The 72,089-nt window shown below is 38.4% G+C and overlaps 3 protein-coding genes, 1 long non-coding RNA gene and 2 pseudogenes across 4 annotated transcripts; all 6 read right to left on the bottom strand.

Annotated features, from left to right (window-relative positions):
* Positions 1-3,742: 3,742 nt before the first annotated feature.
* Positions 3,743-4,713, bottom strand: LOC112199501 (annotated as a pseudogene).
* Positions 4,714-12,277: 7,564 nt separating this feature from the next.
* Positions 12,278-12,804, bottom strand: LOC112196257. The gene is made up of 3 exons (XR_002935073.2): positions 12,668-12,804; positions 12,424-12,542; positions 12,278-12,351 (listed from the first exon to the last, which is right to left on the bottom strand). It is a non-coding gene; the product is annotated as an uncharacterized LOC112196257 (long non-coding RNA).
* A 4,782-nt stretch (positions 12,805-17,586) lies between these two features.
* Positions 17,587-18,576, bottom strand: LOC112199500 (putative ubiquitin-conjugating enzyme E2 38). The gene has a single exon (XM_024340512.1). It carries the CDS (start codon positions 18,574-18,576, stop codon positions 17,587-17,589), a length of 990 nt encoding a protein of 329 aa, XP_024196280.1.
* Positions 18,577-29,916: 11,340 nt separating this feature from the next.
* On the bottom strand, positions 29,917-31,504 carry LOC112200447 (annotated as a pseudogene).
* A 1,108-nt stretch (positions 31,505-32,612) lies between these two features.
* On the bottom strand, positions 32,613-33,623 carry LOC112199499 (putative ubiquitin-conjugating enzyme E2 38). The gene has a single exon (XM_024340511.1). The coding sequence runs from the start codon at positions 33,621-33,623 to the stop codon at positions 32,613-32,615; it is 1,011 nt and encodes a 336-aa protein (XP_024196279.1).
* A 4,867-nt stretch (positions 33,624-38,490) lies between these two features.
* Positions 38,491-40,728, bottom strand: LOC112200446 (probable enoyl-CoA hydratase 1, peroxisomal). The gene is made up of 3 exons (XM_024341482.2): positions 40,194-40,728; positions 39,817-40,099; positions 38,491-38,804 (listed from the first exon to the last, which is right to left on the bottom strand). The coding sequence occupies exons 1-3, from the start codon at positions 40,607-40,609 to the stop codon at positions 38,700-38,702; spliced, it is 804 nt and encodes a 267-aa protein (XP_024197250.1). The 5' UTR covers positions 40,610-40,728; the 3' UTR covers positions 38,491-38,699.
* Positions 40,729-72,089: the final 31,361 nt, after the last annotated feature.

Below are 72,089 nucleotides of genomic sequence, written 5' to 3'. Positions count from 1 at the left end.
TCTGTGGTAGACTTCAAACCACAATTGTTCGAACATACGTAACCATAGATCCAATCCATATACATTCACGAATCACTTCGTGAGGAGCAATAATCTCTGCATTGTTTGAAGATATAGCGACTAGGGTCTGTTCTGTAGACCTCCAAGATATCATGGTCTTTACCCATGGTGAACACTTAACCAGTTTGGGAATGACCTTTGTATGGGTCAGAGAGATACCCAATATCAGTAAAACCTTCCAAAACACATGTCGTTTGTGATGGGGATAGAGGACGCATGCCAGTGTTGGCGGCGTTTCTGGTGTGTGATGGGTCTGAATCTATCATCTCTCTGTAGGGATAGAACAAGCCCATATCAATCGTACATCTCAAGTACTGAAAGATATCTTTTACATCAATCCAATGGCGTCGCGTTGGCGTAAAACTATATCTAGCTAACAAGTTCATTGCAAACGAGATGTCCGGTCTTGTGCATTTAGCTAAGTACAATCACTACTAGAAAAAGGTCATCAGACGACGGTGATTTTCTGTTGTGTGATGACCAAACTAACCGTGGTCTAAACGAGTGTTATGTGATTGAAAAATCAAACAACGGTGATTTCACCGTTGTGTGACAATACTTTGCTCAACAGAATATCTATTTCCGTTGTGTGAATTCTGCACAAGCATGTGCCTGGCATGGCAGTCGCGGGGATGTGTAGGTACATTCAAACAACAGAAGAAAGAATTCACTGTTGTGTGAGATTCATAACACACAACAGATATAACTCATTCTTTGTTGTCTGAGATTCATAACACACAACAGATATTACTCATTCTTTGTTGTCTGAGATATGTAACACACAACAGATATTACTCATTCTTTGTTGTCTGAGATTAATAACACACAATTGAAGTGAAATTATATCCCTTGTCTGTTGATTACTCAGACAACGGAGATGATTTCATTTCTGTTGTGTGTTATGAATCTCACACAACAGAACTTTGTTTTCTTTTATTGTTGGTTGTTAGTTCACACAACTACTCTATTTGGTTTCTGTTGTGTGTTATGAATCTCACACAACATAACTTTGTTTCTTTTGTTGTTGGTTGTTAGTTCACACAACTACTCTATTTGGTTTCTGTTGTGTGTTATGAATCTCACACAACAGAAGTTTGTTTCTTTTGTTGTTGGTTGTTAGTTCACATAACTACTCTATTTGGTTAGCTGTAGTGTGAATATTGTAATCAAATTGAGTAACAAACCAGTGACTATTGGACAGTAATTACCACATCAAAAGTACTCAAATCCATATCATTCCATTACCATTTTTCAAACATCCATACATTCAAGTGACTAGGTAATGTACCAAACAAGAAAGCATTCCTAGCTAGCTACACATGAATCAAAAGCTGATATAATATCTTTTCGCTTCAACAAAACCTTCTTGTGTCATTTTATCAAGCATCCTGTGCACTATATATACTCTCATTTGCATCACCTCCAAGCTTATTGTGAAGCTTCACGAGTTAGAACATATTGCAGCAGAAGAGCATGATACAGTACCAAAGGGGTTGGTTTTCCAGAGGAATGAAGAACAAGAGCATGTAACCCAAGTTCAAGTGCCTTTTCCCCACTCACTAGCACCAATGAAGCTGCACCATCACTGCTCAAGAGAAAAGCACAACCCATTATGCACTGTTAAATATTTGCAGAAAAGGTGGAACATCCTTAGAGTTCCAAAATATTAATACTGGAAAGTACAAAGAACACTATTAATACTACTTCTCTGTTGTTTCTTTTATTATGTATTCACATAACCCCTCTACGGATTCACTTGGAACACCTCTAACTTAATTCAACACTCATCTGCTGAGACAAACTGATGATGAATCTAACTTGCTCGCTGTGGCCCTGAGGGAAGTAATAAGCAAGACTCCCCACTTGAGGCAAACAAACAAGGGGGCCGGCACAGGCATGCCATAACTCGGAATTTATGGCCTTCCGGGACCCTGAAAATAAATAAGACCATATAGAATGAGGCACAATATTTAATAACTTGTGCTAAAAATTAACAAATACACACCTTAATTAACAACATCGGCATCAATATTCAATTCTCATCAACCTCAAACAATAGATCCTCTTAGAGACCTGGGATAGGAGTATGAAGGTAGCATAAAACATAAGTAGAAAGGACCAGATGCAATTAGAACATATAGATAGGTGGAATCTGTACAGTTCAAAAAAAAAAAAAAACAAACAAACAAAGAAATTACAATAACAAAATGATGTAGAATAACTCATTCCAACAGATTATTACCTTTTCTTGATTCGTGGCATGGCAATGTCGCATGAGTAGTCCTTTGTCAGAAGTTCATCAATAAGCTCATCCACATGAGTCAACGAGAAACCTGAGACAATGAAAAGCAAACTTGAGTTAGCGTGCACGTAAACTGACCAATGGTGAAGAACATTTATATAGCAGTTACGAAATAGTAATCAGGGTGATCATAACTTACGTCCATCAGCCAATTTACTTCTCAACTTCCGATAGTCATTGTACAGAGGCTCTGGGTACTGGTAGACATCAGTATCGCTGCCTGTGATACGCAAGTAAAATGCACCAAGTACCCGAACATATCTGAAACCCAAGTAAAAAGTGTTAAATCACATTGAAGCAAACTGTAATGGAGAATGCCAGATGGCAACAAGAGATGTAAAAACAAATAGATATTCAGCACTCAGAATCAAACAGGCTACTTCAAACAGAACATAACCACTACAAAAACAACTTGCAGTAGTAATTAGGCAACCCAATATATTTAGACCTTCCTAAACAAAAATTACACCAATTTCACTTTATATTTTAATCCGAGGCCTATAACTTCTCCTCTACCTCCACGTAGCACAAGACTTGATTATATGTTCAAACCACCCAAGTTCAAAAATTTAAGTAAGAAGAAAAGAAAAAAAAAGCAACGCAGGAAGGGAACAAATTAACAAACCAGAATGATCCTGCAGTTCTTTTAACAACTTCATCTCCTCAAGTATACTAGACTGTGCTCCACTAAGCAACCCTCCAATTCTCATCTTCTCTTCCATTATGACGTGTTCTGAACCAAAAGAACTCACCTTTCACATCTTCAATGCAAAACCCAGAACCCAAATAAAAAAAAGCCAGAACTGATTACTGATATACCTCAACAATATAGAGGACAGATTCCATCTTAAGAATAGGTTGAAGAGCTAGAACTGATAGATAGGCATCAGTGTCAACTTCATACCTAATCAATTGAGGATGTCAAGTCAAATAAGTTCCATGGAGTTAAAAATTTAGATGTGCCAGAATATTCAATGGAATTTCGCATGACAAGAAATTTCAAAGAAAATTTGAGAGCATATAGTCCACAACAATTTCTCAAATAGAATCAAAGTTGATCAAATCCTCACCTATCTGCCTTTTTTGGCAGTATAATTATGGCACATGCCTTGTTGACAACAGCTCTTTCATATGATTTTGTTAAGCTCATGCTACAACTGCAAATGAAGGTGCTTATTAGCTAATCTAAAGGCCTACTATCCATAAAGGGATACCTTATTAGCTTTACCTAGAGGTTATGATATAAAATGAATCCGAACATTATATACTTGACAACAAACTTGTAACACCAGACTTAATTGAAACAACTGCTATAGTTGAAACTTAAAAGCTACTGAAGTCATAACTGGTTCAAATGCTAACTGTAAGTGGAAATGCCACTTACAATATAGAAATGACACTTACAACCAACTGAGGGCTGTAATCCCTAGTCCCAATCCAAGCACTTTCAATAGCCAATCCATTCCCATACTCATGGGAAACCACCGGGTGGTGCAATTCCACACCCTTGGGCGACTTCCTACAATACAAAAACGCAATGGACGGCGGGCAAAAGAACCACTAGTATAATAATCAGCCCCAATCTCCTTCATATCAACCTCAGTGCACCCAATGCTGTGTGCCGCATCGACGAAACCCTGATCAACTCCCTCCTCCCTACAAATCTTAACCAACTCCTTAACAGGTATAACCACACACGGCATTGAAGTAATATGATCAATCACAGCTAACCTAACCCTCCTACCATTAGCCTTCCCCTTGTCCAAAGCCTTCTTAAACTCGGTTACAATCTCATCGTTGGAATTCAAAGGAAACGGCAAGGGTACCTCAATGACGTGCCCGCCGGCGCGAGTGACGTAGGCCTCAATCGACTTCTTGACGGCACCGTAGGCGTAGTGGAGCATGACGACGGCGTCGCCCTGCTCGAACTTGCTCTCGGAGAAGCCTCAGGCGGCTTGTTGGAGGACGATGGCGGCGGCGGTGGTGGCGTTGTCGACGTTGGAGACCTCGTCGACGATGGAGACCTCGTCGACGTGGTCGGTGTTGATGAGGTCCTTGATGAGGGTGCGGGAGTGGATGATGCCGGCTTGGAGGTGGTTGAAGTAGAAGTGATCGGGTTGGGAGAGGTACTTGAGCTGCCAGCGGCGCTGGGCCTGGAGGACGGAGTCGGGGCAGGACCCGAAGCTGCCGTTGTTGATTCGGGCGACGGTGGGGTCGTGGTGGGAGAATTAGGCGGCGATTTTGAAGGGGGTGATGAAGGAGAGTTTGGGCTTTTTGGAGGCGTGGGTGTTGGAATCGCCATTCAGGGTGTGGTTGTGGTCGGGGGAGGAGGCCATTGCTGGGGGAGGAAGATTTTAGGGTTAGGGTTTGAAAGGGGGTGATGAGATTGAAGAAGAAGAGAGCATGAAATTGAGACAAGAGAGATCGAGAGACTGAGAAAGAGGGGTTTCGTGGGGGGGGGGGGGGGTTTCACGATTGGGAGAGTCGTGGGGAGGGGGGGTGGAGAGACGGAGGTTTCACAACTGAGAGAGCTCGAGAGAATTTGTTTCATTTTTCTTTCAACACGATGTGGCTTGGGCTGGGTGGGAGGCACAATTAAACTTCCAACAAATTCTAAAGTTGCTCACACAACAGAAACCTAACAAACTGTTGTAAGAGTATCAAAGTGTCAAAACATGGAGGGAAATCTGCCGCATACAGCAATTTGGCTCAAAATGTTGCCGCCTATATGTTCCCACTTTCACACAACAGAAAAGTATAACTTCTGTTGTCTAATTTCTACAAGTTGCACTAGGTTTACCTTGTGGAAGACATTCAATCAAGCTTCCTCAAAATTTGGCATCCAGTTTTCAATCACACAACGGAAATATAAAGCACCGTTGTATCAAGTAGCACAAATTTCAGATTTCAAGAGGCAACCAAGGCTCCAAAGTGGAGGGAAATCTGTCGCTAATTTTTTTAAGACTCAGACAACAGACATTACTTAAGTCCGTTGTGCAATGTAGTTCTGATAAAAAAGTTATCACTTTGTTGGCATTCACACAACAGAATATAACAAGTACCGTTGTGCAATAAAGCTTACTTAAACACACAACGGATGATTTCTGTTCCGTTGTGTGATTAACTTTTTGTAGTAGTGAATAATGCTCCTACTGTACTTATGTAGGGCACTTCCGCCTCTCGCACATCTTTGCCATCATCCTTCGGACGAAGAGGATCATTTTTAGGATCAAGACTACGGACGATCATAGGGGTGCTTGAAGGTTTGACTTTGTCAAAATGCCTAAGCATCTATCAACACGATGCTTAAGTTCCAAACAGAGACATAATTGTGTTCTCCCAAAATATTTCATCTCAAACTCAGATTTCAAGTGTTCAGCGGTTTCCTGGAACTCTTTAAGGGCTTCCAATGAAGAACATGTCAAACATGCACCGCGATAGAATCCAAAACTTGTTATGGAAACGCGTGGGCATATCTCTCCCGAATCAAGTAGTCATCTTAGTGAGCGTTTCAACCTTATTGTAAACGCGCTCCCTGGTCTAGAGCCACTTGACTTGGGTAAATGAAGTTCACCATGAACCTTCATGTACAGTCCGTATCTAGATCCCCATAGAGATACGTAGTGACCACATTTGTAAGCTGCATGATCAGTTATTCGGAAACTACCAAACTGATAGGGTAGTGGAGTGCAATGACATCCATTACGAGAGAATATGTCTCATCGTAGTCGATTCCAGGGTGTTTATGAGAAGCCTTGCGCCATAAGGCGAGATTACCATCTCTTTTTCTGACTATGCTTTCTAACAAAGACCCATTAGTTAACAGATTTTATGTTAGGAGGTGTTGGCATCATTGGCTCAAAAACCCTCCTCTTCGTTAGAGAATCGAACTTAACCTGGATCGCATCTTTCCATTTAGGCCAAATTTCTCTACGTTTGCATTCATTCATCAACGAAGTATGGTTCGATATCATCGGACTCAAACAAACTCATGCACAACGAAATGCGCAACTACATCATCAATTATGATAGAGTTTCTATCCCACGTCTCATGTACACTAGTGTAATTTTCATAGAGCTCTATATTCTCAGGAATAGGTTCCGACGTTGAGACATCTCCCAACAATAACCATAACTCGGAAGATTCTCATGAGACGGATTTTAAGTCTTGATGATCAGAGGATTGGAATGTGCCAAAGTATCCTTCGAACCCACGGGCCTCTCACGCATCCTAGCTGGGGTTATGGCTTGTAACGCCAGAGTGCCACTCTCTTTGGTGTTGGTGCCATGCCTACCTCCGCGTAGGGTGGCGCTACGTCATCTCATAGGGACATACTTCCTTGCAGTCATATTTGCAGTAGATGTGTGATCTCGTCACTTTAGTAGGGATCAAGATGAGACATAGTGGGAACATGCCAAGACAATTCTTGTCGTTCCTACTAAACATCTGTGTTCTTATCTCCCCCTAACGACGGGAAGACTGTCTAATCAAAGTGATAATCCTCAAATCCAGCGGTAATGAGATCGCCTTGCAAGGGCATTAAGTGGCGGACGATGGTCGGAGTCTCAAATCCAACGTAGTTGCCCATTCGTCTGTAAGGACCCATCATAGTGAGCTGTGGCGGCGCAATTGGCACATAAACGGCTCACTCAAATATGCGTAAGTATGATACTTGTACTTAGTTACTAGTTGTAACACAAAGGTTAGAGGTAGATTGAGTGGCAGTGGGTCGTAGACGAATTAGCATAGCTGCATGCGATATTGCATCACCCCAAGCGGATATAAGGAGATTAATGCGCATTACCAATGTCCGGACTACCATCGTAGTCGTTTCTACGAGACCATTTGGGTGTGTACATGGGAATGTGATGTCCAACATTAGTCCCATTGCAATATCCATTGAAAGTCATTGATGTAAACTCTCTAGCATAATCAAATACAATTGACTTAATAGGATGATTCGGGGAGTGCCCGTTGTCATATGATATGTGCTAGGAGTTTAGCATAAGCAACATTATAAGTGGACAATGGCACAACACGTGACCAGCGTGTCAACCAACATCATGAGATATTTAACCGTCCGCAAGTCGGTTGAATTAGTCTACAAAATCCCTATGGATTCTATGTAAGAACATAATGAGTATTTTCATATCCTTTGCATAGGACGGTCTCAGTCCTAATTTCCCTAAGGAACGGGTTTTGTAAAACTAGCGAGAGGCTTTAGAAGCAACCAATAAGGATTTTGGTTGGGCCTGAGCGTCTGAAACGCTATTTGAAGCAAAGTTGGTGATTGCAACATCACCTAGGGCATCATCACCATGATGTACGCTATCCATGGCGTCATGGATAAGGACTATGCCAGCCCTAAGCTGGTGGTGGACGGAGGCGGTGCCCTAGGCAGCAGCTTCGGTCACACTTGGTCCAGAAATCAACTTTTGATTCATGCTTCGTTTCGCTCGAAATAAATGATGTCCATGTGAAGTCTTTAGTAGACGGATCATCATATTATGACTAGGATGACCTATCATGTCGTGTCAAAGCTAATATATGTCTAAATCTAAGAGATCTTCTCTCATGACTTTATTGGATTAAATAGCTTGAATAGTGACATAGAGTCGATTAGAGAGACACATAAACTGCTCTAAGATGCGCCTTTGTTCACAATCATTAGAGGTATTGCAAAGGAACTCATTTCCGTTCTCTACATGTGTTTTCGCATGAAATCATTTGGCTACTCATAGGTGCGATTTGCCCTAAGAGCGTAGAGAGTTTTGCGACTGTAATCAAGGTTCCTTTTGGCAAGGGGAACTTGGGCTATTCCATGTCCTTGAATTAATACTGATGGCCCAGCCATCGAAGTCACAAAGTCATATGCTCAGAATCAAAATGGAGTCATAATGAAAAGAACTTGAAATTTTATTCATAAGCCAATAGAGTTACATCATTGTCTCTTCGACCAAAGAAAATCTAATCCAAAATGCTAACTAATGCAAAACAATGGTTTTCCAAAATAAATGTGACCAAGTGAGTAGAGAGATGTCGGTGGAGCAAGGCTCGCTTAAGTACCACTAATCTTAGAATCTTCCTAGACATCACACTTATTTTGGGTGAGCCTACTTTGAAGAAAGACTAAACCATTAGCATTTAATACAAAGTATATGGCAATTGCCTATTACATCTCTCGGAAAAACTAAAGACTTAAACAGAATTGGCGATCTATTGATCCCAGCCAGATTTGTAGTCTTCAACCCTTCACTCTAGATCATCTTCATGATCTTCTTGTTCCACATAGTGAGCTTCTCTTGCTTCACAATATGCTTTGTAGGTGGTGATAATTTCTTCACGAGCTCTACAAATGTGTGCCTAATGACCGAATACTCCACATTGAGAACATACATCTCTTTGCTTAGACTCCATTGATTGAGGCACTTTGAAAGTGTCATTTAGATGGCTCTTAGTGTTGGTGGAGCCACTAACATGACCAGAGGCGTTGCCTCCCTCTCTCTTTCCACGTTGACCTCTTCGGTTCCGTGTTTGCCTATTTTGGTGGTTACATTCCCAAGTAGAGCTTTTATATGGACCATAACGTCCAGAAGTATCCCTAAGATTAGGGTTTCGCTCTTGGCGCCCTCTCTTAAGGGCGCGACTATAATTGGATTCCAGAATATGCTTTTTTTCTACGGATCTCAAATTAAAGTTCTTCACAAGGATGTTGTCATGCTTTTCAACAACATTCATAGCTCCAATGAGCTCATGAAAGCTTGTGATCGTCTTGCAGTAACATCGATTCGATAGTTCTTAGCAACCATCAATGCAGAGACGGGGAAGCTAGAGAGAGTCTTCTCAATCAACATCACATCTGTGATCTCTTTACCACAGAATTCCATTAAGGATTTAATGTGAAGTGCTTCCGAGTTGTAGTCAAGAACTGACTTGAAATCACAGAAGCGAAGGCTATGTCATCTCACTTCTAGGTCATGAAGCAGAGAGTCACGGACGTTGCCAAATCTTTATTCGAGTGAGACCCACAGCCTTTTGGGGTTTTCTTCATTCATACACTCATACTGGAGCGAATCACCCATATGACGAGTCATTAGGATGATGGATTTTGCCTTATTTGCCTCTAAGGCTGCTTTATTTGCTTCCAAAGCTTGAGCTTGCTCAACAGTTAGCACGTGCTGGCTAGGCTCGAGAATCGTATCCAAGATTCCATCGGCCTTAAGATGCTTGCGAATATCATGAACCCACCTGTGATATTCAGAGTCAGTTGTTCCCGATGGAGCAAAGTCCAATTTGTTCAGGTTACTCATTCTGAAAGAGAACAAGAAATTAGGATTAGTTTCAGAGTGTAAACTACCATGAAAACATATAAAATTTCTTAGCGTAGTTGCTCCCAAGAAATTATGAAATTATGAGCGTAATCGCTTCCAAGAAATTCAATTCCAAGAGGTATTGGATTAGATCGAAACAATGACGTAAGTGGTCGATCATAAATTCTCTACAAACTCCAAGCTTGGAGTGAGCACGAACCCCCACTGTTAGGCTTAATTAGGTCTCCCCTATGATGAAGAAATGGTGGTAGAAGAAAGGAATTTGCAAGTCCCTGAAAAAGAAGAGAAATTGAATTTAAAAACTCGAAAAAAGTGGAACTTTTAGAAAAAAAATACCTCAAAATAGGTCGTCGAAAAATTTGACAAGAAAAAATCGCTGGAAAGTCATCGGAAAAGTGGCTAGTGTCATTGATCGGCGTGACTATTGACTTCCGTTGACCTGGGGTTGACCGAGCTAACATGGCAGTGGGGTCCAGTGCTGACGTGGCAGTGGAGTCCGATACTGATGTGGCAGTGGGTCCCCGGATGCTGACGTGGCAGTGGGTCCCCAGATGCTGACGTGGCGGCTGACTATTCTGTTGACACTAGGCCAAAAAAGCTAACAGACAACGGACCAAATTCGTTGTGTGATTTGGACGATCTCCGTTGTGTATCGGAGCGTTATGTGATGAAAAATGGCACAACGGTGGAAACCCGTTATGTGAAACACAAACAGTCAACACTTATTTGTTAAAAGTGTTGTGCCTTCACTCGGCAGATGGCAGCCACAATTGCCGCGCAGTCATGCTATGCGTGGCATGTGCATCCTTCAGACAACAGAACTTGTTCCAAAGCTGTTGTTGGAAAGCCTAGTCAGACAACAGTTTTTTTAATTTCACCGTCGTCTGATATACCATCACACTTCAGTTGTGCAACATGCTTGTTGTGTGAATTGGTTTTGGACAATAGAGTTTAGTTTTTACCGTTGTGTGATTGTAATGAATGCATTGTGTGAATGGCCTAATTTTGTGTATTCAAACAATGTTGAATTGCCGCACTATAAAATTGTTGTACAATCATTTTCATTTTCTATATTTTGTGCACAATAATGCTCCATTTTACCTAATGAACGCAATCAATTAGAAAGAAAACACATTACAAACCATCAAATGAGTAATCCAACCCATTCTATATACATCAAATGTTAAAATGGAGCATTTCTCAATCATCCAAGCCAACATTAAAAGAAAAAAGGTATTCTAATACATATGCCCATCTACTTGGGATATCCAAAACTGATACAAATTATTCCAAAACTAGAGTGCCATGCCATTATCAATATCAACAAACCATCAGAAATTAATATAATTATAGACAAAAATAGGAGCAACTGCTGCATGTGAATATTATACGCCAGCAGAAGCAGAAAATGGTGCGTCCTTAGGATCAATATTTTCCCTATCTTTTGCAGAATCCAGAATGAGTCTGTCCTTCTTACCAGCTTGAGGATCTCAGTTATCTACAAAAGCTAGAGGATAGGCTGGATTAATATAGAACTTTAATCTTTACATGTACGCACAATTGGGACTTTCAAAGTGATACTACTATGTTAGTTAAGTCCACAGCCTATGTTATTAGTTGAAGTAAAAGAAAAGGCTTGATTAATACAAAGCTTTAAGTTGTACATGTATACACACAATTGGGACTTTGATAGTGACAGTACTATGTTAACATAGCATATGCTATCTATGAAAGAAAGAGAAAAGATTGGATTAATAGTTTAATACAGAGTTGTAAAATTAATTCCAGTTAGTTGTGTATTTCAACTTCCAGGTTTCTTTCAAAACAAGCATACATAGATCGTCAAGGTCTCAAGTGTTTTCCCAAAGTCACAACATCAGTCAATAAAAACAAATGAGAAAACCCATGAATAATGAAAGGCTCACTGAATCGAAAAAAAAAAGTATAAGTTATTGAAATTGATTAGCAGCTGATCAGATTCAAAATTGAAAAGCATCATAGATCTAGAAAAATTACCATGCAACAAATGTTTTCACTCTTTATCAACTACAATTAAGTTTCTTCTCACCAGCTCCAAGCTCTCAGCTACCTGCAAAAGCAAGAGCATGTTGAAGGTATAGCACCAAGCAAGAGAAAAGAGGTAGCATTCGACACTTCTATTAAAAAGAGCATGAAAGGTATGCTCATATTATCAATTGAGAAGAGAGAAATATAACTCCTTTTTTTTAGGAATCTAGAATTTCAAATACATAGATTTAAAATATGAAAACATAAAATCAAAGGGGAAATCAAAATACAAGCCTAGGAAATAAATTCATATTGGAAACAAATTCGTGTGTGTGTGTGTGTGTGAGAGAGAGAGAGAGAGAGAGAGAGAGAGAGAGAGAGAGAGAATTTTGTTATTACCGAGAAGCAAAATCAAGGAGCTCATCCTGCAAATTCTTAAGCTCCTCCATATCCTCTAATCTCCACTGTTCCAACGCAAGTCTGCCCTCTTCAAAAAGTCAATAAGAGATATAGCATCAAATAACTAAATAGAAAGTTGGTATACAGCCTAAGTTAACTTTTAATTCTTATACAATCACCTTGGGGAGAACACGCAGTCCAGAACATGGAGCATCCAGCAGAACTTTATCACACTTCATAGTATTATTGTCCTGGAGAAAAGATAAGGACAATAAGAAATTTCATGTCCCAAAGATCAATGTTGTATAGAGGTGATAACTTACAGTATAACTACGCATATCAGCATGGATAGTGGTGATGACACCATCTACTTGGTGCAACTTAGCCATTTCTTTGAGGATTCTCAACCGCCCTTCATTTATGTCAATTGCATATACCATACCTCAAACCCAATGATAGTAAAAGAAGATTAGAAAGTAAGACCAATTCATAATACAAGAATAAGAATTCCAAAATTCTTCCTCAGTGGGTTGATATAGAGAACTAATAATTTAGATCATGAATTACCTTGGCCACTCAAAAGTGACGCAATGTAAAGAGTCTTTCCTCCAGGAGCAGCACAACAATCAATAATGCTTTCACCCTGTGGAGGATCTACAACAGAAACTACCAGACCTGCAATGAGATTGCAGTATACAGTTTAAGAAGATAGCCATATAAAAAGTCCACCAATAATAACTTCAAAACTAAAATATACTCTGAGCAAGCCAAAAGAAACCAAGAAAAAGATCAGATAATTAGATCTTAGGCCTCATATTTGAAGCAACAAATTGAAGTAGATTGTCAAAATTAAAAGATGTTTGATATTAATTACCTTCCTTCTATGTCTTATGAAATTTCTCCAGCTGAAAGTGTGCTTCCTAGTCCAGCGGATCATTCCCAGGTCAAACATAAGCATCTTTGACAGCCAAATAGCTATTCACCAATGTCTTAATCTCATATATATGTGCATATATGTGGTTTAGTCCCAATCAATTCGTAAAACGCTATAACAAGTTTGAAACACTATAATAAGTTTGCAACTAAGTTAAGTTCACATAAAAGTTGACATAAAACTTTCATTGAAAATATACATCTTAGATAATTATATTCATTAACAGATAAACAAGAGATTAAAATGACAGAACAAAGAAATTAATTTTACCAAATGACAATGCAGATATCAAAAGTTGACAATAATAACTGTTAAGAATGAACAAGTTCAACAGAAGTACCAATCTAGAGGGTGTACAATACAAGTCAGGCTATTAATAAAAAATTCCAAGCCTTTAGTGAGACTACTATAATAGTCTACATCAATACTAACTATCATGTACTAGCAAGAACAAAATGCAAGATGATAATCATCAAAGGAATCCATACCTGATAATTATCAGATAAGCATCAATACTAACTATCAAGTATACTTGAAAGAACAAAGACAATCCTTCATCTATCCCATAGAAACTGATAAGTGTTAAATCCGATAATTGCATATTTGGGCCTTGGACCTTTTCCTGCAGATTTACCAGAATGGTCATTTTGATAACACATTGACAAATTTCACAATGAATTTTACTCCCCCAAATAAAGCATACATATTTTGAAGTTAGTCTTCCCTTTGTTTCTATGTAAGGATGATGACAGAATTTTGTGTTTAAGATTAGTTTTAAGATGCAAATGGTCAAAGTATTTCCTATTTAATATGCAAACCTCTAAGGCTCTAATCTTTTGTTTGATTAAAGAATGACTATAGACAATTGATGACTTGAGAAATTAGCTGTGATATTCAACAACTGGTATTTATTTAATTTGAAAAGGAAAAAAAAATGTCTACCTCTTTCTCTCCCTTTCCAATGTCTCTGTCTCTTGTTGTAGCTGCTTCCTTTTCCCTTAATTCGATCATTTTCAGTGTGTTTTCTTTAGGTCAATATGTAAGTTTCTACTCATGCAGCAAATTACAACCTGCAAATAAATGCACACACAGTAAACCAAGTGTACCAAAAGCCAAACTCCTGCAGCCCAAACAAGATTCCAAACACTTAATTTATCACTAGAATCTGATTGGAAGGACACAATACTAAACAGAGATTCAATATCAAAAGTAAAAGCTCAAGTAATTCCATCACCCACTGCAAATATACACCCAAATTGCAAGCAAAACCAAACCTAAAATTAGTCAGATATCAAACACTGGACAAATGAATATTAGAAAATTACCTTTTCAGAGTAGCAAGAATAAGATGACAGATTGGTGTTTGGGTATATGGTTATAGATAGGGGTTTATGGTGACAGAAAGGGGAGTGAAAGAATGGGATGGAAGGCGAAGAGGAAGACAGAACACCGTGGTGAAGGTGGAGGAATGAATCGAGAGCTGACCTGGCCACCGACGACAGTGATAGAAGGAAGCGAGTCCCAAAGAGTTAGCTTCGCAGTGGTCACCGAGAGCTGTGCAAGCTCTTTGGATTTTGTTGACCAGCGAGATCAGGTTCTCCATACCCAATACTCAGCGGTGGCGGAGTAAGCTACGGCGGGGTGGGAGTCAAATCGAGTGAAATCCGATACCCCCAATTTGGTATGCAGATGAGGGAGAGATGACAGAGAAATTTACCCATTGCAATTGGTGGAGGATAGGAATTTGCTTCGATAGCAACTGGTGTTTTTGGCCATGTGGGTAAGGATGAAGAGGGAGATTTCGCGAGAGAGGCGCCGAGCTGGAGTGTTGGGCATCTGAAAGAAGAGAGAGGTTTTGTTTTCAATGTTTCCTTTCCATTTCCAAAACAAAAAAAAAAGTAGGAAGTTTGAGTTTTGGCAAAAAAATTTGAGCTGAGCGACCAAAGAGGGAAAGTTCCCGCCTATGAGCAATCAAAGTATCAGTATTCAGACAACACAGATAAATAATTTGGTTGTAAGAGCTTACAATCATCACATATAAGTTAATAAAAATTTGTTCATTTTGGGGGGAAATGAGTGGCATTTTAGGGCACATCCAAACCATCCTAATATATCTTCCTCACTTGGACAACACAAAGTAAAAAACAGTTGTATGATATTTTGCAAGCTGCTCTCATACAATAGATTTAACTATTCTGTTGTACTATGTAGTACCAATTTGGAGCTAAATTTGAGTCAAGCTAGGAGGAAAATCTGCAGCTATTTTTTTTTTCATTCACACAACAAATTATTCTTGTTAGTGTTGTGCAATCACCTTCTACATAAAAACTTCAAAATTTTTATGGCCTTATACAACGTAAGGTTCTTAATCATGTTGTATGATTGACTTTCCATCATCACACAACATCTTTTTTTTTCGTTGTGTAAAAACTGTTGTATATTGAAGTTTTTTTTTTTTTTTTTTGAGTGGAAGACGTCAATAGAACCAACACACACACACACCCATGCAGTGTATCCCAGCATAGCCAGACTAATCACTGCACCGCAGACGCACGAACCATTGGGTGTTTTAACTAACCCAGATCCCTCAAATCTGCTGGCCACGGGATGGAGTTGGGATTCGAACTCTAGACCTGAGGGTTCCAGACTAGGCAGCTCGACCAACACACCACACCACGTGGTTATATTGAAGTTATTGGCCTAATGTGACGTGGCTGTGGCCCTGTGTTGACATGGATGTGGGGTCTGCGTCAGTGGGCTTGGGCTTGGTCTTGGGCTTCTTGGCTTCTTGGGCTTCTTTTCCTTTCTTTTTTTTTTTTCTTTCTTCTGTCGGCTTTTCTGTTGGTCGGTTCTGCTACTTTTATACCGGTTTTTGGTATTTTTCTTCCGGTTCCTCAATCCTAGTATCGAAGAGCTGCTGCTGGAAAAATTTGATAGCAATCGGAGGTCCGGAAGGTGGTGAACCGGTGCAGGGATCCCTTTTTTTCTTCTTGGAGAGCTGGTTCGATACTTCCGGTAGCCGGTTCGGTGGTTTTCAGGCCGGTTCCAGTGGTATTGCCGCCGGTTCTGGAATCCTGGGATTGAGGGCTTCAATATATGCGGCGGTGGTGGCTAGGGATTGAAGGCTACGAATTTAGGGTTTCAGGGTTAGGGATTCGTGCTGATAACGTGTTTAAGGAAAACTGAAATTGGGAGAGAATTGGGTCGTACTTTCATTGATAATAGGGGCCTCTTTATATAGAGGATTACAAGGCATAAAATCAGAATTCTACAAGGAAACGCAATATTACAATTGATTGGATATCTCCAAGATTCTCTGATATTATCTCTAATTCTAACCCTATTACTACTAGGTCAAGTAACCTAGAGTTTGGACCAGACACATATTCTAAATTTACTTGAACAATATTGTATATATCAAAAACAAATTTTCAAATTTTATACCACTCTGCTTCAAACAAATTTTTAAATTATATTTATGATGACATTGATAAAATCATGCAAACTTTTGTCAATAGATGCAATGCATTGTCACACTGTTCACATTAGTCACACTGTTCGTGAGTATGATCAATATCTTCTAATTAGCACAAGGAGCAAACATGCCTTGATTATATATCTCAACCTCTGAAACTTAAATCCAGTAATACTTAGTACCGTAAACCCACAGGTCAACTTATAGATCTTTATAAACCACTGAATTTAGCAAATTGTACGTGTAAAGTACTTATTTAACCCGCAGCATCAATGCATCATCGTCACCTAAAGAAGAATTGGCTAGCATCCTCATTCAGCTTTAGCACTTTAGCCACTAGTCCAGCATTGAATTGATCCAGCCCTTAAGAGGTCGACGCGCGTCTCGGACGCGCGCACATAGATGGAGTCCGGGAGGTTCTGTTCTAGGATTTTCCACTCGCGCATGATCTTGTTGTAGGCCTTACTGCGTCTATCGATGGAACAGTCTTTGTCCTTCTTCTTGTAGTGGTGGTCTGAGATGTCGAAAATGCCTTCGAATCGCTTAAACTCGTTAGGTCTCTTTCTCGACATCTTTCAGGATTATGAGAGATGTTGATTTAATCACTCGCACACTCAATAATCGAATTAAGAAACATAAGCAAAGTAGAACTAGTAAATATGTAAGAGTTTTAAACTTAATCAAACTCAAACTTAATCCTTAAGTATCCTAATTCATCGGGTTGCTGGCCGCTTATTGATGCAATACGTCTTTAGAATGATCATCTTCTGGAATGGCCAAGCTACATTATATTGTTCATTACCCAAATTCTATTCAAACAAATTAAAATCAGTTTTTCTTTAGTAAAGAAATATTAGAAATTCCATTCCTGACTTCATGAGGACTAGTATATATACATGTGATGTGATACTATAATGCAATAAAAGAAAACTACTACGTACTACAACGCACTAAGATATTGAAGGGCTGGAATATATATTATCGTTCATGTAAGACCCTAAACATATCCAAGAGGCGAACTGTTAAAATCAAGCTCTCATTCTAATCTGATCACAGCACGTAGACGGTAGACACTAGCTAAGCCCTAAACATGAAGTAACAAATCAGTGCTACTAATGCACAACAAAGCAGAAGACAATAAGGACGACAAAGCATGCCTGCAGCCCCCCGCGGCGTCGTAACGTTCTCCAAATTCAAGTGCTCGACCAAATTTGAGGCCTTATACCATCTAAAAACCACAACTAGTTTCGGGTACAACTGTTCCATCGAATCAATAAATGTCGTCGAAACAGGGTGAACTGAAATTGCAGAGTCCTTAACTTTAGTGTCATCCTTGGTTTCATTTTCATTGTCATCTCTGTAGTGCCCGACTCCCACACGACTGTTAGTGTAAGCGTTACAAGCTCTCAGTATCCGGTTTGCTCTCTGTCGAAAATGGTCGGCGGTGAAAAGCTCAAAATTCTTGGGCGGTTTTTGGAGCAAATACAACGTCGTCTTGCACGTTTTGATAAACGCGTCCTCATTGTAACGACGGGAGTTCTCCTCCTGAAAGAGACGGAGACGAAAGGGTTCATTATAGAAGGGCTTTTCGTTCAGAACCAGTCCTTGTATAGACACCAGCACTTGGAGGATAGTCGACTGATTTGGATCCCACATCTCTTTCTTTTTCCCGGACCACGTATTGAGCAAGCTCAGACAGACCTTGCCGTTTTCATACAGATTCGGGTTGAGCCTCAATCCGTGGGAATGGTAATGGACCTGTGGCGGTTGGTACGGGTAGTTGGACGGGAACTTGATGTCGAAGAAGAACAATCCGTCGTGGTAAGGAGTGCTGGCTGCTCCAACAATGACGGCTCTCAGTAGGTCGATTCGAGTGTTGTACACTCGCACATAGGTCGAGTCCGGGAGGTGCTTACTTAGAATTTTCCACTCGCGCATGATCTTCTTGTACACTGTGCTTCCACAGTAGGTGAAACTGTTTCCGTTCCCGTCAGTGTTGCTGTAGTGGTGGTCTGAATGGTCCAAGACGACGTCGAATCTGTGGAAGCTCTCCACTAAGGGCGCCATCGTTGTTTCAGATTATGGTTATATGGACTGTGCTTTTTTTTTTTTCCTTATACCTAGTGTGAGAACAGTAAGACACTTATACATGGACCCGAAGAATGTTGACTTTAGTGTGCCTTGTCAAACTAGGATTAATTTTATAATTGTAATAGGAGAGATTTTAACTCGGAGAGAATATGAATCCTTGTACTCTAAGATTATGTTGTAATAGGAGAGATTTTAACTCGGAGAGAATATGAATCTTTGTACTCCAAGATTAAGTGCTTTGTAATCCCTATATATAGGGCTCCTATTATCAATGAATATACACAACTATTCTCGTAATTCTCTCTACAATCTCTCTGCATTCCAATTTCCTTAAACAATTTAACCAAGTGATTGTGATTAATTGAATGACTTGCATGTTGATTAAGTTATAAGAGTTTGTGATGAGTTCAGAGTTCCACTTTTTTGACAATATTGAGAATCGTATGTGATCTAATATTGATGAGTACATGATAATTGTTTCCTTATCTCCATAGGCGGGTAAGAGATAAATCTAATAATAATATAGAGGATCAATCATAGTTAAACAGGGTCTCTAATATGGGTAGAACTCTGTTGGTGTCACCTCTATATAAATGAGGTGACACAAGTCTTCATCATATTGCTCCATAGAGAGACTCTTGGAGTTTAGACTTTAGACTTTCACATAAGATCTCATTTTCACTATCCAAATCCATGCATGGCTGCTCTAGATATGTAATCAATAACTCCAATAAGTGTATGTTCTATAACTATTACAAACACATGATTAGAATTGTATCTAAACTATTTGTTGGCAATTTTGGATGTTTGAATATATTAATACATGTATCTATAGTGAATTTGTTTCTGTTTAATTGTTTATATTCTGTGTTTAATCTTTCAAGAACCCTAATCCTATCCAACTAATCGAGGTAGCCTACAATGAAGGTGTTGGCACGAATGAGTTAGTACAAACTAGTTTGTGCCATAAATGATGAAAATGCCGCGCATGTTACTTTGGGTCTGGCTAGCAAGTCATAAGGTGAGGAAAGGAATCTTAATTTGCTTGATAAATTGAGCAATGCATCGGTCCCTTCAGCTAAGGATTGGGTGTGTGAGAGGAAAACACATACCTGAGCGTGTACCAAATATAAGTATACATCAGCTTGAGTCTATCAATCATACCTGAATGCAGTCCAATAAAAATATAAGAAAACTGTTGTGTACGTAGTTGATCAGAAAGTCCGAAAAGGAACCCAAATATGAGAAGTGCAATAATACTGACCCAATGGAGTACCAATATCCGTTTACCCCTCTGGTTATCTCTGCAAGCATGCAGTCAACTAAACTTAGTTTCCTACATAGATTGTTGGAAAATTTAATGTTAAATATTCTATTTTTTATAATTTGTGGATGAATAATATAGTGAAAATGTGTGAAGTTGAATAAATGTAAATGATTATGCAATGAGAAGTCATGACTGATCACAAAAGATAACTTTTGGTGAAAAGTCCTATCTCTTCCAAAAGTCATCTTACATCTATAAAATACTTGCTACACCATATTCTGTATATATCTTCTTGAATTCATCTTTCCTCTTCTCCTTTACATATGAGTTTTTCCCAATGTCTTGAAAATCAATTGAATTTTTTCAAGAGAGAGTTCAAACACAATCTAAGTTCGCTGTTCTTGAGATTTGGAGTGCTCCTATCACAAGAAGAAGGTCGTTGTATCCTGGGAGACGTTTGCCATTAAAACCCTTCAAGCACCAATGAGGAGGCAATTTCGTCTTAAAAACATAGAACTAAGTTCTAGACTCGACCATATTGTTAAGGTTTTTCTAACTTTTATCGTTTTGCAGTGTTTAAATCTATGCATTCTATTTAGTATATAATCTGCATAAATGATTTGTTGATCTTCTTTTTAATATAGCAATTAGACCATATATGTGTCCAACAATCTTAAGACCAAATTTGCGTTTGGTCATATGCTATATCCATGTTTCGATATCTGTACATACCTGGACATGCATTACTGTCCATGTCAACATTCTATTTTGATATCTTGAGGATACAATTAATATTTGATTCAAATTGTGTATGATATGCCTGTTGCGCACTTGAATATGAGTAATCAAATATATATAGAACTGCAGATGGTACTAGTTGGCTTATATGTGAAGAGGTATGTTTGAATTTGCATCTTACTGTTCAATTACCAATATATTTAATTTTCCAATGGAATTGCATTAATATTTGTTCCATGACATTAGTATGCGTTGATCTTTTCCAGAATTTGGAAAAGTAGTATCAGATAAGTAGATTATTAATCATCATACACCGAATAATTGAAGCATAATGCTTCTGTCAATGATTGGAAAAGCATTTGTACGTTTTTTTTTTTTTTTATATGTAAGAATCCATGAATCAAACACTGCTTGCCAGTGTCTTCACTAGTAAAGAGAGTATATATGGATCAATGGATATATGGTAATCACCGTAGAGTTATGAATTCAACCAAATACGTTATTTGGCCATAGTAAGCCATGGTAAAAACGTAAGGTTTCTACCTTTTAATCAAAAGAGATAAAGAATACACTATTTGTTTAGAAGAGAAAAGAAGGGCGATAAAAGAGAACTATATGACATCTATGGTGATCGATGAGGATCATATGCATCAGAAAACTGTGGAGTATTTACTAAGACTTTCATAAGGACCTTAACTTATGAAGGGATGCTTTGCCCGGAGTTACTTAAATGATATCTTGTAATGGGATATCTCGTAAGTTATGGAAAGATTAGAGGCTTTCCTTCAAATACCTTAAAAATGTGGGGGTGTCTAAATTAAACATTTTCTGTCTTAGTTGATGTAATTAGTAAGTCTCGATTAGCATATCGAAGACTTGAGTCGGTAACTACTCTTAATGAAATTATTTCATATATTGAATTTGATTTGCAATAGAGTTACAGTTTAAACAAGTGGGCCCAAATTACTTGTATTGAAGTTTAACTAGAGAGTAAGTTGGACATCGAAAGGAATGCGATATAAGCCTAATACATAAAGTCGCCATCATGGATACCCAACCTAGTTGATTGGAGATCCCAAGATCTAGGTTCAAAGGGACAACAAAATGGTGGATGATTTTGAAGTAGCATTGTGGAGATAAATCTCCTTCCCATGTCCTATGATGAAGAAACAATGCATAATGAGTAAGGGTAAGCTTTGCTTTTAATGGTTCCTATAGCTTGAATTTTCAAGTAGGGTATAGAAGGATACTCTTCATAGGAAGCCACCTATGAGTGTGAAATGAGGCTGTTTCTATGAGAATTTTACAGGCTGAATTCTCTAAAGTACTCATGAATACCGGGTGTTGTCCATGGCCGGAAGGACACAACCGTAGAACTAGATGTGTATGAAAAGGTATTGTGTGAATATTATTGTCTTGGTTTACATAAATGGCTGAGCAGTTCAAGACATCACGTTCACTGATTAGCTAGTAAATCCGATAGTATTTCACTAAGGAAGGTTCAAACCCAAAAGCTACCTATCCTGATGCGATATCATTTTAACCAAACTCTCTCATATGTCGGCGCGCGTCGTCTTTTGAAAATTTCTTGCTAACTAATTATTTCATCCATGTGGGGGATTGTTGGAAAATTTAATATTAAATATTTTATTTTCCATAATTTGTGGATGAATAATATAGTGAAAATGTGTGAAATTGAATAAATGTAAATGATTATGCAATGAGAAGTCATGGCTGATCACAAAAGATAACTTTTGGTGAAAACTCCTCTCTCATCCAAAAGTCATCGTACATCTATAAAACACTTGCTACACCATATTCTGTATATATCTTCTTGAATTCATCTTTCCTCTTCTCATTTACATATGAGTCTTTCCTAATGTCTTGAAAATCAATTGAGTCTTTTCAAGAGAGAGTTCATACACAATCTAAGTTCGCTGTTCTTGAGATTTGGAGTGCTAGTACCACAAGAAGAAGGTCGTTGTATCCTGGGAGACGTTTGCCATTAAAACCCTTCAAGCACCAATGAGGAGGCAATTTCGTCTTAAGGATATAGAACCAAGTTCTACACTCGACCATATTGTTAAAGGTTTTTCTAACTTTTATCATTTTGCATTGTTTAAATCTATGCATTCTATTTGGTATATAATCTGCATAAATGATTTCTTGATTTTCTTTTTAGGATTAAATTATGTTTAGTCCCTGTACTATGACCATTTTTTCGTTTCAGTCCCTGACATTCTCAGTTAATCTGAAAAGTCCATAACGTCACAATTTCCATCTGATCGGTACAGTCTGTTAGCATTCTGTCAATTTAGGCCTTTAACTTGCTGACGTGGCACTCGAGCCACGCCAACTCAGCAATTTACATGCCACATAAGCTGTACATTGTCCAATATACCCCCCTTTCATTTTCCCTAATTCATTCTTTTATTCTTTTTTTTTCTTTTCTTCACACCAAAATCCACCGCCGCCACCACCACCAATCTATCCACCACCACCACCAAGCTTATCATCCAAAAACCTCCTCGGATTTGTCATTCAATGATCCTCAAACTTCTTTGATATTCAAGGACTCGCCGAGAGTAGTTTCAAGGTCACCACCACCACTTGCTGCTGCACCACCTCCTACTCCACCTGTCACAACACCCAATCCCACCACCTACCCTCCACCACAACCATCCCTAGACCCACTTCTCCATGTTGCAGATGCAGTAACATCTATCCCATCAACAAAGAGTAAAATTCACAAAAAAACAAAATCAAAATCCAAACCAGTTGAGATTCACCCAAAAAAAAAAAAAACAAATTCAAAATTCAAATCACCCGCACGCAAGACTCGGGCACCATCCACCCTCTTCCCTATCCCGAAAACCTTCGTGGTCCTCCTCATTTCCACCGATGGCATTTCATTCCTCAAATTCCGAAGCAGCACCAATCGCGGCCTCACGCTTTTCCTCTTCCTCGACTCTCTCTTCGCTCATCTCCGAATTGACTCAGTCCCAAACTCGGACTCGAAGCTCTCAATCTCAGAAAATGGCGGCGCCAACCTCATCAGAGAAGGCGCTATACTCGGGACTCAGAGCGACTTTGACTCCATTAAAATCAACTAGATGCCTTTTTCTTCAGAAGCTTGGCCACTGTCGCCGCTCGTTTGGAGCAAGGAAGATCGGGCTCCGGTTCGCATCACCAAGAGGAGTTGAATGACACTAGTCAGACATCGAGAGGTAGCCGAAAAATGGAGAGAGGGTTGGGTCCCCGTCGCTGCAACACGGGTCAGTGCTTCTAAAGGCTAGGATTGGACAGAGAAGGGTTTGATTTGATGCTTCTCAGATTTAATAAAAGAAGGAGAAAGTGGTCAGGATCCGTGTTGCAACATGCTTCCCGATCTGGGTCACCGTCGCTGCAACACGATCAAGAAATGACGGAGAAGGGCGTCCTAAATACCCATAATAGAGGGCATGGATAGTATGGTCATTTCACAATTGGAAAGACTTACGTGGCCCTGAGTTGACATTGACTTTAATGCCACGTCAGCCTACAAACGGAGGAATTGGATGGCGGGGATCGATCGGATGGAAATTGTGACATTAGGGACTTTTTAGATTAAATGAGAATGTCAGGGACTGAAATGAAAAAAGAGTCAGAGTATAGGGACTTAACAAAATTTAATCCTTCTTTTTAATATAGCAATTAGACCATATAAATGTCCAACAGACCAAAAATGCAGCAGATAATAACCAGCCTGCAGTAAAGGCCGCAGGCTCAGCTTTCTTCTTCACTTGATCTGCGAACTTTGTCGAACTTCTCTCCGCCATCAATTCCTTGACCGGATTGTTCTTTGGAGAAGCCTCATTCATTTTAAAAGCCTCGACCAGTTGTGGGTACAACTGCCGACTTTCACATAAGCCTTGCACGCTCTCACAATCCCACTCGCTCTTACAAGAAAATGGTTGGCAGTGAAAGCCTCAAAATTCTTGGGTGGATTTTGGAGCAAATACAACGTTGACTTGCATGTTGAAATAAACGCTTCCCCATTGTATTTTTGGGACTCATCCTTCATGTCAAACCACCAGTTTAAAAACCTAGAACCCACTTTGTTAAAGAAGGGCTCGTAGTTGAGAACAAGCGCCTGGATTGACACCAAAACTTGGAGGATGGTGGATTGGGATGAGTCCCAACCCGGGCCAAACCACGTGTCGAGTAGGCGCGCTCAAGCAACATGTCTAGACGCATATAGATTATGGTTAACCTGCAATCCGTGCGAGCAATAATGAACCTCTAGTTGTTGGTTCAGATAGTTGTCCGAGAACTTGATGTCGAAGAAGAAGAGTCCGTCCTCCTAGGGTGTGCCTTTTGCTCCTACAATCACTGCCCTGACGAGGTCGACACGTGTCTCGTACATACGCATGTATATGGTTTCCGAGAGATCCTTCTCCAAAATTCTCCACTCGCGCGTGATCTTCTGGTCGATAGACTGTAATGTCGATGAGTAAATGTCATTTACTGTTGGAGTAATGGTGGTCTGAGTGCTCCATAACGACGTCAAACTACTTGAACGACGGTTTGGTGTTGACGAGACGGCCATCATTGCTTCTAGGGTTCTAGCAGTCGAAGAGAAGAGGGGTTTTGATTTGTGACGGACGATAGAAGAGTTTGCCAAAAATAAAACCTAATGCTAATTAAACACTTGTATAAAACCTAATACTTTTTGTTTTTGTTTTTTTTTTTTTTGGAGTTCGACACACTCTCTTCCTCGAGAGAAACCCTAACTACCCACAAACCGGTTTTCTGTTTAGTGAGTATTCGACCTTGTCCCGCGGAGCCCGATGGATGGTGGCCTCCGCCTCGCCGACGTCTTGGGGCTGCTGCCGGACGGGTATTCGATCCAATAAGGTCTCCAGGGTTTCCGTGGTTGGTTGCGCTCTATGGAGTTGCATGGGCTTGGTTTCTAGTTTGCATATCGATCAACGACGTGTTTTTATGCTGTTCAAGATGGACGACATGGGTTCTGGTTCGACGGTGGGTAGAGGGTGAGGCAATGGTCCATCTTGCTTCTGGATGGCGTGTGCTGTAGCGCTGTTTGGGTAGAAGTGGCAGGAGGTCGCGACGGCGTTAAATTGGGGCGGCATGGGTCCGAGTAGAACATGTCAAAACAGGTCGGAAGCGGTGCCGCTGGGTTTCTGGGGTACTACAAGTCGTCTGGACTAATGGGTTGGGACCAGGTCTGCTGAATGGGCTCTGGAGTTGGACTACCATTTGGATGATCTTGGGCTTACTATGTGGGCTGTGGTGTTTTTTGCCCTAGGCCCATCCTATGTTTTTAGTTGTCTAATTAGTATAAATTCCTTGTATTAGGAAGCTATGTACCGATTTTTTGGCCTATAGAATATTGGTATTCTACATCCAAAGAGGAAGAGTTTCTTGATGCACCGCAATTGAGCACATTGGCTTCGGAAGCTTTTCTTTGCTATTATTCCTAGCTAGAATATTCTAGTTCTGATAGGCTCCTGATTGAGGAGCAGAAATGTTTCAAGTGTAATGACACCTATCACTCCTGGTGGGAACTAAGTACCTGTACCATTTTGGCTTGTGTTTTGCTATTAATGAAATCATCATTTTACCTCAAAAAAATACTCTCTTTTTTTTTTTTTTGAGAAAAGGAAATTGCATTAATTACGCAATTGAGATATTTACATCAGTTATAAGAGCATCTTTAGCAATGCTAGCTATTTTTGAGTCAAATTTAGCCAAAGGACTTTGGCTAGCCACTTTAGAAATACATTTGTATCAGTGCTCTCTATTCTTGCTAATTTTGAATTTATATTATTTTTTAAATAAAAATTAAATAATTTAAATGTATTTATAAATTACATGAAATAACTCAAAATGAATGTTTTAAATTATGGAGAGCCTAATCTTGCTCTCTATATTTAGGAGTGAGATAGCTAAAAGTTATAATAGAGAGCCACTTAGGAGTCTGCTGCAGCTGCTAAAATAGATAAAAAGTTAAACATACTCTCTAAAATAGCTAAGGATCTAAAATAGAGAGTCTTCTAAAGATACTTTAAGCCATTGTGAACCATCCTCAATCCAAATTTGAAATGCAGGATACAAAAGCGCATTCCTAGCTAAAACTTGCGCTGTCTGATTACATTTCCTAGGAATATAAGTATAAATGACTGATTGGAAGAAGTGGAAAAGTGTCCTCACTCCTACTAAAAGACTGTCTAGAATGTCACTAATTAGTTCATTGATCACCAGCTGTGCATCCATTTCTAGAATGATCTGAGCCGAACTAAATCCAGCCTAATTAATAGTTTGTAGGCCTAGAGCTGCTGCATTACTACTTAAACATGATTGTATGGGCTACCTATGGATATATTGGGCCTACTATCTATTGGTTAGGTGCTTAATGGTGCTTTGTAACGACAATGAATTTCTTTTCTATGATTTCAATATTGACTTTTTCTTTTCTTTTTTTGCTTTTTTTTTGTTTTTGTTTTTTTGAGAATGTGTCTTCAATATTGATTAGGCTAAACTCGGAATGAGAGACACTATCAAACACGTCCAGATATAATATAAAGAGGAAAAGTCACAAACAATCTCCGAAATTTAAGTAATTTGACACTTTGATATCTTGAGTTTGTGAACTATCACTTTAGTACCTTAATCAACATTTTCTGCTTCAGTTCCATACCTACTATTAGAAACAGTGTCAACTTAAAACAAATGACGAGGGTATTTTTCTCTTAACATAGTGTTTTTTCATCTTATCCCATCCATTGCTTCTCCAGCTCGTCGCTATTCTATTTAAATCTCTGCTGCACGTCTCCAACAATAAAATTCAATATATTCTTATTTAAAAAGTGGAATAAGATTGAATTTAGTTGATCAATTCTCTTCATCAACCACATGAAAATCTCAAACAAGGGTGAGAGAAAGAGTTAGGAGCAGCAAATATGAATCTCGCAGTCATCTGGGAAATTGTGTTGATACTGGGTACTAGATGAGAGGGAGGCAGAGAAGCCATGAAGAAGGAATTGCTAAAAATTAAATAATCCCAACAATTAGACTTGTGTTGTAAACTAGAAACTTATGCTAGTAGGAATCAAATAATATAGAGAGATCGATAGAAAGGAGGAAATGTTGATGTGTGTATTATTCATTCTCATTGACCCATTTATATAAAAGTTGAGTTACGTGGACAGCCACATATTTATAATATTTACAACAACTTGAAATTGATCAATAAAGATGAATAAGACGAGAAATAGAGCCTATAATAGATTTGATAGGGAGAGAGATTAAACTACTCTTTTATTTTAATTCCCTGGGAAACTCAGAAGCTTTCCTGCCTAGAGATATGGCTGAAGTGAGAAGAGAACACAAACATCAATGTCTCTAGCAAAAAATATTAGAGCAAATGATGTAAAGAAAACAAAAGTAACACATCAAATCTGAATCATGCAAGAACACAAAGGATAATAACCATAGGATATAAGTTTCATAGTGGGACATAAGGATTACCATTGTTTAGGGGTTCAACATATTGTCCAGCCATCTTCTGTTCTTCAATAACAAAGATCCCAGCAACAACTTGACAACTACAAACGTCCCTTGTCTACACAGCAACTCCAGAAGCCACGAACTCCAGTAGCTACTAGCTCCAGAAACTCCAATGCACCAACACAGAACCAGAAACAAAAGAGGAAAAAGGCTTCTATGTTATACTACTTTAAGCTTTTAGAATGGGACTGAACTCAATGCTAAAAACGTGTAGTTAACACAGGGACTTAATCTGCTATATATAGAGGCCAGTATCAATCTTGTGCTCATCCCATAAGGAGTCCAAGATTTCCTAACGATTTCATCCGCAGATACTTGATGTTTATCATGTATATATCCTTAATGTTAATCAGATTCATTAACAGATAAGTCTCCTACTTCAAATGAGACATAATTTCAAATTGATAACAGAATAGAGTTTTAGATATGTATTTTTGTTAATTAGTTTCTCATTAAATCAAAACTATTATCTGAATATATTTAGATAATGACAAGTTCAAATTATTTTCCAACAAAAAAAACCTTACTTGGATGGAGAACAGAGTCTTAATATCTTTTAATTAGTAGTAGGTTAAAAAGCAAAGGAACTGTAAATTGAGATTACAAGGGAAGGGAGAGAGAATTAAGAGGAAAGGAACTATAAATTGAGATCACAGGGGAGAGAGAGAATTAAGAGGAAGTTTCTGATGAGGAGAAAGATGGACCTGAAATGATGGATAAGGGTCATGGAATGGATGAGACGAAATTATCTATACCAAAAGGCCTCACTATAGACAGGCTTGGCCTTGAAAAATTCAAGGTCCGGGGTGAAGAATGAAATTGGGCCCTTTATATAAAATAATAAAAAAATCAAAAATTGGGCCCTTTATAAAAAATTGCTAGATTTGCTCGATGATTAATGAGCCTTGGGAGTTGTGAATTGAGAGTAAGAAGAGAAGAGTTAGAAGATGAAGAATCTGCGGAATTAAAAGTGTTAAGAGTAACCGGGCTAATCTCCCTTATTCTCTTTTATTGGCCCAATGTTGTATTCCTTCATTTTTGTCGAGCGGCAACAGCTCCTATGTGAACTGCTCTAACCATGCTCTTTTGTCTACTTGCAGGGCCCTATATGTTCCCCTACATGTTGCCACATGTGAATTTCCCAATAATGGACATTCCCTTTAGTCTAGTTGCAGCAGATTTTTGAATTCCTGCTTTTCTCTTAATTTGATTCCCAACAAAAAGAGACTAAGAGAGATTTGAGGCCTGGGCCAGGGCCGGGCTTGACGACAGAGAAGTTGACGACATTATTAACGACAAGTATGAAAGTTATTCAGTAAAAGTTAATTGAGATACTAAAATTATAGTTTACAAATTTAAGGTACTAAAATGTCGAATGACTTAAAATTCAGAGATCGTTTGTGACATTTTCTCTAACAAAAAAAAAAAAAAAAATCTACAGTAACAATTCATCATTCACCACCAAATTCCTTAATTGTTTTACTAAATTTACTTGAGGTCACTTTACCTTTCTCACAACTGAAAACATGGTGTTACACTGTTACTATTGACTTCAAAGATGTAAATACAAAGAAAGTAACCAACTACATAAAATGGATTCAGAATGCATGCTTAGAACTTCAAATTTGAACAGATGAAAGTAAGGTAACAGGGCTGCATCAAACTAACATCAAATACCCAATAACATTGAACCGCCTGTTGACTTGATCTATTCGAAGGGCAAATTGAACTAATTCCCCGCATTATGGGAGCCAATATTCTTACGCTTACGATGGGGACCAGTCCTATTAGCAATTCTACAACTTGGAAGAAGGCTTTTTCGAACTCCGACCAGCTATAAACTCTTGCATCTTCTTAAACTGATCCTTGGTCATTCCATTGTAATATTCACGAGCCCTCTCCTGAAAATTACAGTCACAGAATGCATGTGCATACATCAGTATTTACTAAGAGTCTAAAGTTTACTCGTACGCCAAAATCACATACAGCTGTGAATGACTCACTAACCTCTTCGAAATGCATTTGCTAACAAGGCGATGACTGACAATTCATAAAAAAATTTCTTTTGTTAGAAAACCAGCAATCTTACCATAATTAACCTGCAATAGTTGATTGCTGAAACACTGGTTTGATCTATCTCGTTCCACAACTGACCATATATGAAATAGAACTCATACTCTGCATCTTCAAGTAGCAAAGGCGATGAGCCATCACAATAACTACAAGGTGATGTTAATTTGATAGGACGAATGGAACAGAGTAGTTTTTAAAATGACCATTCCACTGTCCTGACCGTGTGAAACACTGAATCAAGCAAAGAGTGGAATTGGAAAAACATGACCGGAGTATAATTGATCCCAGTCCTATGTACGTTGGTCGAAGTATAATTGATTCCATTTCTATTTCTAAATTTTTTTTGTTCACAATCAAAACATGGAGTTCATTCCATTACTATTGTCATTCCATCACCATTCTCATTCTCATTCCTATCCAATCTCACTCCACCAACGCAACATCAAAAACCACAAAATTAAGTCGAAATTGCAGACCTTTTCTAGTGTAAGAGCATGACGTACCCAGGTCCAACTTAAGCCCATCATTAATAACAGCCTTGTACCTCACCTCCAGGTCCTGGTTATTCTTCACAATGGCCTCTGCTATTTCCCGCCCTTTCTTCAGCAACTCACTCTCCTCCACAACATGGTTCACTAACCCCAACCTCTCACCCACCTCCACCGTTAGCGGCGTCGCCGTCAGTGACACCTCACGCGCTTTGTTGCCCCTATTATCCTCGAAAGCTTCTCAGACAAACCCAGCGACGGAAGTACTCCAAATCTATATTCCAAAATAGCAATAAAATTTACTGTCAACAAAATTCGGATTCGGGCAAGCGATCGCGATTTCGAATCCGCCTGCGACCGCGAAGCCGTGGATGGCGGCGATGATGGGCTTTTTGTATAGCTCTATTTGGGGGCCCGCGGTCTCGATGTCCTTGACGTCGCCTTTGAAAACGTCCTCGGCCACGGTGAGATCGACGCCGGAGCAGAAGGCCCGACCCGTACCCGAAAGAATAATGACCCGGACCGAATCGTCTTGATTCAGGGACTTGATGGCCCGGGCGAGATCGATGATCATAGCCTTGGTCAGCCAGTTAAGCGACTTGGGACGGTTGATCCTGACGAAGGCGATTCCGTCCGGTTCGCGGTTGACGAGAATGAGATTTTCCGGCGTAGATTGTTTCCCGTCCATTTTAGGAAATAGTGTAGTATCCAACTAAATCTAAAAAATTCTACTTATGAATTAGTAATATCTTACAACTTGGAAGACTGGTAATTCTACAACTTGGAATAGGGTTTTACAAATTCCAACCTACTATAAACTCCTGCATCTTCTTAATCTGATCCACCAATCTGCTAATTTTGTTACCATACCAAACCCATAGTCTGTTACGTGAGCTGCAGCACACTAATCTTGACAAGGTGCAGCTCTATATCCACTGATATTGACAAAGTTGTCCATACTACATTAATGCTTTGACAAAGATGTATATGTACACTTCCCAACTATAATATGGGTAGGATAGTTATGGTAGCAGCTCTATAAGAGTAGCATTGTAAATCAGTAAGAGTGTGCTTGAGTATACAGAAATATATTACCAGATTTTACATAGTAAACATGTGCAAGTTGGTGAAAAATGGGTTTCAATTTACAAACTCGATCTATCAATATATATAACAGTATATCAAATAACCTCATAGCTAGTCAACATGCATGTTCAAGTTGCAGAGGCTATATATAAACAACGACAATTCAAAGGGTGGCAGGAGGGAAATAGACCATTTCCATTATCTAAACTGCAAAACCAAGCAAAAGGGTGGAACTGTAATATTATGTGCTCAAATAATAAAATAGATTTCCATTCGTATTTCTACATTTATGTCAACCGAAGTATAGAAATCCATGCCAAATATGCAAATCTCATTCCTATCTCACCCATCGAATCCTAATGACGGTGTTGGCACGAGGGCTTTTGGTACAAACTAGTTTTGTGTGCCACAAATGATGAAAATGCCGCGCATGTTACTTTGGGTCTGGCCAGCAAGTCATAAGGTGATGGAAGGAATCTTAATTTGCTTGATGCATTGAGCAATGCATCGCTCTCTTCAGCTAAGGATTGGGTGTGTGAAGGAAAATATATACCTGAATGTAGAGTGTGTACCAACGTATAAGTACACATCTGCTTGAGTCTATCAATCATACCTGAATGCATTCTAATAAGACTAAGAAAACTGTTGTTTAGTTGATCATAAAGTCCGAAACTGAATATTAAAAATAGAAAAAGGATCCCAAGTATGAGAATTGCAATAATACTGAACCAATGGAGTACCAATATCAGTTTCCCCTCGGGTTATCTCTGCAAACATGCAGTCACCTAAACTTACTTTCTACATACTACTACTACAACAAAAGCTACAGAGGCCAAAAATGCAGCGGACAATAACCGGCCCGGAGTAAAGGCCGGCTTAGCTTTCTTCTTCACTTGATCTGCAAACTTCGTCGAACTCCTCTCTGCCATCAATTCCTTGACTGGATTGTTTTTCCGAGAAGTAAATTCCTTGACCGGATTGTTCTTTCGAGAAGCCTCATTCTTTTTAAAAGCCTCAACCAGCTGTGGGTACAACTGCTCCATCGACTCCTTGAACTTCCTGGAATGTTTCACAAGGTAAACCGAAGACGGGCTTGCCTCAGTCTCCTTGCTGTAATAGCCGACTTTCGCATAAGCCTTGCACGCTCTCAGAATCCCACTCGCTCTTCCACGAAAATGGTCGGCAGTGAAAGCCTCAAAATTCTTGGGTGGATTTCGGAGCAAATACAACGTTGACTTGCATGTTGAAATAAACGCGTCCCCACTGTATATTTGGGACTCATCCTTCATGCCAAACCACCGGTTGAAAAACCCAGTACCCGGTTCATTAAAGTAAGGCTTGTCGTTGAGAACAAGCGCTTGGATCGACACCAAAACTTGGAGGATGGTGGATTGGGATGAGTCCCACCCCGGGCCAAACCACGTGTTGAGTAGGCTCAAGCAAACATATCCAGTCTCGTACAGATTAGGGTTAAGCCGCAATCCGTGCGAGCGGTAATGAACCTTTGGTGGTTCGTTCGGATAGTTATCCGGGAACTTGATGTCGAAGAAGAAGAGTCCGCCCTCGTAGGGTGTGCCTTCTGCTCCGACAATCACAGCCCTGAGGAGGTCGACACGTGTCTCGTACGTGCGCACGTATATGGTTTCCGGGAGATCCTTCTCCAAAATTCTCCACTCGCGCGTGATCTTCTTATAGACCGTACTGTCGATGAAACGACATTTACTGTCCGAGTACTGGTGGTCTGAGTGGTCCATAACGACGTCAAACTGCTTGAACGACGGTTTGGTGTTGACGGAGGCCATCGTTGCTTCTAGGGTTCTAGCAGTCGAAGGGAAGAGGCGGGCCTGATATCTATTGGTTGGGTGCTTAATGGAGCTTTGTTCTAGTCCAACAGAAAATAACGGCAATGAATTTCTCTTCTATGATTTCAATATTGATTTTTTTTTTTAAGGAGCATCTATATATAGAGGATAGAAGTATAAAATCATGGAGTACAGGGAATCCTACTCTAATTAAGATTAGGAATCTAAAACATTCTTCTCCTATTATAACAATGGAAAGTAATCCTAATTTAGTAAGAATACATAAATTGAATATCCTTCAACATCTTCAATATTGATTAGCCTAAAGTAGAAATGAGAAACACTAACCACCACAGGTGGTCAAGTTGGTAAGAGCCTCCAGGTGTGGAACCCCCACACCCAGGTTCGAATCCCGCCGATGCTTAGAAAGCTTTTGAGAACACCGTGTGATTGACAAATCAAAAAAAGGAATGAGAAACACTATCAAACATGTCCAGATATAACATAAAGAGAAAAAGTCACAAACAGTCCCCCCCAAGTTTGGGGGGAGCCCCCAATTCAGATTTTAAAAGATTTTGTTTGAGTTTTTATAATCCATTGATTTACTTAATCCAGGAATTGTTTAAATTCTATATGGACTCTGATTGATTATAATGAATTGATTTACTAGTATTTGTTTATATTTTACAAGTCCTTATGATGTTTTTGGTTGGTTAATTTTTTTTTTCTTTCTTCTTCTTTAAAAGCAATGGATGTATGGATCCAACTATAATGCTATATCAGTGACAAAAAGTATGTGTGTGTGTGTGTGTGTATATATATATATATATATATATATCCTATCTAGAGCGGAGCTCTGCTTTGAAATTAACTTGTGAAATTAGAGTTTTGGGTCACTTTTCGGTCGCATATCTACATCTCGATCGTTCAGTTTTTAGATGCTAGTGTATAGATCATCTCTGCAAATTTTCAGCCAAATTGATGATCGTTAAAGTATCTAACTCACTTAAACCAATGGACGGACTGAATCTGTCAACCTGAACCGTACTAGCTTTAAGGCAGTTATCAATGCCTTAACGATCATCATTTTGGCTGAAAATTTACAGAGATGATCTATACACTAGAGTGTACCTAAAAACTGAACGGTCGAGATGTAGATATATATGCGACCGAAAAGTGACCAAAAACTCGAACTTCATACGTTAATTTCAAAGCGGATCTCCGCTCTGGATAGGATCGGTGTATATATATATATATATATATATATATATATATATATACAGATCTTATCCAGAGCGAGGCATCGCTTTGAAATTTCAGAGCGAGGTTAAGGTTTAGGGTCACTTTTCGGTCGCATATCCACATCTCAACCGTTCAGTTTCTAGGTACTAATGTATAGATCATCTCTACAAAATTTCAGCCAAATTGATGGTCGTTAAGGCATTGATAACTGCCTTAAAACTAGTACGGTTCAGGTTGGACAGATTCAGTTCGTCCATTGGTTTAAGCGAGTTAGATACCTTAAAGACCATCAATTTCGTTGAAATTTTGCAGAGATGATCTATACATTAGTACTTAAAAACTGAACGGTTGAGATGTGGATATGAGACCGAAAAGTGACCCTAAACCCTAACCTCGCTCTGAAATTTCAAAGCGATGCCTCGCTCTGGATAGGATCTCTATATATATATATATATATATATATATATATATATATATATATATATATATATATGGGGCAATCTACCATTCTTTATGTTGTGTGTTATATGAATAATAAAAGAAAACTAATAAACCAAAATGTTATACAAAAAATAAAGTAGTAAACTAATGACATAATTTATTTCATATCTAATCTACAAAAGAAACATGTGTGTATGTAACGGCCTATTATGGTTTTAGATGAATATATGTATATATATCGGCACCCGGCTTCGGGTTTGATTAAAAAAAAAGAAACATGTGTGTATGTATCATCTTAACAATACCATTGAGGCTTCTAGAGCTATAGTGATAAAAAAAAAAATTATTAGATGTGAGTAGAGGCAGGGACATAGGAGGATAGTGAGAAGATAGGTCTATAACAAAATAGATGAGTGTCACCTATCTCTTTTTTTTTTTTTTTTTTTGGGTGAAGAGCTTCTTCATTTTTTGAGTGAGAAAGAATCCATCAAAATCTCTTGAGAAGTGGTTGAATTGTTTGAGTTTTGATATGTATAAAAAGCACTATAAAATCCTTCAAAATACAACATTTAATGAAATCTTTAAAAATCCGTATACTTTTGAATATCTACATATTTGAATGGATAATTTTAAATCTTAATTGAATATATTAAGATTTTAAAGGATTGTTTAAAATCTCAATTGAATTCCCATAGACTTCAAAATACAAAAAAATCTTTTAAACTCTTAAATGAATACATTCCCCTTAAGTAATTCAACAATTTTTTTTTTTTTTAAATAAAGGGCTGGTGCAGCTGCCCTCAAGCCATGATAAATGAAACTGTCGAATACAAGAGAGGGGGGGGGGGACATTGAGCCTAAACCCCTTATTATAATAAGCATTTAAAGTATTTTTCGAAATAATATCAGAAATCTCTACAGAAGACTTGTATTCTAATAAGCACCAACTAGCAAAGAGTGCACAATTAGCTACTCTATTTACTTTAACATATCAATGACATAGCGGAAAGATAACTCGATATGTAACCCGATTACAACATAGCATAATTACCAGCTTCAGCATAGCTTTCCTCCTATGTTGCCGCCGAAAAGTAAATCCGACAACACTTGATCTCACCCTGCCACTAGGCGGCATCGCCCATTTGACGAAGCAAAGAACTCACCACCGACCTCGAGCAGACAAGGCACATAGAGTGCATACACAGGCACACAACCCGATTAGTCATACACAATAAATGTAGGAATTTATTGGTCGCATAAAGCGCATCCAACCTAAAGAACATAAAAGTAAAAAAACTTCAGGAAATAAAATAGCTTGGGCAGGACCCAAAAAATGGGCCCAAACCCTATCATAGACCCATGAAGCCAAGATATTCCAGCCACAGATTAGGGCCCAGCCCACTTCCGAACCAGCACTAGCCTTGGGTCGCCGAAAACGTAGGCCAAGGATGCTGCCACGCCACCATCTCGTAGGAACCACCGTCCCGTTATAGGCAGCATGCCAGTCGCTGCCTACTGACTGTGCCTCGATCATCCCCACCACGCTGGTAAGAAAGGTCGCCTCTCCCAAGCACCCACGTAGCTGTTCCAAAACAGCCAAACAAGATAGGAACAAGCCGATGTAGCCTGAGCATAACAAGAACCCACTGCTCCGCCATCCACTCAACATCCCCAGGTAACCTCTCCTCCCACCGTGTGTACTCCGATCTTGGGAAGATCGACTCCAGCATCGCACGCCAGTCTCTTGCTCGACGCTACCCTTCCCCGGCCGGGCCTCCAACAGATCTGGATAGCGAACTCAGCACCATACAACCCTCACTTCGACTAGGCATACACCAGTACCAGCCATCGCCTGACACGATGTCCATGTTGGCCCGTCCGACGACGCCGCCGCGAGGGCGTGCCGTCTGACCGGGCATACACTGCTCAAGTCGACCAGTCGCCGCCTAGGGTTTGAGTTTTTTTAGAGAACTCAAAAAGAGAAAATAGTAATTCGACACTTTAATACCTTAGGTTTGTAAACTATCACTTTAATACTTTAATTAATCTTTTCCGCTTTAGTTTCATACCTATGGTTAGAAATGGTGTCAACGTAAAATAAATGAGGAGGATATTTTCGTTTTAACATGGTATCTTTTCGTTTTATCCTATCCATTTTTTCTCCAGCTCGTCTCTATTCTATTGAAATCTCTGCGGCTCGTCTCCAACAATATATTGAATTTAATTAAAGAGGAATAAGATTGAATTCAGTCTATCAGTTCTCTTCATCAACCACATGAAAATCTCAAAAAAGGGTAAGAGAAAGAGTTAGAACTTAGAAGCAGCAAATATGAATCTCGCAGTCATCTGGGAAATTGCACAGATATTGGGTACCAGACGAGAGGGAGGCAGAGAAGCCATGAAGAAGGAAGTGCTAAAATTTCAATGATCCCAACAATTAGACTTGAAATTGATCAATAAAGATGAATAAGAGTGAGAAATAGAGCCTAAAATAATGGGAATTTGATAGGGAGAGAGATTAAACTATTTTTTTTTTCCTGGGAAACTCAGAAGCTTTCCTGGCTAGAGATATGGGTGAAGTGATAAGAGAACACAACCATCACTCTCTAGCCAAAAAAAAACCATTGTTTGGATGGAGAACAGAGTCCCAAATCTTTTTCTTTAATTAGTAGTACTTAAAGAGCAAAGGAACTGTAAATTGAGATTGCAAGAGAGGGGGGAGAGAATTAAGAGGAAAGGAACTGTAAATTGAGATCGCAGGGTAGAGAGAGTTAAGATGAAGTTTCAGATGAGGAGAAAGATGGACTTGAAATGATGGATAAGAGTCAAGGAATGGATGAGACGAAATTATCCATACCAAAAAGCCTGACGACAGAGAAGTTGACGGTATTATTAACTTATTAACGACGGGTATGGAAGTTATTCAGTCAAAGTTAATTGAGATACGAAACTTATAGTTTACAAATTTAAGGTACTAAAGTGTCGAATAACTTAAAATTCGGAGATTGTTTGTGACATTTTCTCTAACATAAAAAATAAACTTCTACAGTAACAATTCATCATTCACCACCGAATTCCTTAATTGTTTTACTAAATTTACTTAAGGTCACTTTACCTTTCTCACAACTAAAAACAGGGTGTTACACAAGATGTAAATACAAAGAAAGTAACCAACTACACACAATGGATTCAGAATGCATGCTTTAGAATTTCAAAATCTGAAAAGAGGAAAATAAGGTAACAAGGCTGCAGTTAACTAACACCAAGTACCCAATAACATTGAACTGCCTGTTAACTTGTGATCTATTAGAAGGGCAAATTGATCTAATGTCCAGCATTATGGGAGCCCAATATTCTTATGCTTACAATGGAAAACAAGTCCTATTAGCAATTCTACAACTTGGAAGAAGGCCTTTTCAAAGTCCGACCGGCTATAAACTCTTGCATCTTCTTAAACTGATCCTTGGTCATTCCATTGTAATATTCATGAGCCCTCTCCTGAAAATAACAGTCACGGAATGCATATACATGCATCAATATTTCATATTGTCATGAAGAAGAACAGCTACTGGCAAAGCAACAAGGGCATAACAACACTACATACGGTTTGATGCAGCTTCCAGAATTTGCTTTTCACATTCTTTCAGTATATAGGAACATATAGAAGCATACTAAGAGTCTAAAGTTTACTCGTACGCCAAAATCACTTACAGCTGTGAATGACTCACTAAACTCTTCTAAATGCATTCGGTAACAAGACGATGACTGACAATTCATATAAAAAATTCTTTTGTTAGAAAACTAGCAATGTTACCATAATTTTAATTAAAACCTACAATAGTTGATTACAGAAAAACTGGTTTGAATGTGAACACCCGACTGGCCAATATATCTCTTTCCACAACTGACCAACAAATAGAACTCATACTCCGTAATCTGTATGCGTCTTCAAGTTGCAAAGGCGATGAACCATCACAATGACTATAAGGTGATGTTTGATTGGACGATTGGAAAAAAGTAGCTTTTAAAACAAGACTGTTCACATTGAATCAAGCAAAGAGTGGAATTGGAAAAACATGGAGTATAATTGATTCCATTCCTATTTTGGTTAAGTATAACTGATTCCATTCCTATCTCTAATTTTTTTGGTTCACAACCAAAACATGGAGTTTATTCCATTACTCGTGTCATTCCATCACCATTCTCATTCTCATTCCTATCCAATCTCACCCCACCAACCAAACATCAGCTCAATCATAGCGGAACATCTTTTGTTTTCCAGATATTCAAAGAAACACCATCTCATGGTGAGAAGTAATATGGTAAAATTCAACAAATATCTCATTACACCAACCAAACATGACCCGATGTCCTAGCAATGTCATGTCTTCCAGAATTCCAAACTAAACTATATTCACTAAAAGTTAGTATGTATAAAACCCAGGAAAAATGAGCAATTGAGATGCGGTACAGACCGTACAGGACACAAAACTAGGTTGAAATTACATACCTTTTCTAGTGTAAGAGCATGACCCAGGTCCAGCTTAAGCCCATCATTAATAACAGCCTTGTACCTCAACACCAGGTCCTGGTTGTTCTTCACAATGGCCCCAGCTACTTCCCGCGCTTTCTTCAGCAACTCACTCTCCTCCACAACATGGTTCACAAACCCCAACCTCTCACCCACCTCCGCCGTTAGCGGCGTTGCCGTCAGCGACACCTCACGCGCTTTGTTGGCCCCTATTATCCTCGAAAGCTTCTGAGACAAACCCCACGACGGAAATATCCCAAATCTATTCCAAAAATAGCAATGAAAATTCACCGTCAACGAAATTCGGATGCGGGTCGGAATGGATCCGAACCGAAAGAACAGGAATTCAAACTGACCTGGCATGAGTGTCGATGAACTTCGCTCCTTTAGCGGCGACGATGATGTCGCAGGCGAGCGCGATTTCGAATCCGGCGGTGACCGCGAAGCCGTTGATGGCGGCGATGATGGGCTTTTTGCACCGCTCCATTTGGGCCACCGGGTCGGCCTCGATGTCCTTGACGTCGCCTTTGAAAACGTCCTCGGCAGCGGTGAGATCGACGCCGGAGCAGAAGGCCCGACCCGCACCCGACAGAACAATGACCCTGACCGAATCGTCTTGATTCAGGGACTTGATGGCCCGGGCGAGATCCGTGATCATAGCCTTGGTCAGCGAGTTGAGCAACTTGGCACGGTTGATGGTGACGAAGGCGACTCCGTCCGGTTCGCGGTCGACGAGAATGAGATTTTCCGGCGAAGATTGTTTCCGGTCCATTTTTACAAGTACGAAGTTGAATAGTGATAAGGATCGATTTTAATGAGAGTTTTGAAGTGCGTGCGTGGATGCCTTGAGCCGCCAAAACTTATGGGTATTGGCCGTATGGCAGCTAAAATGAGCTATAGCTACATTATGACTATATATGGCTATATGGCTTGGAGGCTACAAATAAGTAGCAAACCAATTAATCGTCCTTATGTGAAGGTGACTGGAGGCTACAAATAACTGTTTTTGAAATTAATTGTTGGACTTGGGATCCAGATCCTGTGAGAGGTTTGATTCTTTATGGATTTTTCCCTTCACTTCAGAACAATAGTTTTGAGCTTGATTATTTGGTGGATTAATGAATTCTACGTATACTGTATGAGTCTCTGTATTAATGTGTTGTGAGTGGTATAATTGCGTGCTTATAGACGAGCATTTCGATTTGTGCTGGGGGCGAGTATAATATGGATCAATCTGCTACTTTCTTCTTTAAAGTAGTCCATAGTTGTTTAATTCACAACTCTCAAGATCATGATAATAATTCCCACAATCTTGTTGGTAATTATTTTGGGAATGCAGCAGATTTTCCTTCGACTTTAATTTGCTCAAATTCACATAGTTGTTTTTGAGTTGCCCTATACTACTCATGTAATAGGACAACACCTACTAGTGTGTTCTACATTAGTTCTAGCTTCAAGCCAAGCTCATCCATTATCAATGGATATGCGGATTTTGATAAAAATCTGGTCTATTGACAAGTTCCCTACACAAGGTGGGATAATTAAAATATGGGTTAATTCCTGTGACGCAGTCGGATTGATAACTAGGTTTACCAGCAATAAACCTAAGCAAACGATTCTGGAGTCCACCAGAGATAAAAGAGAATAATCTCAATATATTGATAAAAGATGATAAGATGCCTTCTGCAGCCGCTTGCGGCTGCATAAATAAGAGAAAAGTACCCTAGGGCGACTAACAACGAAACCCTAAGGCCCATGGATAAAAACGAAAACAATCCAAAAATAACTAAGAAAACCAAAAACGGGTAAAATAGAAAAATGCCATTTTGAGGCCCTAAACGATCCCGAAAGCCCGAAAAAGGTCACACGTCGTGGCATAGCGACGAGTTTGCTTTCTGGCGCGATTCCCTTTCCGGAAAGCTAAAGTGCGTCCCGATCGGACTCCGGAGGCCCATTTCACGTCTACTAGTCCCTTTTCGGTTTCCACCCTTAGCACGATCCAATTGTTCTTGAAATTGGACCGCTATCTGTTCTACATCATCCTGTTTATCCATAAATCACATGTATTTTGCCCACTTGCACCAACAAGTTTGTATTGTGCCAATTTACACAAATTTTAGAGGAAAAGACCTATAGGGGTAGTATTTTCTAAACTAGTGCCTAATATGTCCTATGCTGACTTTTGGGTTTAACATTTGCTTTTTCTTAGGAAAACCTGTTCACACTCTTGAAAAAAACAAAACTAGCCTTCAACATGCCCAAATTTTTCACCTACGGCTCCCTGCCTAACGGTTACTTTAACAGGCGGAATCACTGCTGCTTGTTTCTATCTTAAGCTGACGCAATTTTTTCTAAGAAACAGAAAATTTAAGCAAAAAATAGTACAGGAATAGAGGCGGAAACAGATATGAATTTTTAAAACAACAAACTAAAGTTTAAAACATAATTGACAAGGTGGATGAGCAATCTGAAATTATTTATTCAAACATAATTTACAGACTAAAATTCAGAGCCTCATTCTCAGGTAAACAGCTAAGAAGTTGTTTAGCTATTCATTAGAATGATTACAAATACTTACTTGTAATGAAAGCACACTACTTCACACTAAACATGAAGAGAAGAGCACACTGCTACTATGGCTTTCTTACTTCTTGAGAGAATATGATTCTTCTCAATTTTTCTAATCTAGAACTGATATGGAAATTTTCGAATTTAGAACTGCTAAGCCAATTTTCGAATCTAGAACTGCTAAGCCAATTTTCGAATGCCTTCCTAAAGAAGCTAAAGCTCCTTATATAGGGAGCGGAACTCAAACTACAATTCAAAACAACAAAATGTACAGAACGACTCCGTGATTTCCTGCCTTCCTAAGTGCTCCTACTGGTGGAGGTCGGACGGGGAAAAGCAGATTCCTTTAGGTGAAATGTTTTTCACCTGTCTTTTTGAAAAGCAAAAGCAACTTTTGGGAAAAGTCCAAAAGTACTTTCGGTGCTTTCTACACCTGCTGCTTCACATGTTCTCATCTATTTCTGAATTGTGACCAAGGACAAATGAGTCGTTATCTGCCTGGGCCATATGAGCAGTTGTTGCATTATCTTCGACATCTGTATCTACATACATCTTGTAGTGGTTGTCTGTTTCAAGCTTTTCAACCCACTGTAAGCATGCCAGTGTCGAGTCTATCTCCTTTCTTGTGAGAGATAAGAAAAGGTCACTGCTAACTACATCAGGATGATCATAAGCAGTGATAATTTTTTTTTCTCCTGCTGCCAGGAAAGTGTTCTTGGTGTCTTCAAAGATGATCTTCTTGATATACTCCAATGACATGACCTTCATCCATGGAATGCTTGAGTTTGGCTGGCCATTGTAAGCAACACAGGCGGGCTGAAGATATCTTCTTTGAATGATCCTCACATAATGATAAGGAGAAATATATTCAACTTCACCGTTTGTTTTCTGAATCCATTCTGGTGGGGTGGATATGAACTTCAGTCTCAGCATACAGTCATTTTTTCTGACATTCTTGACTGTGTTGACAATTATAGGGGGCAGTCCCTTGAGATCATCATTCGTTTTAGTCCATAGACAAAACCATTTTCAACAAGCCAAAGCCTGTGTTCTTGAGGATGTTCACTCTGAACATTGACTAAGTATCTTCCAACATATGGTCCAGCAATAATGAAGAGAGTTGGAGGGATACAGACCTCAGAATTGTGTCTTCCTATTAGATTATGGAATTCGTGCCAATCTGATTCTTTTAGTGCTATGATAGGAACTCTAGCACTTTTTGGATCTTCAAGGAAGTGAATTTTTTCACTTCGAACAGCACTCTGCTGTGTATGAACTTCTTCAAACTGTGGCCTACCATTTTCATGGAGCTCTTCTGCTAATGCAAATAGATTTGGGAACATGATGCCACTGTTTCTTTCCTGAAAGGCGAATAAGATGTTATCTAGGATTGCCTTCTGCTGGTAAGCGAGTCTCCTTCCAGTTCTGAACACAGGATGATCAAATGTTTGAAGTTCATAATTAAAAACATTTATTACTCCAGTTCTAGTTGGTTTGCTTTTGCCAAAGCAACAGCCATCAATGGCCTTGATGAGCCTTTACCGTCTGCTGTTTGAGACGGGCTAGCCAATCCTTTACCCTGGGATTGATCAATTGTGGCTAGTCCTTTTGGACCTAGCAGGAATCTTTTGATGATTTTTTCTTTAGGATCCTCAGCAGGTTCATGTTCTTTCCCAGGTCTTCTGCTTCTGGGATTACGACATTCGTCGTCATCTTTTCGACTGATGGCCAGTTCTCTGGTTAAGGCGTCTGGAAGATAGTTCTTATTTCCTGCAATTAATTCAACATTATAATCATATTGGTTAAGAAATAATTGCCAATTTGCTAGTCTTCCTCTATCAGCAGCTTTATCAAGTTTAAAATTTTTGAAATTCTTTACTCTAGTACAATCAGCAGCTGAAGAATTTAAAATTGTTTTCTTGACAATTTAAAATTGGAGCAGAGGGAGATTTTTGCAGAGATTTTTTATCTGCTTCACAATTTTCTCATTATCTGTAGTGAAGTTCCATTTTCTCTTGGAACTTTTCTTAGGAGATAACATTGCTGTTAGTCCTGAGATTTTGGGAATGAAGTCTCTCCCATAGTTTATGACTCATAAGAATCTCTCTAGACTCTTAGCATCAGGAATTCTATCTGGGAACTTCCAGATCTTTTCAAGGATGTGAGGTTGGAGTTTTATTATTCCATTCTTGATGTTTATTCCTAGGAAATCAACTTCATCGAGGATAAAGAAGATTTTCTTTTCTCCTAGGATAATTCCATGCTGAACTATCTGCTTTACAACCTCGTGGAGGTGTTTCATGTGTTTTTCTCTGTTTTTGGAGAAGACAAAGATGTCATCAATGTAGACAACGCAGAACTCCGCAACATGTTTGAAGATGTTGTCCATTTTTCTTTGGAAGATTGGGGGAGCTTGCTTTAAACCAAAAGACATTACTAACTATTCGTAATGGCCTTGTGGTGTTCCAAATGCAGTGAGAGGAACACTCTCAGGATGCATCTTGACTTGCCAAAAACCCGACTTTGCATCGAATTTTAAAAATATTTTAGCTCCTCTGATCTGGTTGATCAACACTCTTACTTGAGTAATTTGATAACCGTCTTTGACAGTCTTCTTGTTGACATCTCTGTAGTCAATCACCATTCTAGCTTTTCCTCTGAGGTTTTCTGCGTGGTTTCTCACGTAGAATGCTAGAGCATGATGAGGGCTAGTGGAAGGTTGAATTAATCTCTTGTTCAGGAGATCTTCAATATCTTTTCTGAATTCTTTTTTATCTTCCTCTTTGTACTGAGGAATGGCTTTGACATGACAGATGACATTCATATCATGTAATCTCAATTCACAGACCACTGGGTCTTTTTCCCAAAACTTCTGAGGGTCTACATCGATGTTCTGTTCGAGTAGTTTCTTGATTTTCTCAAGAGTGAGAATTTTTTGAGACTTAAGCTTATTCTGGAAGTGCTTGAGGTTATGCTCATGAATGAAACTAGCTTCTTCATCTGTGCTAGTTGTTTCTTCTTCTTCTTCTGAAGATAATTCTTCAACAAGTAGTTCTCCTTGTTGTTTGATTTGGAGGATGGTTTCAAATTTGGGTTTGTAGGAGGTAAGATCACCACTATTCTGTTGCAATTTTTGATATTGTGTAGTAAAGTTTGGTCCAACTACACTTTTGGCTTGAGTAAGCCTATCTGCCCAATACACCCTTTCTCCTTTTTTGAAGCCTATCGCTTCTTCATCTTGGATGAATCTCTGTTGGAGAATAAAATCATTTCCCAACAAGAAATCTGATCCTTGGCCTTCAGATCGCCAAACATTATGGATGATAAATGTTCCTCCACCAATGGTGATATGAACAGTTTTTGCTACTTTATTCATCGTAAGATGGCTTCTATCAAACGTAACACCAGTAGCTGTTCTTTTCTTATCTTCTTTTCAAAGTTCTTCTGGAATTGCAAATCTCTTTGCAATTGTAAATCCCGATCCATTGTCTACAAATGCATGTAGATGATATTTTTTATGATCAGGGAATTTGAGTCCAATCTCTATGTAGTTGTTGTATCTACTAGTAGAGACGACTTTCGATTGTTGTAGCTCATTTTCTTGAGCTCGTTCCTGAGGTGTGAATGGTTTACATTCTTCTGGAACATTTTCTGGTATTTCCACCAGTTCAATGGTTGCATCGAGTCTTTCTTCCTCGATGTTTTTTTCCTTTTCTTTTGAGGAAGATGGTTCCATAATTTCTTGGAACTTAGTTTCTACTTCTTTCTCTTTTTTCTCAGAGAAATATTCTTCATACTCTTGTTCTACCAATTGGCTGACAAGGCCATTTTTGGTCTTTCTTCTTGCGTCTGCTATGAAGCATTCTTTGTGATAAGTCTTTTTAGACCTTTCACAGAACATAGGAAATCCATTCTTTTTGTGACATAGGCAGTAGTCACAAATGAATGTACCAGGATTCACCTGGTAAGAAGACGTTATTGCCTCCGTCTTTCTTTCTTTCCAGTTTTTGACATGTAGAACATTCATCTGTCTAGATTCCAAGTACTCTACTTTAGAATCTATTTCAGAATCAGATGATTCTTCTTCTTCAGATCAGGCAGAGTAAACTGATATGTCGTTATCTTCATCATCAGAATAGACTATTTCATAGCCCTTCATGTTTGTGTTTCTACTATAGGCTCATATCTTTCAAATAGAGCTTTAGTAGATGTTTTACCCTTTTCTGGGCATTCATTGGCATAGTGCCCTTCAGCTTTACATAACCAACATCTGCAAGCTTTCTTGCTTGGTTGTTGTTTATGCTGATGACTATTCTTCTTTTTCTTGAAGAATTTCTTTTTAGGATTTTCATCCTGTTATTTCTTGAAGTTGGAACTTTTCTTGAATTTCCAATCTCTTTTTTTATTACTCTTTTTGAATTTTTTAGAGTAACATTTTTCTTTTCTTTTTCTGTGGGACTTGGATTCATGACATCCCCAGTTGGTTGGCATATCCAGTATTCCATAACAGAAATTTTCAACTCCTTTAAGTTGTTTCTTGGCCATCTTTGCTCTAAGATTGGCTTTGCATTATTCTTTCAGTAATTGCCTAATTCTGTCGGCAATTCCTCCAACTGAAAATCTTTCAATTGGTTTTTCAGCTATGCTTCCTCTCACAGTTGTTCTCCATGGTTCAGGGAGTTTCCTGTGCAACAGGTTTACTAGATCAGTATTTTCTAGTTCACCAATTGTACAATAATATTCTTGAAATTCATTCAAGTATTCTTCAAAATATCTCATGTCACAAATTTTGAGAGCATAGATATTTGATTTGGCCGTTTCTTTAGCCTTCTCACTCAGATTTGAGAGATCTCCACAGAACTGATCGTACAGGGGTACTGCAAAATCATACGGAGATTTTGAATATTTTATCTCTTCTAGCCAGTCTTTCCCTCTCGCAGTCTCTTTGAAAGAGAAGTAATACTTTTTTGCTACTCCAGTGAGAGTAGTTTCATAATACACCTGAAGATCTGGTGCTTCAAATTTTCCAAGGGTTAGAGCAAAAGCCATCATCAGGCTATCAACCCATTGGTCAAGAGTTTTTCTTTTGTTTAGAGCTTTGTCTAGATTTAGCCGGATACCATGAGAAGAAATTGGTACTCTGGGTATATTGTCTTCTGGAACAAATCTTTGAGAATTTTTTTCTCCATTTTTGCCCGTAGAGGCTTTCTGAAAAGGAAGTTTTACTTTTCCTTTCTCTCTTGTGATGACTATTTTGGAATTGGAGCTTTCTCCTTCTTCTATTTCAATATCCTGATAGGGAAGGAGTTTTCTTTCCTTTCCTGGTTTGAACTTTTTCATTTCTTCGATTAGGTTTTCTAATTGTTCAGGATTTTCGCAGGACTCTGCTTCATCATAGAGATCATAGAGCTTTTGTGCTCTAAGTATATTGACTGGTCTGTTCAGATCAGCTTCTAATTCTTCTTCAGTGATGGACTCTGAGGGTTCTTCAGAGTATTTAGTACCACTAACACGAGCTTCTCCAATGTTTGTAGCTTCTTCTGAGAAGATTGTTGTTTATCCTGACTTTTTCAAGACAGACGTCACTTTTTCTATGATCGTCGAATTTTAGACTGATATCTCCAGTCTTTCTGCTTTCATAGATTACCGCTTTGGCATTTTCTGCTGGTTTTTTCGGACAAGAAAATTTCCATTCAATAGGAAAAGTTACTTCATTCCAAGTAACCTTATAAATTTGTTGTGAATGGTTTTTTTGGCTGGTGAGGAAACCAGTAGTAAGACCTGGGATATTTGATATCCTTGTCTTTGGTTCTACTATGGTACTCATCAGTTTATAGTATATTCTGTATACTATTGCCAGTTCTTGCATATCTTTTTTCATGGATATGTCATCTGTCTTGACTCTCAGTCTTAAACAGTGAGCTACATCTTTCAAGCTGGTTGAGAAATTTGGGAAGCAATTGAAATAAGCCACTTGATTGCATAAAGATGCCTCAAGGGTTCCCAACAAACTAGCTTGAAAATCTATTAGCCTATTGTCTTGTAAGACACATAGGACTGAACAGTTTATGCCTTCTCGAGCCAGAAGTTTTATGCCTACTTGGACTGCTCCAAAATGCATAAATTGATAATTTTTTGTTCTTGCTCGGGCAACTCCTGCAAGAGTGATCATTAGTAGATCAGTTTCTCCTGTAGTGGAGGGGGTTGTAAATTCCAATAATTTGAAGTGATGGCTATCCATCAGGTCAAACGTTCCCCTTTTGTAAATTTGTTTGAAATCTAACTTTGGAATTGAGGAGTTTTTTTACCTCATGTTCGATTTCATTGTATTCAAATTCTTCAGCATTTAGGATTTGTACTCCTTTCTTTTTCTCGAATATGCTCATCATCTTGACATCTCATACTTCTTTCGGGTTTTCATACCGAATACTAGTTTGACTAGTAGATGGTCCAAGAAAAATCATGTTTGGAACATGATTCTTCTCATGTTTTTATAATGGTTTAAATCCATTAGTTTTCTTTGATTTTACTGTAGGCACTTTCTTGTCCTTCAGCATATTCTTCATAGAATCCAACGTTTTTTGCTGTTCAGTGATTTTTCTACTAACATGTGTTAGCTTTTCTTCTTCCGTTTTTGGAAGTTCCTTGATATAATCTAGTTTATTTTTCAATTTTTCTAATTGGTAGATTATAGCAGGTAGTTTGTCTAGATGATCTTGACATCTAGATAATTCCTTCAGTAGGATTTGATGTTTCTCATCAGAGGATTTCAGTAGAGAATTCAACTTCTCTAATAGTAAATCAGATATTGTCTCCATTGGGGATTCCCCTTTTGAGCTATTTTACAAGCTTTGATATCAGTGAGGAGCGTATCTAACCAATGCTCAAATAATCAAGAGGTTTTTGTTCCTCTTGAAGAGTTTATGAGATATCTTCAATCTCTTGTTCACTTTTATAGATTCTTGTTTGTAATCTATAGATGATATCCCAATAATTGGGAGTGTCTCTGTTGAGAGTATCTCTAAAGTTTTTCAACTTTCTCAGCTTTTCTTTTTCTTTTTTTAGTTCTTTGCTAGTATTGTTACAAATAGCAACTAACTCAAGTCTGTCAATAACTGAAATTATGAATAGTAAAGCTAACTGTCTACCTTTGAATATAGAGGATGAAATATAGCTGTAATTATAGTCTAGACAAATAATTCAAGATGGGCCCACCACGCTTTATCAAAAAATAATAAGGAAGTAATATAAAAGAAAAGGATGATGGAGAGGGGTATTAGTGGGATGAATAGTGAGAGGTTTTGAAAAATAGGGGAAAAAGTTAAAAGTTTTGTGTGAGTGGGAATAAAAATAAGTTGGTGGGGTGTATGGGAAGTAGATTGCTAGATTTGGGGTGTATGAGAATTTTGATAAAATTTTACTAAATTTTTTTGTTTTTTTGTTTTTAATTTTAAGTTGTACAAGTAACCTACTTTATTCTTTTCTTAAACTAAACCACATCATAGATTAAACACATCTCAAACAATCAAATAGCCAACTGATCCAAGAAATCAAATTATAACACTTGATAGAAATTCGATAACTAAAGTCTAAAGTTCATGCCTACTCAAATTGGGGAAGGTGGAATTAGGGTTTTTCCTCCCACATCAATTTGTCTGCTCTTTTTTCTTCTCGCCTGACTCTTCGCGACTGCACTTTTTTTTCCTCTCTTACTTTGTTTTAGTTTGTGCACTGACTCTACTTGATCTTTGGTTGATTTAATTAGGATGGTTTTTATGTGGCAACGACTTGATTAATAACCTATGGGCTAAGTTTAGAAATTTAGGGTGGAGTACTTATTGGTATTTAATTTTTTAACTAATATTAAGCCATAATTTTTTTTTTCTTTTCAAAATTTGACCTGGACTATAGCCCATGGCAACCCATATATAGATCCGCTCTTGCCATTGAGAAATTTTAAATACACACCCCAAACTACTAAATACACATCCCTATTATTTTATATTTCAAATAAGATTTTGTAGGTAGATTAAATGACCAAAATAGACATCTATATATTAGAAGAAAAAAAAAATAATAATCATATCTTCCTTATATGATTCTATAATTATAAACACAATAAATTTATATACATGCATCCTCATTTAAAACAAGAATAAAGTTAGAAACCATCTAATTTAAATTTTCCTTAAATAAATTGTAATTAAATGGGGTGAGAAACCATATAATTTAGAATTGCAAAATCAATGACATTAAATGTTTTTAAAACAAATCGCTTTACTCCCACTTTTAGTTTTTTTTTTAAAACAAATCTAAAAGTTATGATTAGTCAATTTATTATCTAATATAAAAAAATCACAAGTATAAAACTTTGTAATTGTTAATTTGTTTGACCATCCAATGATAATTTAGTAGTTCCGCCAGTGTGGAGAAACTACTGATATAGTCTTGGTTGAATGTTCGACTCAAAATTTTATACTTATCAATATGGTGTTTGGTGTATGAGAACTTAAATAATACAAAACCTATTTCTAAGCATCTATTTGAAGGGAACAATAATAATTCCTTATGGATTTCTCAATAACTAACACAAGTAATTAATATGGTGAATTATAAAATACTAATATGTTAATATATACTAATCAAATTAAATAGTAGCCTTAATGTAGTTAAATAATAGTGTATTTCATGGTTTTTTAGGTTAAGAATATTTTAGGTAATTTGGGTTGTGTATTTAGTAAAATATTAGAATGAGTAATTAAATGGTAGGTGTATTGAGTAAGGAGTGTGTATTAAGTACTTAGGGTTGTGTATTTAAAACTTCTCCTTGCCACTACATCTAAAGGCAGCCTAACTATTGCACATTTGCACCCACAAAAAAAATAAAATGAGGTAGCCTAACTATTATTCCAGTTATCATCTTTATGAGATTACAATTTTAGTAGTTTCTTTAGCAATCTCTTGTATAGTACTATTTTTTCTCAAAAGTAAAGAGAGTAATCACGTTGACATGAAGAATTCAATAGGAGTTAAAAGATTCTTGCGTTGGAGTAGCCCACCCTAAAGTTGAGAAAGAAAAAGTGCATAAATGAATGCGGCTATTGTCACTCTACCATTTTTTTAGTTTAACCTACAAATATTTGAATTAATGAAAGACTACATTACCAAGTGTGAAATGACTAATAAGTACACTAACTTTCTAAAATTCAAATATGTAAGAAAAAATAAATACATAAGTAATTAATTAAACACAAAGATTACTTAATTTCTCATTGGATAACATTAATTTTTATCTTCTCACTCAAATTTGAATTATTCTTAACTTTATCAATTCAGAAAATAAATAGCCGCACCCATTCGTTATTCAATTCACAAAATAGTATTAACTTTATCAAAGTCTTTGCAATACCCTTTGTGAATACCAAAAGTGAAAATTCAGAACAAAAAAAAAATCAATCTCTTTTTTTTTTTTTTTTGAAGGAAGGACGACAAACTATATTAAGTAATAACCGAAGGTTACATGAGGCGATGGAAAAGCATCGAAAGAAAACAATAAAGTATAATGAGATGCACAAACGCATCTATAATAAAGAGAAAACAATAAAGGATAATAAGATGCACAAACGCATCTTGAATGAGAGGTAACCAGGATGTGACTTGATGTCGAACGACATCGCTGCACTGCATATGTCACGAAAGCAGTGTAAATGTAATAGTAACCGTAACCGTAGCGTAACTGCAACCGGTGTTATGATCACCTAGAAGAGGTGATTCACTCACTAGGAGTTCGAAAGTAACCGAGGGTGTCAAAAACTCAAAAATTTTCAAACGAAATCCTAAGAACCAGAACCAGTACCAGATCAATATAAGCAGTTGTCCCGGATCCAAGATCCGGGTTTGTAAGCGTCCAGGATCCCAAATACGGATCCAAAATTGGCTTGAGTCCATGTGAATCTGATTAGGGCACCTAAGCTCATGGGCCCCCTAGGATCAGCTCCTCTCTGGGCACCCAAACGCCACCGCACCCAAACACCACTGATCTGAACCGCAACACCGAAATCCCTGCCTGAAACCCGGGCCGCTACCAAAGCTTGATGAAAGAGAGCATGACGAGGAAGGTAGTCGCACAACAGACCTGGGAAGCCCCTCAAAGCCGATACCATTTGCAAGATCTGCCAGCGTCGGCCCGAACGCATCCCTTCCAACCCTTGCAGGAGAAGACTCAGTCACCGTGTCGCCGTCTCACTCCATACGAGGTCAGCCTCCCCCTTTACCATCTCGTTGATGCAGCCGCCTGACACCACCTTTAGTCGTCCACGTTTGGGTCGAAAACGACCCACTTTGAAACTGACTTGAAACTCTTCACGGTGAAACGCGATCGGAAAACTCTCCCACCGAAAGCAGATTGGAATGGCAAAACCCCACCGAAAACTTATTGGAATGGCAAAACCAAGGTTGCGATACACGATTGAGCCTGCTGTTGTTGCTCCGAGAAACTCAGAGGATAATGAGAGACGACCACCGCCGTAATCGATTGACACAACATCGTAGATGATGCCGAGAGATTTTGCCATTGAGAATGGAGGAAGGTGCAGAGTCGCCAGGCCTGGGGGCGGCGCTCACTCAGCTCTGCTAGGGTTCATTTTTTGTTTCAAATCAATTTCTTCTTCATTGCTCATAGTTGTAAATTTACTAATTTTTTACATGGATTGAAATAAAGAACATTGAAATTGAAAGAAAAAGTAAAAAAAGTAAAAAAAATTAAATAAATCAGATTATGATTTTATTAGGAAACTTTAATATATTTTAGTTTTCTCATCGGTTTAAATTAATTGAGCGATTTTAGTTAAAAATATTTATTTTTTAATTGGATATGTCATATGAGGATATTTTTGGAAAAACAAATGGATAAGATAAGTAAATTTAATAATTGACATTAAAATAATAATAAGCAAGTAAGGTGGACAAAGAAAATGGTAGAGTGGCAATAGCCGCACCCATTTTGAAAACTTGTATTTTTTTTTTTTTGGAGAATAAAGTTGACAATATATCTATATTTTTTTTGAAAACTTGTATTAGTGGGTGACTTACTATCAATTGTATTAGGGTCTTTTGAGTTAAAACTCAATATTCAATGAGTAATTAAGTTTGGACAATATCTATAATAGTAGCCCGTAGACCATGCTTGTTACTATTTAATAAATTTAAGCTGTTCAATTTGAACACAGTTTAACATGAACTATTAGAGTCCCAATGCAACATTTGCCGCTACTTTATTTGATCAGCTTAATTATGGATGCCCTAAAGGCTACTCTATTTAGTAGTTAGTTTGGTTGGTTACATATAGTTCTTTTCTTTAAAAAAGAATAATAACTTAATCTGAATGTACAATCAAATCATATTTTAATCTACTTTTTTTTGTTGAAAGATTCAAACTTTAGTCTTTGATTTGCTCTGCTTTATCCATCCCACTGCCAAACGATACAGCAAGCAATCAAAATTTTCTTTGTATTTTTTTTTTGAAGAATAGATAATTTCATTACTTATTCATGGCCAGAAGACATGTTACATCAATTGTTGTCTTATACCAAAGTCATAGATGGCAGAAGCCACCAAACAAATTGACTGTAACCCTCATTTCATTGCAAACAAAATGAGGTTACTTATTCGAGCCTAAAAATAAAAGGACCCAAACCCTCACAATTTAATTGTCCTTCATAGCAAATCTAGTTGCCTAGAGATCTCAATTGGTGTACAACTACAAAAACTAAGAATTAAGCCGACACATACCCACATCCATTTGCAAGAAAACATCTAAATAAATAAATAAATAGGGCCAAAGCTTACTAGATCCATCAAAAACTGGTAAATGCAGCCTAGCTGGCCTAAGAAGAAATTAGCTCCAAGGACTAATGTGACTGGCCCGACCCAGTTCCAGCCTCCACCCCTCTGACCAAACGAACACACGTACACCGGAGTGTACTTCCAACTCCACCGCTGCCACGCCTCAAGGACACCATCACCACTGCAACACCGCCATCCAGAAGACACTAAAAATCGCAGAACATACCAGCCACTCCCAAATCCGGTCGGATTTGGATTGGATTTGGATCGCTCCACACCCCAAGCATCTAATTGATCCTCCAAAAAGACGCCATCATTGCTGCCAAGTTGAGAATGTACCATGCTGTAGATGTTGTCCTATGAAGTGGTGCCCACGACTGCCCAAACCACATAGGAGCATCGAACCTGAACAACACCACTCGCTCACTATCAAACCCCAAGAACTGCAATCCCAAAAGCTAAAGGACAATAGAAAACCATTCCTGTCCGGCAACAACCCATCAACAGCGAGGCACGTGCCAGTGCTGTCGGCTGATCACCGCTGAATGAGCGGAAGGATCTCAGAGTTCTTGCTGCCTTTGCTCTCTCTCTTTCTCTCTCTCTCTCTCTCTGTGGTTTCACGCGGCTAGGGTTAGCTCCTAACGTATTAGTTTCTCTTTGAATTAATAAACTTAAAGAAAAATATATGTTGTGTAAAAGTAAATTGGGAATTGGTTTACCCATTTCATTTCATAGTCCCTTTATATAGGGATAAAAATACAACAGAAATATCAATTACAATAATGTAATGTAAATTAATGTTGATTGTGATGTGATTGCAATTCCTTGATTCCCTCTTCGTCAGTTACTTTGACGAAGACACAAAATGTGCTTTTCCTTTAACACTCCCCCTTGTGCCAAGTCAAAGACGAAATAGTGCATGAGTTGTTGCCTCACTAAAAATCTTGCCAAGTAACAATAAAAACCATGTGGGACAAAAAATACAAATTGTTCGAAGGAAAATAGCACAACGCACCTTTTACAATTGAGGATGATATGTGTGTGTTAGACTCCCTCTGACATCTACACCTCCCCCTGATCCATACATTAATCAAAGGAGCTTGGAAAGTCTTCCCATTCCTATGTTTTTCACATGTTTCTCAAATATGGCCTTAGGCAATGATTTGGTGAACAAATCTGCCACATTCTCCTAAGACCTTACTTGATTCACTTGAATCTTGAGGAGAGCTTGTTGATGCTGATTGTAGAAAAACTTTGGCGATATGTGTTTTTGACAAGGTCCGCCCCGGATTCCACCCTGGAATCCGAAGTGGCCCCGCGGGACCCACCTTTAAAGAAGGTTTACCAAAAATTTCGGCATAACCTCCCTTAAAAATGGGCAACCCAAAACCTGTAGAATTTCAATTTCACTTCTAAACAACCCTCCCAAAACTTCTGGAGCCACCCTGCTCCCAAAACCGCACAACTCTACAATTTAGAGTATCAAATTATCCAATTAACTCAAATTACAACCAAGTCATAGGTTACAATATTAATACAAAAATCTCAAGGTTATCAGAGCAGTCTAGAACCAAAAGAACAACGATATACATAGTAGGTTAGCAAGTAACCTACGAGGGATAGATGACAGCGGTGGTGCTAAGCCTCAACTCCTAAAGCTGAACAGCTACACTGCGAACTGGGCATTTGAAACCGAAGGGCCCAGGGAAAAGTATATAAAAACGTTAGCGTGAGTGGACAAAAATAAACAATTTCAAACAAAAGGGATTTTATACTTTCCCACATTTATTTCTTTAAAGATTCCCGATGCATGCAATGATTAACAAAAATAAAATAAGAGGAGTTCCGCTCATGAAAGCCGACTAGCCCCGCTAGTCACAAACGAATAAAGGAAAAGGTTGATACTCAGATACTCAAGGAAATAAAACCAGCCCCGCTGGCTAAAATAAATCGGACTATCCCCGCTAGTCGAAAATAGTATAATGAGTAAGGGAAGACGATAGCCATACGAGTGAGCCTCCCAGGCTCGAGTGATAGCCTCCCAGGCTAAAGTACTCCCATTACTCCCGTAATATACCCTTACGCCATTATATGTAGCGATAGGATACTGGGCTTCAGAATTACTGTCACAGAGACAGTAACCAGCGCCACAAAGGCGGAGGGCTTCGGTGATCCCATCACCTCGCCACAAAGGCGGAAGATCAATGCTAGCAATGATAAGTCACCCAAAGTATGGCAAAAGAAAATCCGAAAACCAAGTAAATCCATAAGTACATAAAGCTTCCCCATCTCTCGTAAATGAATTTCCAACGACGTGTCCCACACGCCAAGATAATCTCAAGTTCAAAATAAATAGGAGATAAATAAGTATAAAGATTTACTCCATCGAAATCTCATTTAGAAAAAAAAATCTCATAAAAATCTCAAATCGCCGAGTATAAATATAATATAAATAGTATAAATCCGGAAATCATATCGGAAATAAATAAATAAAAGAAGATAAGCGTAATCCAATGACGTGACCCCGCACGCCATAAAATCTTCAAGTAAATCGATTAAATGAAACCGTTTCCGAAATAACCACATGCTCGAGAAAGTAAATTGATAAATAAATTATAACTTCGGAACCGATTAAATAAATGCATGCATCATTCTTTGAAAAATAAAAGTCCACTCACGATATACGGCTAACGTGGTATCCAAACGTAAGGATCCTCGTTGAGCGATAGGTCGGTATCACGTCCTGTACACAATTATAATCCATAAACAACAATTTGATAAATATTTACGATAATCAATAATTAATCTCAAAACCCATAACCTCAACTTCTCCAATCCTCTTCCACACCCAATCAAACTTCACCATTAATATCCATCCGTCGATTAATGTATTCCATATTGGAACAAGGGAAATCCGAAGGTCGGATTCCCACAATTCAACAACCGAAACTCCCAAACTTCGGAAATTCATAATCCATGTCAAACTTCTCCCAAAATTAACCAAAATCACATATTTAACCACTACAACAATTATAGAATTTAATAAACTAAAAATTGAAATTAAAAAGCACCCCTACGCGCCTCCACGCAACCTACAGTGACGGCGCGTGGGGCCCACGCGCCGACGGCCACCACCTCCGATGGCCACCAAATTTCAGCAGCAACAACTACTCAACACGCCCAATCTTTTTCTCAACTACAACACAATCTAATTTTACCTTGAAACAGTCGAAATCAACCGGTGAAGAAAACCCAGAAATTCAAGAACCCTAGGTTTGGGAATTTCCTCGATTCGACCTCCACGCTGCAAAATGAAGTGAATGACCTTAGGGGAAATGATCACCGGCAAAAACCCAACCTTCGACGCCAGTTTGGTGGCCGGAGACGGCCGGAATCGCCGGAATCGAAGGAAATTCCAAACTGCTACAGTGAAACTTCAAGGACCTGATGCGTCATTTTCCGGCCAAGCCGCCGTGAGTTACTGCCGTGGGGAGGTTGGGTAGGAGTAGAGGAGTCGACCGGTGCCGGTTGTTCGCTCCTAGGTGGCCGGAAGAGAGAGGTGGCCAGAGTTGCAGAGAGCGCCGAGGAGAGGGAGAAAACGCAGGAGAAAGGAGAGAGAAAGAGAAAGGAAAAAAACTTACCGGCCACAGTAACTTTTTCAAATATATACTACTTACCATGAACAGTAACTTCCTTAATTCGCTCATAACTTTCGCATACGAACTCCGATTTCTACGTACCACATATGCATGCGCTCGGTTTAACGTCCTCTACAACTTTCATGAAGGAAATTTTCTCAAATTTTGACCCGAACAAAAAGTCGACTTTTAGGGCCACTAAACGTACTGAAACGATTGTAAAAGTGAAAATAAAGGTCGTTTACCGTCCAAATGACTAGTAAACGGGTAATTGAGATACGGGACGTTACAGTTTTATATTATCACCCTTGATATAACCTAACTTCATCTGGTCGATGTAAGCTACATTATCTTCACAAATGCAAGTAGGCACTTCAGTGGTAGAGCTCAAACCACTAGTCCCTCGAATATTTGTAATGATAGCTCTTAAGCATATACAATCACGAACCGCTTCATGTAGAGAAATGATCTCTGAGTGGTTCGAGGAGGAAGCCACAAGAATCTGCTTGGTTGATCTCTAAGATATCGCTGTGTTCCCAATGGTGAATCTATAATCAGTTTGGGAACGACCTTTATGTGGGTCAGAGAGGTACTCAGCATCAGCAAAACCAACCAAAACATTATTTGGGGTTTCGGTGTAGTGAATGTTACCATAGTTTTAATTAAAACCTACAATAGTTGATTACAGAAAAACTGGTTTGAATGTGAACACCCGACTGGCCAATATATCTCTCTCCACAACTGACCAACAAATAGAACTCATACTCTGTATTCTGTATGCGTCTTCAAGTTGCAAAGGCGATGAACCATCACAATAACTATAAGGTGATGATTGATTGGACGATTGGAAAAAAGTAGCTTTTAAAACTAGACTGTTCACATTGAATCAAGCAAAGAGTGGAATTGGAAAAACATGGAGTATAATTGATTCCATTCCTATTTTGGTTAGGTATAACTGATTCCATTCCTATCTTTAATTTTTTTGGTTCACAACGAAAACATGGAGTTTATGATCCATTACTTGTGTCATTCCATCACCATTCTCATTCTCATTCTCATTCCTATCCAATCTCACTCCACCAACCAAACATCAGCTCAATCATAGCGTAACATCTTTTGTTTTGCAGATATTCGAAGAACCACCATCTCATGGTGAGAAGTAACAGGGTAAAACTCAACTAATATCTCATTACACCAACCAAACATGACCCGATGTCCTAGTAATCTCATGCTTTCCAGAATTCCAAACTAAACTATTTCACTAAAAGTTAGTATGTATAAAACCCAAGAAAAATGAGCATTTGAGATGCGGTACAGACCATACAGGACACAAAACCCACAAAACTAGGTTGAAATTACATACGTTTTCTAGTGCAAGAGCATGACCCAGGTCCAGCTTAAGACCATCATGGAGGATATATTAGGATGAGGATAATATCCTAATATTAACTTTACCAAAAAAAATAGAAAAGGCTGTATCACATCGAGATAGTATCCAACCTAGTAGGATATTAGGATATTATCTGGAGCGGGTGATATTAGGATATCAGGTCATCACCTGGACACCTGGTGGTAAAGTTAATACTTGGGAAAGAGCAGCCGGGGTTATATTAGGCTAGTGTGATAACCCCCGTTAGCCTAATATAACTTCGGGTTATACGTGGATGCCTTATCGGTGACGTCACTAGCCGCCAAAACTTATGGGTATTGGCCGTATGGGCGGCTAAAATGAGCTATAGCCAAAAAGACTTAAGTCTCCAGTCACCCTACATTATGACTATGGCTTAGTGGCTACAAATAAGTAGCAAACTAATTAATTGTCGTTATGTGAAAGTGACTGGAGGCTACAAATAAGTGTTTTTGAAATTAATTGTTGGACTTAGGATCCAGATCCTGTGAGAGGTTTGATTTTTTATGGATTTTTCCCTTCACTTCATCTGATGAACAATAGTTTTGAGCTTGATTATTTGGTGGATTAATGAATTCTACGTATACTGTATGAGTCTCTGTATCAACGTGTTGTGAGTGGTATAATTGCGTGCTTGTAGGCGATCATTTCGATTTGTGCTGGGGCGAGTATAATATGGATCAATATGCTACTTTCTTCTTTAAAGTAGTCCATAGTTGTTTAATTCACAACTCTCAAGATCATGATAATGATTCCCACAATCTTGTTGGTAATTATTTTAGAAATGCTGCGGATTTTCCTTTGGCTTTAATTTGCCCAAATTCACATAGTTGTTTTTGGGTTGCCCTAAACTACTCATGTAATAGGACAACACCTACTAGTGTGTTCTACATTAGTTCTAGCTTCAAGCCAAACTCATCCATTATCAATGGATATGCGGATTTTGATAAAAATCTGGTCTATTGACAAGTTCACTACACAAGGTGGGATAATTAAAATATTTTAATAAAATTTTAGTAAATTTTTTTTTTTAAATTTTAAGTTGTACATGTAACCTACTTTATTCTTTTCTTAAACTAAACCACATCATAGATTAAACACATCTCAAACAATCAAATAGCCAACTGATTCAAAAAATATCAAATATGTTCTGCTTTTTTTTCTTCTCGCCTGACTCTTCGTGACTGCACTTTTTTTTTCCTCTCTCTTATTTTGTTTTTGGATTGTGCACTTACTCTACTTGATCTTTGGTTGATTTAATTAGGATGGCTTTTATGTGCCAACGACTTGATTAATAACCTATGGGCTAAATTTAGAAATTTAGGGTGGAGTATTTTTTGGTAATTATTTTGTAACTAAAATTAAGCCATAAATTTAATGTTTTTTTTTCCTTTTCGAAATTTGACCTGGACTATAGCCCATGGCAACCCATATATAGATCCGCTCTTGAAGGCAGCCTAACTATTGCACATTTGCACCCACAAAAAAAATAAAATGAGGCAGCCTAACTATTATTCCAGTTATCATCTTTATGAGATTACAATTTTAGTAGTTTCTTTAGCAATCTCTTGTATAGTACTATTTTTTCTCAAAAGTAAAGGGAGTAATCACGTTGACATGAAGAATTCAATAGAAGTTAAAAGATTCTTGCATTGGAGTAGCCCACCCCAAAGTTGAGAAAGAAAAAGTGCATAAATGAATGCGGCTATTGCCACCCTACCATTTTCTTAGTTCACCCTACAAGTATTTGAATTAATGAAAAACTACATTACCAAGTGTAAAATAACTAATAAGTACACTAATTTTCTAAAGGGTCCTTGACCCAAAACACCAAAATGAGCAAATATTATCCCACTTACCCCAGCAACAGATTTTTATTCCCACCTACACAATTTGACAGCATATGACCATTTTGCCCTAAGCCTAATTATTAAACTACAACATTGCCGCTCCTTTTGCTCTCTCTCTCTCTCTCTCTCTCTCTCTCTCTCTCTCTCTCTCTCTCTCTCTCTCTCTCTCTCTCTCTCTCTCTCTCTCTCTCTCTCTCTCCCCCCCCCCAGCACAACGCTGGCATTGTCTCGCCATGGAGGCTCTGAACTTGGAGGACTAGATTGGAACTTTCTCTGGTTGCGGCGAAGAGACTCGACGATAGGCCCAGCCGCGATTCCGATTCTGACTTCGATTGACAAGGCCCAACCGTGATTCCGATTCCTATTCCTATCGACAAGGCCCAGCCCAGATTCCGAACCCAGTGCCTCCAATTCCGGTCAGCTCCACGACAGAGGCTCTGATTGAGAGTGTTCCTTGATCTCAGAGCAGTTCCCGAAAACCACAGGGTCCATCACCTCGTTTCTGGTAAATGTGCGAAGCTTTGTAGGCGGATGCTGAGATTGGAGAGGATAAGAATTTATAGGTGGTGGTGAGAAGATCAGCGGCATCGTCAATGGTGTCGTCATTCACATCTCACGGTTGAATTGCTTGAACTCCGATTGGGTGCCCAGAGCCTTTTCTCTGGGTGCCCATATCAATTTCTTTATTTCGTTTTTTTTTGTGTGGTAAAATTAGGGCAAAAGGCCCAGAAGGAAAGAAAAATGAAAAAAAAGAAGTTTTATTGGGGCAATAGACGTCTATTGGGGGCAACAGATGTTTTGAATTGATGTACTCTCTATTTTTTTCTTTAATCAAAGTTTTATTTGTCTAATTTTAGAAAGATTAATTCTCATTCCGGCGACCGAAAGTTTGATACGCCCAAATTAGACGCTCAACTTAACCCTGCAAGATGTAGTCGTTAGCAATATAGAGTAAGCAAGGATCGTTTGATGCCAGAGATTGAGGGTAACAAATTAATCAGACAAAATAAAAACAAACTAATTTAAATAACTAAAGCACAAAACAAATAACAAAACTAAGAGAAAGACAAACGTCAAAGAGGAGAAAGAAAAGATGGCAGGACCAGATGGGGATAGAAGGGTGCATTGCAATCCTAAGTTGAACAGATTTGGGCTTTTAAGTTTCTACGAAAATAAAAGAAAAATAAGAAAGTAAAAACGAGTTTAGAGTTTGAAAAACAATATCGAGAAGATGTTAGAGACTCGGAAATCCACCACCAATTACTTTCGAACAATGTTAAGTTAACCTAGTTTCAATTACTAAGGTGTGAACAGAAACCAACCAAGAAACAAGTCGGAGTAGATCATGTCCCTTATTAATGTTTCCCTATTTAGTTAGTCTACGTGAACGCACAATAGTTAAGCCTATCAAACATGCAATCAAGGTATAGAACGCTATCCTATCAACAACACATATAGTGTCAACACATTTGAAGCATTAAGATCTCATGGAAACGATTGGTTATAGAGTTGCAGTCTAGTGTGGAATGCCTACTTAGCATGCTTTTCTAGTTGTTTAAAACATCAGCTTTTGTCCAAAGTCTTGCATACTTGTGGATTAGAAAACAAGACGATTAGGTGAATTATTTTCTAAACCTAGCTCCAATTACATGCATAAATCCTGTGTTGGCCACCATAAAACTAACACATGCAAAAGTTTTCAATCAATCAGAATTAAACAACCAATTCACACCAAAGATCAAGCAAAAATTAGTTATTAATTTCTTGGAATTTCCTGGAAATAATGAAATGTTCGTTAGTACAATTTCGTGGTTCGAGTATAGAGCGAAATAGTTTCGGACGATTAATTATTTGAAATACACGTTTTAGGGGGTTTGCAAAGGTTAACTTTTTATTCGTTGGGTTTTTCCGAAAACTTCCTTCATGAAAGTCATAGAGCGCGTCGATGCGAGTTCGTGGATATGCGGAACGAAGAAATCGGAGTTCATATGAAGAAGTTATGACCGTCGGAAAAAGTTTCCATTTCGGTATATATGGGAATTTTCGGGAAATTATTTCAGAAATTCCAACTTTCCTTTTTCGGAAAATTTTCTCTCTCTTCTCTCTCGAGCCCGCGTCGCGCCTTCTCCTTTGTCAGCGTCGTTCTTTCTCCTCCGGCAACCGTAAGACTAGATCCAAGGTGGGTTGTGGTGGCCTTGCTGCCCTCTACACGTCTGTGGAAGCAATCGAGCGTGGGTCGAGCCGTAGCTAGAGTTACAACGCCAAGAAGAGGCTGAGACGAAGTCGGAATCACCTCCAGTCGCCGACCTTCGTTCTCCCAACTCCGGCCACCTTTGGCCGTGGTTCCAAAACGGATTTTGCACTTCAAGGGACATAGATCATTTTCCCCAAGGTGGGTTGCATCGATTTGAGCTGTGGTGATCGGTTTTGAACGATTAGGAAATTAGGGTTCATCCGATCTGGAAATTTTGTGAGGTGAAATTATACTTTTTGGCTTATAATCTGACATTGGTGTAGTTATGAAAGTTGTAATTGGGGTTGAGATGAAGAACTTTCATGTTGTGAGTTTTGTCAAATTTTGACTTTGGGTGGGCAGCGGCGCCGCCACTGTTGTGGTGGTTTCCGACCATTTCCAGCCACCCTAAGAACAGTTTATGTTCCCCTTTTTAATCTACACATCGATACGATCATTTCGATATATAGTTTGTAATTTTTAGAAATCGTATGAGCAAGTTATGGATTTTCAAAGTTTTAGGGTTTTCGGTTCGATTGGTTTTCGATCCGTGAGGATTCGGCCTTCCGATTGACTTGTAAGTTTGAGATATTGATTGTATAAATATTCTGGAGACCTCGGGTGGTCTTGGATAAAGTTTAGCCTCGATTGGCATTACTTTTGGATTTTAGTGTGTTTCGGGAGTTTCAGAATTAAATGGTTTTTGTTAATTCGTGTGCTGAATCGAGGTTGTACTTGCTTTAGGTGATTGACAATACGTCCGGTAATTTATCTTGGCTGTTAGAGAAGACGTAGCAGGATTTTGAGGTGAGTAAATCTCACGTGATTTATTTACGAACCGAGTTATTTAATTGTCAAAATTGATTGATAATTGTAAATCGTTTTCGAAAATAAAGATTTGTTTGAAATAATATGAACTTGTTCGACTACGGTTCATAGGGCTACGGCTCACAGGTAAAAAAATGAATTTAAGTATAAAATGAATTTCTTGGTTTTAATATGTATGAACTATAGTTGGTATTAGTGGTCATTCCTGCTTGAATGACTACGTATATATATATTTACGTGGAATATATATATTGAATGTTGTGACATTGGTGAAGAAATGATTGAGAGTTGATTGAATTGTCATTTCAAGTATTTACTCTTCGTGGCAATACATTATATCATGGAATGGTTGATTATATTGTGTTGAAAGAGTAATCGAGTGTTGGTGTAACATTTTGAGTCGTGTGGAACTTTTAAATGTTTTCGGATCTACGGATCTGATGTCACAGCGGTGACTGTTTTCAGATCTACGGATCTGGTGTCACAGTGGTGACTGAGGCAATTATATCAGGAACCACGCCTTTGGCCGGGTGAGTGGTTACAATCAGTTAGAGCTTTAGTCTGTCTGTCATTGTACTACATAGGAGTGATGCGTTGGGTTACTTGAGGCCCATGAGTACACGTGTTTTTAAAAGAGAGTTCGGGTGGGTCCTTTCTTTTATTGTCCAAGAGGGACTTGATTTTCATATTATGGGTGAGTTGTGTTAATATAATTTTTATCACTTTTGTGATTTATGTTACCTTAAGGGGTAAGGATGTCGAGTTTTGGAAACGAGTCATGTTGTGGGATGATTTATTCAGAGTTGATCATCGGCTTTAGCATTGATGGGTGATCATCGACTCTAGTGTGAGTTGTTTGACTCCTTATAGATTTTCCTCTTCATTCTAATGGTTGATTTTAAGTGTAATCTCCTGAACTAAAATTCTATGCAGGGATTACTAATTTTTATCTAGTGTGATTGGATGTTTGGTTGTGTTTGTGGAGTTAAATGTTGTTGCTTTAATTTATCTCAAGAGTTGAGAAATTATAAGCATGAGTGACATGAGTCATTTTAATTGAGTTTACTCATACTAGCTTAAAAAGCTTACCGGGTTTGTTGTTTGCAATCCCGGTGAACTATTCTATGGTATAGCAGTTATTCCTACAGGTGAAGACCACCAGGGTTGAGTATGAGGGCGTGGTTGCAGCAATGTAGGTTCAAAACCTAATTTTGTTAGTGTACTGCTATTTTTGGTATGCTCTCAGTGAGCGTTGACATTTGTATATCAGTTCTCTTGAGTTTTGTAAACACTTGTTGATGTGATATTCGACTTAAGTGATCGAGACTTTATTGACGTTTTGTTGTTGCTTAGATTAATTTGAGTATGTTTCTATGCTACTTTTGGGAAGTTGGTTAAGTTATCGCGTTTCGAATTCGAATATTTTTATTCAAAATTCGGGGCGTGACAACAATTGTTCTACATAATTGGGGCTTCAAACCTCGCCCCTAACAAAAAATAAATAGCCACACATCATCTAAAATTCACAAAATAAAGACATGAGTATTAGATTACATGAGAATAAAAACAGTAAAAGTGAGAATATGAGAGCCACGAATTCACTTTTAGGCAGCTTTGGACGCAAGCACTTCTTCAAGATGGGTCACTGCTAAGCTTGATGGAAGATGGAGGATGGTGTGCACGGTTTTTGCTCTTTGAGGACTTGGAAATTTCAAGACTTTGTGTGCTAGGGTTTGGGACAGAAGATGGTGCTGTAGGGTGGTTCTTTTCAACATGTTCAGAGCCTCTATATGTATGGAATACCCAGCCCAAGTTTCCTTCTCCAATTCTGCTTTAAAAACCTTCCCTAGTTGCTTGAGGATTCCTCTAATTGGTGCACAATTAAATGATTTTCAAGCCTTAGTAATCTTCCCAAAATCTTGAGGAATTATTCTAGGACTCTCGATATTTTCAGCAGCAATAACCTTCCAAAAATGCACCCAAAATCCATCCATAGAAGATTTCTGCCAAACTGTCCTGCTTTCAGTGAGACTCAATTCTATCTCTAAAGCTTATTTCTTGGACAAGGAAAGACTTCCTCTTGACACAATTCTGGATGGTTCTCAACTCCTACGTGTTCTATGACATCACATATTCTAGAATAATCAATAACCTTCTGGAAAAAGGCCAAGTAAGTTGCTGGAAAAGATCTCCCAAAAAGCTTCGTGAAAAGCTGACAGTTTCTGCCTTATTGGGAAGCCTACTTCGAGCTTGATTTCTTGCTGCCTCATTTGACACTTCTGACCAGGTTTTTTGGCTCTTGTTGAAGTAAAACATCATATATTCAAGGATTACTAGCCCTTTCTGTAAAGCTGCAGCTGGAAGAATGCAAGAGTTGCTCCTCAAAACCGTTCCCAGAAAGCTGATTCTGAAACTGCAGTTTTCCGCTTTGCAGCAACCGTATTGCACAACGATTTCCATGGACTTCCCTTGTAATTTCCGGCCAATAGGTTGATCAATCTTGGTCATTTGCATCAGTACTTCATGATCCATGGCTTCGTTGCTCCCTTTAAGCTCCTATTTATCTTGAATCACTCCACGAACTACCTAAAAAGAAAACAAAGTTAAAACTGACTTTTTAAAGGAAATAGCTAAGAAAAGTATAAAGGATTGCTCGTTATATTTGTTGCATTTTATGCTTCTATCAAAGTTCTATTGGGGGAGAAGGGGGGGGGGGTGCAATAAATGTTTTGAATTGATATAATCTCTTTGTTTTTTTGTTTAATCAAAGTTTTATTTGTCTAATTTTAGGAAGATTAGTTCTCATTCCGACGATTGAAAGTTTTATTGGGGGGCAATAGACGTCTATTGAGGGACAATAGACTATTAGCAGCAATAGATGTCTGTTGGGGGGAATAAATTTTTTCGGCGAGGTTTTTAGAAAATTTCAATGGGCGATGACAGGTGACCGGAATCTGGCCGCAGTTGATCGGAATCCCGCGACTGGTGATCAGAATTCGGTCACGGAGAAAGTTGATCGGAATCCCGAGACCGGTGACCGGTATCCGGCGAAATCTCCTATGGTTTCTCTCTCTTCCATTCTCTCACTCTCTCTCTCTCTCTCTCTCTCTAAGTAACAAAGGGGTGAGGGTAAAATAATCTTTAAAAAAAAAAAAAAAAAAAACACTTAATGGGGCATTAAGGAAGACTTCCTTAGAGTGTTTTGGGTAAGGGGGAATTAAAAAAACTTGATGGGGTAAATGGGAAAAAAATCCCTAAAATGGGATAAATAGACAAAAACCCTTTTCTAAAATCCAAATATGTAAGAAAAAACAAATACATAAGTAATTAATTAAACACAAAGATTACTTAATTTGTCATTGGATAACATTAATCTTTATCTTTTCACCCAAATTTGAATTTACTACTATTTTTTTCCTTTTTGTTGTCTCCTCATCCTTAATTCGTTATTCAATTCACAAAACCATTAGTATTAACTTCATCAAAGTTTTCGTAATACCCTTTGTGAATACCAAAAGTTAAAATTCAAAACACACAAAAAAAAAAATCAATCTCTTCTTCATTGCTCATAGTTTTAAATTTACTAATTTTTTTCATGGATTGAAATAAAGAACATTGAAATTGAAAGAAAAAGTAAAAAAAATAATAATAATAAAATAAATCGGATTATGTTTTATTAGGAAACTTTAATATATTTTAGTTTTTTTATCGGTTTAAATTAATTGAGCGATTTTAGTTAAAAATATTTATTTTTTAATTGGATATATCTTATGAGGATATTTTTGGAAAAACAAATGGGTAAGATAAGTAGATTTAATAATTGACATTAAAATGTAGGGTGTAATAAGCAAGTAGGGTGGACAAAGAAAATGGTAAGGTGACAATAGTTGCACCCATTTTGAAAACTTGTATTTTTTTTATTTTTTTTGAAGTAATGGTAATTCCATTGATAATAACGCATGCCAAGAAGGTCATTACATACCCACCCGCTGACACATAACAATGGCTAGAACAAGGATTCGTAGAGGAGCCACAGTGGTACATATGATAGACAAACTATATTTGAACTTATCACTCACTTAAAAGCGAGCCTATAAGCTATGAAAAACATAGCGAATAGACAAGCAAAATTACACTCGTTAGGTTCCTAATACAAGAAACTTATTGTAATTAGACAAAAAGCTAATAACATAGGTTTGGGCCAAGTGCCTAAACCCTAGCCCAAAATAGAAGCTATTGGACTAGGGTAGAAACCTGAGCCCAACAACTTGAAGCCCAATAGGGTAGTCAGCCATGAAGATCCACACAGCCCATCAACCTAGCTCGGGCCCAGTCCACCATCTGCTCCCAACCCTCGTCGTACGTCACATTCCGGCCGAGTTTGGTCTGACCCCAGCCACCAACCCGCATCGTCACGATTCACATCACCATGGCAGCGATCCAAAACCTTCCCGAGCTCACCACCAACCTTCATCACACCAAACAACACCGTCCCCCGATCCAGTTTCCCACAGCCCCGCACCGCCACCAATAGAAAAACCATGTCGGTGCCGTCAACGCTATCGGTCCAAGAAAACCTCCACGGGGATTGACAACCGGCCTGTAACAACACATCCCAATGCCTCCACCTCCAGCCCAGCCAAACCAAACTGACAAAGCCGGGAAAAACCCTCTCCGACATAGTCCCAAGGGCAGTAGCTATCGATCTCCCGTCCGGCAGCACATCTCAAGACAGCGGTGAGGCCGGAGGCCACCCAGGAAGTCCTGGTGCCGCTAGACGAGACCAATTTTACGACAATGGCGAAACGCAGCCGTAGGGTTCCTCAAAAACTTGTATTAGTGGGTGACTTACTATCAATTGTATTAGGGTCTTTTGAGTTAAAACTCAATACTCAATGAGTAATTAAGTTTGGACAATATCTATAATAGTGAGTCGCAGACCATGCTTGTTACTGTTTAATAAATATAAGTTCGTTCAATTTGAACACAATTTAACCTGAACTATTAGAGTCCCAATGCAACATTTGCCACTACTTTATTTGATCAGCTTAATTATGGATGCCCTAGAGGCTACTCTATTTAGTAGTTAGTTTGGTTGGTGACATATAGTTCTTTTCTTTAAAAAAGAATAATAATTTAATCTGAATGTACAGTCAAATCATATTTTAATCTACGTTTTTTTTTTTTGAAAGATTCAAACTTTAGTCTTTGATTTGTTCTGCTTTATCCATCCCATTTCCAAATGATCGGCAAGCAATCAAAATTTTCTATGTATTTTTTTTAAGAATAGATAATTTCATTATTTATTCATGGTCAGAAGGCACGTTACGTCAATTGTTGTCTTATACTAAAGTCATAGATGGCAGAAGCCACCAAACAAATTGACCATAACCCTCATTGCAAACAAAATGAGGTTACTTAGTCGAGCCTAAAAACGAAAGGACCCAAACCCTCACAATTTAATTGTCCTTTATAGCAAATCTAGTTACCTAGAGATCTCAATTGGTAAACAATTACAAAAACTAAGAATTAAGCCGACAAAGACCCACATCCATTTGCAAGAAAACATCTAAAAAACTAAATAAATAAATAAATAAATTGAACCAAAGCTCACTAGATCCATCAAAAACTGGTAAATGCAGCCCAGCTGGCCTAAGAAGAAATTAGATCCAAGGACTAATGTGACTGGCCCGACCCAGTTCCAGCCTCCACCCCTCTGAGCAAACGAACACACGTACACCGGAGTGTACTTCCAACTCCACCGCTGCCACGCCTCAAGGACACCATCACCACTGCAACACCGCCATCCAGAAGACACTAAAAATCGCAGAACATACCAGCCACTCCCAAATCCGGTCGGATTTGGATAGCTCCACACCCCAAGCATCTAATTGATCCTCCAAAAAGACGCCATCATTGCTGCCAAGTTGAGAATGTACCATATTACCGATGTTGTCCTATGAAGCGGTGCCCACGACTGCCCAAACCATAGAGGAGCATCGAACCCGAACAACACCACTCGCTCACTATCAAACCCCAAGCACTGCAATCCCAAAAGCTAAAGGACAATAGAAAACCATTCCCGTCCGGCAACAACCCATCAACAGCGAGGCACGTGCCAGTGCTGTCGGCTGATCGCCGCTGAATGAGCGGAAGGATCTCGGAGTTCTTGCTGCCTTCGCTCTCTCTCTCTCTCTCCATTTTCACGCGGCTAGGGTTAGCTCCTAATGTATTAGTTTCTCTATGAATTAATAAACTTAAAGAAAAATATACGTTGTGTAAAAGTAAATTGGGAATTGGTCTACTCATTTCATTTCATAGTCCCTTTATATAGGGATAGAATTACAATGGAAACATCAATTATAATAATGATAGTAAATGCTGATTGTGATGTGATTGCAATTCCTTGATTCCCTCTTCGTCAGTTACTTTGACGAAGGCATATAATATACTTTTCCTTTAACATGTTGAAATATTTTTACATATTCTCCTACTCATTCCAGGATTGCAGGTTGTAACCGTATCTTTAATCAAAATTTATTCCCCCCATAAGATATTAACAAGCCTTTCCTTAGGGGCAAGGTTGATTGTACAAACCTTAAGGTAACACAACATAGTATGATCGAGTAAAGCATTCAGCAAATGCTTTCTCGCTTTCATACAAACTTTAACTTTTTTTTTTTGCTTGAACAAGATCAAGTACTACAAGGAAAACTATCTAAAGACTAGGTTAAAATTACTCAGTTACATTTGATTATAGAGTGCAGTTATTGTCACCTTATCATTTTCTTAGTTCACCATACAAATATTTGAATTATTGAAAACCTATATTACCCAAGTGCAATGACTAAAAAGTACACTAATTTTCTAAAATCTAAATTTATAAGGAAAACTAAATAATGACCATTTAATTAAATACAAAGACCACTTAATTTCTCATTAGATAATCTTCATCTTCTCCACCAAAATTTGAATTTATTACTTTTTTTTTTGTCTTTTTGTTGCCTCATCATCGTTAATTTGTTATTCAATTCACAAAATCATTACTATTAACTTCATCAAAATCTTTGTAATACCCTTTGTGAACATCGGAAGTAAAAAATTTAAAAATGAAAAAAAAATCATTATCTTCTTCACTGCTCATAGTTGTTAACTTACTAATCTTTTGACATGGATTGAAATAGACGACCAATGAAACTGAAAGAAAAAATTTAAAAAAAATGGAAGAAATCATATTATGATTTTATTAGAAAACTTTAATATATTTTAGTTTTTTATTGGTATAAATTAGATGAGAGAGAGAGAGAGAGATATATATATATATATATAAATATATATATATATATATATTTTTTAAATATTTTTTTATTTGGATATGTTATATGTCATATAAGGATAATTCTGGAAAGAGCAATGAGTTTTTTTTTTTTTGAGTTGAAAAGGTCATCCATTATGCAATTCAGCAAGCAGTACAATAATGACTTGCCCATTAGGGCTGTCAGAAAAAGCCATTACATAGAGCACAGTATTATACTAGCACACCCCTCACACAAGCATACTACGCAGCACACCCACCTTTTTTGGTTAAGAGCAAAAAACAAGAAACTAAATAACCCCAAGAAACAAATAAAATTAACAAGGGGCTACTAGGATCTTGTCGATGTTTCCCACTCAGAAAAAGACTACAGACCTAACATCCTTTGGTGAAAAAGAATGCATGCCCAAACCTAAAATAAAAAATAAAAAACCAGAGACTAAAAATGCCCAAAACCACAGGCTGCGGCCTAAAGCCCAAACTCTCCAACCCGTGAGAACCCTATCAAGCATCACGTCTTCAACCCCTGCAGAACCGCCACCACCGACCTTGCCTCCGTGGTCGATGC

Source organism: Rosa chinensis, chromosome 4, assembly GCF_002994745.2.
Source record: "Rosa chinensis cultivar Old Blush chromosome 4, RchiOBHm-V2, whole genome shotgun sequence".
Classification (NCBI taxonomy): domain Eukaryota; kingdom Viridiplantae; phylum Streptophyta; class Magnoliopsida; order Rosales; family Rosaceae; genus Rosa; species Rosa chinensis.
Note: the sequence above shows the minus strand (reverse complement) of the source record. Positions and strands in the feature narration are given on the sequence as shown.

Bases quoted from the DNA above. Each gene is read 5' to 3' on its own strand.
- LOC112199499 (XM_024340511.1), bottom strand. From the start codon at position 33,623: ATGGCCTCCGTCAACACCAAACCGTCGTTCAAGCAGTTTGACGTCGTT.
- LOC112199500 (XM_024340512.1), bottom strand. From the start codon at position 18,576: ATGGCGCCCTTAGTGGAGAGCTTCCACAGATTCGACGTCGTCTTGGAC.
- LOC112200446 (XM_024341482.2), bottom strand. From the start codon at position 40,609: ATGGACCGGAAACAATCTTCGCCGGAAAATCTCATTCTCGTCGACCGC. The intron at 40,100-40,193 runs GTCAGTTTGAAT...TTTTTGGAATAG, and splicing joins TTCATCGACACTCATGCCAG to ATTTGGGATATTTCCGTCGT. The intron at 38,805-39,816 runs GTATGTAATTTC...TGTTATTTTCAG, and splicing joins ATGCTCTTACACTAGAAAAG to GAGAGGGCTCATGAATATTA.